Raw genomic sequence first — 68,791 nt, 5'->3', positions numbered from 1 at the left:
AAATCCCAGGAGTTGGGGTGTGACTATCAGTTAAGGATCCCAATATAAGCTTCCCTGGAGCACAATAAAGTTGGCATTCTTGTTTTAAGGACGACCCGTGTCCCCATGTCTCTATCTCTGTGTGTATGTATTTAAATATCCAGCCCCTTTCCAGGCTCGTGTCCAGTCCTGCAGTGGAGGCTCTGCAAGCCTCCAAGCTACAGGGTAAGCCAGAAAGTGTGCATCTGGGTGTTGGCTCTGTGCCGTTAAGATGCTGGAATCCCACTACTAAAGATGAAAATTTATGCCAATATTTAACCATCAGTCTGTCAAAAAAACAAAAACCTTTGATTCCTTTAACACGATGTACATATGATATAAATAAATAAAAATTAAATAAGTGACATAGAATTCTAAAAGACCATGTTTTGAAAATTTAAATATCAATCAAAACCTAGATACAAGGATCCTGAAACAGAACGTGGCCATCATCAAGAAAGACGCTGCAGATGCAGCGTGGTGGTCAATGCCTGTCTGTTCCATAGCATGTGTCCCAGAATTCTGGATTCTTACAATGACTTTGCAAGTATGGCCGGCAGTGACCTGTTCTGCAAAGCTGCACAGGTTTCCCTGCAAGTTCGTAACTGTAAAGTAAGTGGTTCCAGGAGAGTGTGAGAGACAGACCGTGACACGGGGATGAGAATGTGGGAGGCTTACTGGGGTATGACCTTGGACATGGAGGAAGAAAGCAAGGTGAGCAACAGAACGTGAGAGGACTTTCAGAGGTGCTGCGGCAAAGAGGACAAGGCTCTCTATTCCAGAATCAACCGGTCTTTAGATACAAACTACCCTCAGCAACTTGCAGCCTTGAGATGTAGCCTCTGACAGACTCCTTGTTTTGTTTTGTTTTCCAAGACAGGGTTTCTCTGTAGCTTTGGAGCCTGTCCTGGAACTAGCTCTTGTAGACCAGGCTGACCTCGAACTCACAGAGATCCGCCTGCCTCTGCCTCCCGAGTGCTGGGATTAAAGGGATACGTCACCACTGCCCCACTCTCTGGCAGACTTCTTAAGCTAGGGAGTTCCAGGAAGGAGTTGACTAATGACGAACGCTCCAACAAACTCCTACCAGCCCCAAGGACAAGTTGAAGTCACACACTGCTGCACCTATTGTGTGTGGTTGCAGCTAGCTGCTCCTGGATCTCTGGGGTACTTAGCAGAGCCAGGTACTCAGAATTCTTTTCAGGAGAAAGCCATTGGCAGAGATCCGAATAGGACAGTGGAGGGGCTAAGGATTGTATGGAAACAATGTAGGCAGCAGGAATGCTACTTGGTAAGATTGCATTTTTAAGCAAGGAGGCTTTGAAATAGCGACTAGAGACCTAGAATCTAGGCAAAGTGAATGAGAACCAGCTGATACTTGATTTTCATTGATGCCTTGTACTAAGTCAATATTTGTTGATTATCATGGAAAGGATCTGTTCTACTTACGGTGTTTTTTCAACTTTCACGTCTCGAGGGAAGCCAAGGTGGGAGCCACAGAGGAACACTATCTGGTTTTCTATAAGGCTCACATTCAACTACCTTTCTTAGGAGGACCAGGCCCACCTATCTAGTGGGTTGGGCCCTGCTACAGCCATTAGCAATCAAGAAAATTCCTTTCACAGACATGCCCTGAAGCCCATCTAGTAGAGGCAATTCTTAAATTGAGGTTCCCTCGGTCTAGGTGTGTTGATAACCAAGATTAGTCATCTCAGGATTTTAACAAGGAATCTGGGCTTCATCGGGGACTCAGCTGAGCATTTCCAGAGTCTCCATCTCTAACATCCCAGGTTTGTTGGTCCCATAGATAGTGCAATAGTAGTTTTTCACCTGAGGAATGAATGATGCTAATGTGTGTGGTTGACAAAAGTCTCCACTGTTATCACCTCCCTTCATCTAGCAAACCTAGTTGAACATTTCCAGAGTGATGTTTGATGCCTGGGGAGAATTCTTTCCTGGGGTCTCCACCCAATGAAGAGCAAGCTTATGCCACATCTCTAAATATTGCCAAGTTCAAGTTTTATTATGAGATGAAGATAAATATTTCCTTCAAGGTGCTTGCCAGAGTACCCAGGAAGATCACAGAATCAGGAGAGAAGGTCACCTGACTATTTTTGGGCTTGTCTGTGAGAATGTGGGCTGAGACTATTTTTTTTAAGGCATGGTTTCTCTGCAGCTTTGGAGCCTGTCCTGGAACTAGCTCTTGTAGACCAGGCTGGCCTTGAACTCACAGAGATCTGCCTGCCTGATTCCCAAGTGCTGGGATTAAAGGTGTGTGCCAACACTGCCTAGGGAGACTTTCTTTTATTTAAATACAGGTCCTGATAACAAGGTTATATGGGAAAGGGGACACAGACAACTAACTACCTGTCCCTAACTGCTAGGAGATGCCAATATATTTCTAAAGACCATGAAATTAGCCCAATGGTTCAGAAACTCAATGAAGCCCCAAGTTATTGTTTAAATTTTCCAACAATTAATGAAATATAACATTGTTTTTAAATATAATCATCAGCACATTCATTTAGAGCAATAATTCACTAATGAAAATAAACCACCCTGAACTCAAAGTCCAGCATGAGACAAAATACTGATAGCATACCAAACCTTCTTGGTTACGCCGAACATCTTTTATTTTCATGGAGTCTGCAATTGGAGCTAGCCTTTGATAGGCTCAGTCTATGGCTTAGATTAATAGTCTTGTAGAAGACCCCCAAGCTTAACTTCTAAGTGTAAACATCTAGAGGATTCTAATTCACCAATAGACAGAAAGCAAGCACAACGTCTCACAATGGTTAAAGAGATCAGAGGAGTATCAGCTTGGGCAGTACAGTCAGACAAAGCCATGCCATCTAAATATTCGAAAAGACTGTGAGAGACAGCAAAACCATTGTCAACATGACATGAACCTGACAACTTCTTGAATGGGTCATGGTTTCCCAACGCCCACTTGGGCAAGTCAATCCTTCTTCTGTCCTTAAGGACTTGCAGGAAGATTTACGTCTTGGCTCCTGAACACTCAGCTGCCTCTCTCTGCTCTAAGTCCTCACTATCCCCATAACAATCCATCCTCAATCCTAAAAGCTGTGCAATCGCCTCAACTCTGCACTGGCTTCATTCCTCGCTCTAAACTGCCTTAACTTTACCACTCACATCGTTTGTGTTTTGTCTTCTGGAGAGTGTGAGTCCCTAGAAAAGACCTTGCTGTCCTGGAGGACTGGAAAAAGTTCCGATGGCCCTGCTTCTGGGTCAGGGACTAGCAAGGAGGTGGAGGTAAGACCTCAGGAGGTTCTAATTCAGAGAATTTAGGGAGCAGTCTTTTGATAGGCTAAGTCAGACTAGAAAAGGCGTTTGAATTCAGATGGATTTCTAAGCTGTGCTAGCAGACAGTTATGCAGGCCACCTGCAGGTACCACATTCACATTTCCTAATCTCTAAGTGGTTTAAGAGCATCTGGCCTCCTTCCTTGGGGAAACTCTGAAACAACAAAGAAACACTATTGGCTCCTTTCTGGACTTGCTTCCATAGTCCAAGCTGGCTTCTGAGATGCCACAGAGGGCCTGTCCTATGAACGACCAGCCTCTTCCCCTTCAGTGAGTCTGCCTCACAACGGAGGGGCCAGAGGGCAGCAGGAGAAGGATGGAAGCCAGAAGTCTTTCTCTCCACAATGTGCCATTTAGATGTGGAAACAAGCCTCACAACTTTCCAAAGGAGTCAGGGTTGTAGAAAATAAGAGGACCTAGGTCAAAAGTCAGTTAAGTAATAAGACAGAAACCATTCTGCTCTGGAAGGAAACTAAACATGGAACTGAGTTTCCTAAAGATGGAAGATGGAGAGGGAGGTCTTTATAAGTTGGTGAAAGGAAGAATGAACAGTAATTGAAAGATGACTACAAATTATCTTTTAGTTAGCTGGTGTGTGTGTGTTTGAAGGTCAGAGGTCAGTGTTGGGGATCTTCCTTTATTGAACTCTGCCGTTACATTATTTTCCGTTGTGTGTATATGTGTGTGCATGTGTTTGTGAGTGCAGGTGCTTCACATGGATGAGAGGATCTGAGTGTGGGTCATCTGCAAGAGCAGCAAGTGACCTTAGCCATGGAGCCACCTTCCCAGCCTCTCTACCTTACTTTGCTTTTAAGACAGGGTCTCACTATGCAGCCCCGGCTTTCCTAGAACTCACTGTGTAGATCTGATTGGTCTTGAACTCACAGAGGTCCTGCCTTTGGGATTAACGGGTGTACCACCATACCTAGTCCCTCTGCCTTACTTTCTGAGCCAGGGTTTCTCACTGATTTGGCTGGACTGACTGGCCAGCAAGCTCCAGAGGGCTATCTAGCTCTTCTTCCTGGCACTGGGACGCAGGCACAGACCATCACAGTTGGCTTTATGTGGAGTTGGAACACATTTCTGTTATGATTTTTTGTCTGCGGGTCCCCAAGCATCTCACGGCCGGTCCTGGTGCCTGGTCCCGAGCAGGGGGTCCCTGACCGGGAGAGCCGCCAACCCCGTGCTGGGCCCAGCCATGTGGCGCTGGGCTGGTCCTGGCGACAGTGAGTCCCCGGAAGGTACAGTTTCCCAGCTGCAAGCAGCTGGGCAGGCAAGCGGGTGGGAGACACGTGGACAGACACATCGTACAGAATAGAATTAGATATTATTACATAGGGGGTGGGGGGGGAAGAAGGAGAAGAGGACAAGAGAGAGAAAGGGGAGCGGGAGACGGGGAGCAAGCACCAAAAGGGAACAGAGAGAATCAAGGTGGGGGGGGGGGCGGTCGCCGGGAGTGGGCGTGGCTTGTCTCTTAAAGTGACAATCAATCATAACACTATCCTCATGCTAGCGTGGCTTTACTGTGTTGGGCCATCTCCCTAGCCCCCCAGTTTATAGTTTTAACTTGAGTGACCTGATCATAAGCAGGAGCAGTGAACACCAGTACTGACAACCTTTCCCGGGTTAGGAGATGCAGAGTAAAATGAGGTCAGAAGGAGACATCCTCTTGGAAACCATTTCTCCTACCCCACTTCGCTCCTGTGGAGCTGGAGTTCGGCTGTGACAGCTTGTTTATATTCGAGGATGAATAGAGACAAAGGGTCATGGATGGTACTCAATCTCAGAGTCTCCAAAGTCAGAAGACAGTAAGAACATCAACTAACTGTCAGGGCTTTTGAAGAAGCACAATTCAATTCAAGCAAGTTCTCTACTTTGGTTACAGCTTTCCGATATTCAAGTGAGTTTGTGAGGGCCAGCCATGATAATCTAAGTCTGGGCAGAAAGGAAGTTCTTTACTTTCTCCAACCATTATCACCTGGGACTCTGGCCTTCGATAAATTTAAATGGAGTCTAGACTCTTAATAGTTTACCCTGAGACAATGCCTGGCAGGCTGAGATTACCTGACTCCCACCCAAGAGCAGAACATTCAAAGGAAATTCCTGGCATTCCAAGCACTGTAAATAGAAACACCTGCCAGCACTTCCACCAGGACACCCCTAGACAAATGTCAGCCAATCAGGTCCTGAACCTTAGAGACCCCCTCACCCCCACCTTTACTACTATAAAAACCCAATTCTAATTCGGGGCTCTCCAGATAGTCTAATACATGCAGAGATACCGAGTTTGCAAACTTGATTAAAATAAAGATTCTTTGCTTTTACATATGGGACTTGGTCTACTTTGTTGGCTTTTGTGGGGACCCACGGATTTGGGCATAGCAAGTTCAAAGGGAAATACTACTCAGTTTATCACAAACCAAAAGAGGCAATGAGGTTAAAGCCTAAAACAGCACTTCAAGCACCTCTGAGCTAGAGTTAACATCAAACTAGATTAAGAGTGAGCAGAAACTCATGGAGATTCACAAGATTAGGAGAGGCAGGACATTCATGCACTGGGGTGAGTGGAATTATGATGTCACTGGGTAGCCTTCAGTTGGTACTCCCAAGAGTCTACTCAAGATCAAATTCAAGGTCACAGACTTTCAGCCATGGGTATATTTACCTGACATGTGTTGACCGCAAAAGTGAGTTTCTGCAAAGGATCGTTCGCATCCTCCTCTGAAGCTGCGTCCTATGGCAACACTTGGCACACTCTCCTGAGACAACTTTTAGTAAACAGGATGCTCATACGTGTTTCAGGACTCGGAAAGCACATAACCCAGAGCCCCTGTCCTTGTGGAAGCCTACTGTCCCTGTCCAAACCACCTTCATGGCCTCTTTTTCTCCTGCCACCAGACATAAAACTCCTTGGAAATCACACATGAAACCTGGCACACTTCTTTCTTACTGAAGAGTTACATCAGTTTATCTTTGAAATTCAAGAAAAACAGGGTAGTGTATTTTTAATCAGAGAAAAGCCCAGAGTTGAGTGGAAACTGCTTCCTAGGCCCAGGCCCGTTATATGCAAAGGAGACCCACTTTTGAGGCAATCATCAGTTTCACAAAAGTGAATACACACCGGGGTTAACAGCCCAACTAGATAATCAAACAGTCAAGGGGCCACACAGATTGTATGGACTTTGCATGATCTGCAGAGCTGGGTGTAGTCACGGGAGAACAGAAGGTCACTGTATATTAACTGGATATATAGGACTCTGACCACAACTTTGACCACAAAGCTGGCCATCTTGGCGGGGGGTAGGGAAGGAAGGGAATAAATGACTTTGACAAGTGCACTATGAGAAGGAAAATGTGGAAAGCCAAGCTGTCTTTAAGTCTTTCAAAGATTTAAAAATTTATTTATCATTTGGGGTGTATGTGTGTACATGTGTACATGTATGTGTGGAGGTCAGAGGTCCACCTTGGGTGTCGTTCCTAAGGACAGGGTCTCTTACTGGCACCTGGCACTAGCCCCTTAGACTAAATTGGCTGGCTGCAATCCCCAGGGATATGCCCTGCCCCCACCTGGGATTCCAAGCACATGCCAATGTTAGGGATTAGGGACTGAACTCAAGACTTGATTGCCTGTCAAATACTTAGCCAACTAAGCTATCTCCTTAGGATCCCTGTATAAATACATTTTTTCCGCTAGTATATTTTTTAAAGCCCTGTTTCAGGCCGGGGAGATGGCTCAGTGGGTCAAGTGTTTGCTGCATAACCACAAGTGCCTTCTTTTGGGCCTCCAGCACCCGAATAGAAGCTGAGTATCTGCAGTGCATGGTCGCCATCCTAACACTTGGAAGAAGAGATAGGGAGACCTCAGGGGCCCACTGGCCAGCCAGTTTAGCCTATCCATGAGCTCTTGATGCCGTCTCAAAAACTAAGGTGGAAAGTAATTGAGGAAGACACTTAACCTCACCCTCTGGCTTCCTTGTGCAGATTTGTGGGTGTGTTCAACAGTGCTACATGTGCACACAAAGCCCTGATTCTAACATCTCACATTTCACATCGGAGACAGCTGTCTGCACCTAATTGCTCTGGATTCTGAGCCCAGGTCATCTCACGCACCAGCTCCAAAGATGCAGGAACATCTTTCTGGTTAGTCTGGAAGAGCCTTGAGCTCTATCATTTATAAGTTTTTTTTCAAAAAACAGTTAAATACTAAAATCTGCCTTCTTAGTTTTTTGTGAGTTTTTTCCTTCTTTTCTCTTTCTTTCTTTCTTTCTTTCTTTCTTTCTTTTTCTTTCTTTTTTCTTTTTTGAGACAGGGCTTTTCTGTGTAACCCTGGTTGTCCTGGAATTAACTCTATAGAACAGATTGGCTTCATATTCAATGAATATGAAGATCTGCCTGCCTCTGCCCAAGTTTTGGGATTAAAGATGTATGCCATTACCACCTAGTTCATAATTGCAATCTCTAAAGATAACTGTAGTGGTTCTTTTTTTTTTTTAACTCTTTGGGGGCCCGCCACCCAGCCCCCAAATAAATACATGGAAACCGATTCTTACTTATGAATGCCTGGGCCTTAGCTTGGCGTGTTTCTAGCCAATTTTTCTAACTTAAATTATCCTATTTCTCTTTAGCTACATTTTGCCTGTGGGCTTTTTCCCTAGCTTCCTTCTTACTCTGTGGCTGACTGTGTGGCTGCAACTGGCGTCGCCCTCTCTTTTTCTTGTTCCTCTCTTTCTTCTTCTCTCAAGCCTACATTTCTCCTCCTATTTATTCTCTCTGCCTGGCAGCCTCACCTGTCCCTCCTCTGCCTAGCTATTGGCTGTTTAACTCTTTATTAGACCGATCAGGTGTTTTAGGCAAGCAAAGTAACACAGCTTTGCAGAGTCAAACAAAGGCAACATAAAAGAAAGAAACACATCTTTGCATCACTAAACAAATATTCCGTAGCATAAACGATTGTAACACATCTTACATTAATATTCTACAACAGAGACCATTTGCCAAATGTCCCTTTCCCATGCTGAATTAGAAAAGACACATGAATGCCCTGGCATCCACCACAAGATACTGTAACAGGAAGGCTGATGGTCGGCTTCCTTATTTACTTATTCACTTTCTACAAGGAGAATTTGATTTATACACCAAAATATATGCCTTCCATATACTCCCAGAGGCATACATGGGGCTTTAAATTTATATAAATGAGGGGCTCCTCTGGCTTGTTTTCATACAGAAAGGTGTCTGGGGAAATCTCCTGTGCCAGGACACAGAGCCCACCCTCTTTCTTTTTAATAGCTATATAGCATTCAGTGCCATTGCATGCATGAATCTATTTCCACACACGTGTGCAATATACACCTCCAATATGCGCAATAGTGTATTGCACTGACCTCCATTCGTTTTCATGTGCGTAGTTTGCAGGTTTTGGTGCCCCAGTTAAAAAGTGGTGCAACTGTGGGCTTTTTTATAGCATGGCTTTTTTTTTATTATTTTAAAATTGATTAGTCAAAAAAATCCTGAAAAGTAGAATTTCTATTAAAAACTAAATTTTATTTCCAATTTATTCTAATCCTTTATGCATATAGAGAAAAAGCTTTCTGGTTTCGCTGAAGAAGGAAAAGCTCAGAAAACATCAGTGACACCCAGTGTGCTGGCCCAGCTCTCTGACTTCATTTCTGATTCAAGATAGAAACTTGTCACCTGCAAGAGGTTCACAGAAATGTCCTGCTCAGGCCAGGATGAAACAAAATAAACCACAAGGATGGGGGGGGGGGTTACTGGCCACACAGTGAACCAGGAAGTTTATTAAGAAATAGCATTGGGGCTGGGGAGGTGACTCAGCGGCTGAGTATGTCTACTATGAAATCAAAAGGACCTGAGTTCAAATCCCCAGCACCTAGACACAAGCCAAACATAGACATGAGTACCTGTAACCGTAGTGTTGGAGGTGGGAGAAGCAGATGAATTCCAGGAGCTCCTTGGACAGTCAGTCGAAGCAATACGGTAAGAGTTTCAGATTTAGTGGGAGACCGTGTCTTAAAAACTAAGGTGAAGAACAATAGAGGAATGCAACGGGCATCTTCCTCTGCCCTTCACATGCCCATGCACACACCACACACACACCATGCTGCAAGAGGAAAGGAACAGCATCTAGACACGGATAAGACGGATACCCGCTCAGATCTTGATCAGGTCACTGTCAATAGTGCTATTAGCTCATGCCATGCCAAAGAAGGAAATTTCCAGCTCTTCTCTTTCTCAAGGAAGATTTATATGACACAGCCAAGCCCGAACATCAAGTGTAATCATTAAAGATTTCTCTGGACAAAATAACTCACCCTAGGATATCTTCAAAGTGGTTTCTTAGCCTTGTGTAACCCTACTAGACCTCAGTGTGGCAGACTAGAAGCCAATTTTTACAATCTTGCTTTAGGCAAAGTGTTCATCCTGTTTGGAAAAAACCCAACTTCTTTTGTCAATATTTACAACTCCTGTCTATCCATACCACATGACAGATTTAAATGATGTCCTGAGTCACTGGGGATGGGGAGAGGTTGAGGATGTCTATGACCTTACAAAGGATAAAATAACAGATACGAGTTTGAATAGATGTTAACGATTTCAGGGAAACTAACCCCTGGGCATTCCCCTGGCAGTTCTCCCAAATGTCAGATACACCACAAATGTGGTGGCCCACACCTATAAAGCCAACACTCCAGAGGCAGGAGGATTGCTATGCCATGCATCACCATTTCATTTTTTAAATTTTTTCATTATTTTTCATTATTACCAAACAATTTCCCACTGCCTAGATGTGTTATATGATGCCTATGTGTCATTGGGCTAGCATTCGGGCTGTTTTACTTTTTGACTGTTTTCATTTTAATATGTCTCTGTGTGTGCCTACTTGAATTTGTGTGTGCCACGTATTGCAAGTGCCCATGGAATCCAGAAGAAGACACCAGTTTCCCTGGAGCCAGAGCCTGGGTGCTCTGTGAGAATAGAATGTGCCCTTAACCGTTGAGCCTACAGCTCCTCCTTAGCTATTTTAGACAATGGGACTATAAAACTTGGTGAGAAAGGTTTTGTACAGAAACATGTTCTTGCTTCTTTTAGGTATACAATAGCGAGATGTGCTAAGTGAAATTAACATTTTATAGATAGGGTTTTTATATTAACATTATTTAGCGTTAGAGGTGGAGCCAAGGCTTCATGTACATTAGATGAATGCTCTAGCAATGAGCTATAGCCATCTATTCAGAATTAACATTTTGTTGTTGTTGTTCTTTGAGACAGGGTTTCTCTGTAACCTTGGAGCCTGTCCTGGTACTAGTTCTTGTAGACCAAGCTGGTCTTGAACTAACAGAGATCCACCTGCCTCTGCCTCCCGAGTGCTAGGATTAAAAGTGTGAGGCACAACTCCTAGGCCTGAATTGATGTTGATCCAGCATAATATAATCAACTGTGCTTTTCTGTGTCTGTCAAGTCATCGCAAGCCCACCTGGGGAAAGGCATCCTTCCTCGCTGAGTGACTCTAGAACTCTGATAAAGGGAGTTGTCCGTGGTTGTGTGGATTAATTTCTACTCTCTCAGCACTGCTCTGCTCACGCTTGTCTTTCTGCTGGTTCTGCATTGCCATGGTTGTTCCTATGGCTCTGGGCTTTTCTGATATCAGTCACAGGAGAGGATGCATTGCTTTGTCCTCTTCACGATTGCCACACTGCTCTGGCCTCATGAATCTACATGAAATTGAAGATCAGTCTGTTCAACAAAGGAGCCAGACTAAGCAACAGGAGAGACATCCATATTATGCTGAGAGGTAACTAACATATTACCACAGTTTGATGATTTTAGGTACAGGGCTATGTGCTGCCGTTGATGACGTAAATATTTTTCAATTTTACTATTATAGTGGCGTTTCAATTATATTTAAATGAATAAAGATTACATAAAGATTTGAAAGTAAAAAATCCCACTGGTCAGCCATATAAACCAGGTTATGGTAACAGACACTTTTAATCCCACTAGGCAAGAAAACGCCCCTGTCTCGACTGCCAAAACGACATGAGCAGGACACAGAATATCCTGATCACAGAAAAGCCTGTCACATATGCTAGGCCTGAAGGCTGAAGAGGGATGCCCCGATGCTGCTGAGGAACTCGGTGTGGGTGACTGTCCGGGCAGCCAGATGTGTTCTGTCATTCCATGGTTTGGAAGTCGCCTGCTTGCACCTCCTGCTTACTGGGTTCCTGTTATTTCCTTCCTGGGTCTCTGAGGGGGTTGAGGATTTGATAGCTATAGTTCTAGTTTTCCAGACACTGAAAGGAAATTAGGATAGAAAATCAATCAGGAGGAAGACTTTGAACCCACCTAGATAGGATAGATGTGAAATCTTTTCTCTGAATTTGTCAAATGCAAATGGACTAGGCATTGTCGATGTATTTAATGCCTGTACAAATTGTCTATGCGCATATTACATATAGCTTCCACCTTTCTTTTAGAAAGAACGGGGGAATCGTAGTGACATTTCAACTGTATTTAAGTAAATAAAGATGACCTGAAGATCTGAGTGTAAAAGAGTCCCACTGATCCGCCTCAATGAGCAGATTATGGCAAGACACACCTTTAATCCCAGTGGCCACACCCTAACACACACCCTAATTCCACTGGTGCACGCCCTTAGTCTCACCCCTAGAGAGGAGTATAAGAAGGGGTCGAGACCTCTCTCAGACAAGCAGTCTCGTTCCGAGATTCCTGGAGGTAGCAAGCTTGAGTTGGCAGCGAAGGACGGCACAAAGCAAAGGAAAGAAAGGGCTGGTCGGACAAGAAGAAAAATCAGCGGACTAAGGAGCCAAGCCACCAGGACTGAGCTTCCCATCATCCCCTTTATCCAAGCGCCTAACCCAAGCGCCCAGCAAAGAGACTTGAGCGGTCCTACTCAGCTCAGATTCAGCCAACCTGCCCGCAGCCGCCTCAGGAGGAGCCCTGGGGTCCATCTCCTTCCCTTCTCAGGATCTGAAGATGGCTACACAGTCAGAGAGGAAAGTGGTGTTGAAAGGAACCACCAAGCTGTCCCTAAATGAGCGCTTTACTAGTATGCTGGAGAACAAACAGCCCACGGCAGCGACTATTCGGGCTTCGCTGCAGCAGCAGCAGCTAAGCAGTGCCAGAAGCAGAAGGCTGGCCCAGCAGATGAAGAATAGACCCTCTGTCCAGGCAGCATTAAAACTTAAGCGGGGCCTGGGAAAGAAGAGGAACATCCAGGCGCATTTTGGCCGACCCAGAGGTGCCCTGTCCAGGGGAGCGATTGGAGGACGAGGCCTACCCGAAATCCAGAGAGGCTTTCCCCGAGGAGGAAGAGGAGGACGAGGAGGAGGAAGAGGAAGAAGGGGAGGAGAAGAAGGAGGACGAGGAAGAAGAGGGAGAGGAGGAAGAGGAGGAAGACTCCGTGGGGGATTTGCCACCAGAAGGCTGCTTAGGGGCGGGTTGTCGCTCCAAGGTCGAAGCCCGCTCCTCCGAGGTGAACTGGACTCAGCTGCCCCACGAATGGACTCAAGAAGTGGTGCTGTTCCGGGTCGTGGAGGCCCCGGGAGAGGGGGCCTAGGGCGGGCAGCTATGGGTCGTGGTGGAGTCGGTGGGAGAGGTCTGGCTGTGATGGGTCGGGGAAGAGGCAACTTTGGATGGCGTGGTCGAGGGAGAGGTGCCCTCCGTCGCTCTCAATTGACCAAGGAGCAGCTGGACAAGGAACTGGACGAGTACATGTCCAACACTAAAGGACGCCTGGATGCTGAGTTGGATGCCTACATGGCGCAGACAGATCCTGAAACCGATGACTGCAGCCTGCCCGCCTTCCTGCCTACCTCTTAGACTCTCGGGAAAGTCACCACCCCTGTGCCTAGGAAGAAAGAACCTGGAGCACCCTGAGAAGGACTCTGACTGAGGCCGGGGAAGGACTCACACGATGGGTTGTGGACTCGCTTGCTATACCAGTGGGTGCCTTTGTTCTGTTCTGTGTACCTTTCCATATTGTGTGAAATAAACCCCATTTTCCTTTGATTCGGCTGAGGTGTTTTCTTGTTTATCCAGTCCCCCAGACTTGAGTTTATTAAGCAGGAATGCGTTGGCCCTGTGAGGGGACCCTTTTTCTAGTCTCTGCCTCACCTGCCATATATGCTGATGGTTTAATATTCCTTCTGGTCACCTTTTTGATTCCGGAAACGTTTCCTGCAGGAGCCAGTGTCCTCACTGATATGTGCTCTCTGGGATAGAGTTCTACATCTTCCTGAAAAGCTGTCCGGTTGCAGCTAAACCTGAAGTGTGTCGGCTGTGTTGTTGGTGAGGGAGCTAATGCGGAATTGTGGATACTGCTGCTGGGTCACGAATGGCTTACACCTAATGGGCACTTTTATTTGGCCATTGACATTGCATATGACACACTGAGTTGGATGTGTAGAATTTACACCCTAAAATGAGATTTTTCATTTTGGCTCTCTGTTTTGTCTGAGAATCTTGTACACATTTACTGTTGGAGAAGCCGTTCGATGTGGCTGAAGAGACAGGGTTGGGAGACGCTTTACAACCTAACTCTGGGAAGGAGTCGTTTGCTGCTCCTGCCGACATGCAGTTACCAAGGTTCAGAACCAACTTGGTTCAATCTACATAACTTGTTTTTTTGGAACCTCTTGAAGGCTTAATTTTAACAATTGGTCAGCTGCTCAGTTTCAGTGGAATTCTTTTAACCTGCTTCGTTATAAAGCTGTTGTTTCATTCAAAAAAAAAATTATGAGCACCCAATCATCAGAAAGTAGTCTAGAAAACTATGGACACCTTCACCCTCCACCAAAAAAGAAAAAAATGGATTATGGATGTCTGTTCTTGTTTAATGTGTTAGTTACAATTTATTATGGCTAATGGTTAGGAAAAATCTAAACCAAGGATATTTGATTAGATTTAAGGTTTTTGTTTTGAAAAACAAAGGCTGGGCGTGTGTGGCAATCACTTTAATCCCCACACTTGGGAGGCAGAAGCAGGCTGATCTTAATGAGTTCAAGGTCAGCCTGGTCTACAGAGCCAGTTCCCAGACAGGCTCTATAGCTACTGAGAAAACCTGGATCAAAAACCCAAAATGGTGAAAAAGAAAGAGAGAGAGAGAGAGAGAGAGAGAGAGAGACATAGACAGACAGAGAGAGACAGAGAGGATAGAGATAAAATGATAAGCAATAAAAAACGATTATTGATCCTGTTTTTCGCACCTATTTGTTTTAAGTCTTTTGCTTTGGTTTATTTTTATATATTGTATACAAATTTGCATATTGATACAAACTTGAGATCTATTTTAGTAAAACATGCTCCACAAACATTTCCAATCTTGTCCGAGGTATTGTACCTATACTGCTCATCTAACAATGGAATATCAATTTCTAGACATGAAAATTATTATTAACAATTAACTGTTTAGTAAAATAAAGAAATATAGGGTAGTAGTTCATCACCGGGTAAAATTGAACTCATAGTCATACTAGGTATGTTTTCAAGGTCAAACAAAGATATAATTTAGATGGATAGGTCATGTTCAAACACTTCAGAGATCTACAGAATATGGCAGTTAAAATGCTTTAATAACCTAGATTGTTCTCTTTTGTGACAATGAGACATGTCTGCTCCTGGCAGCAGCAATCTACTGCAGAGAGGATAAGAGACATGGAAGAAACTCCACCTGCAGTTTACTTTCTCTGTGGCGATAAAGAAGCCGTGGGGCAGGAAACGCCCCTATCTCGACTGCCAACACGACTTTCTCCTAGAGACGAGCAGGACACGGAATATTCTGATCACAGAAAAGCCTGTCACATATGCTAGGCCTGAAGGCTGAAGAGGGATGCCCCGATGCTGCTGAGGAACTCGGTGTGGGTGACTGTCCGGGCAGCCAGATGTGTTCTGTCATTCCATGGTTTGGAAGTCGCCTGCTTGCACCTCCTGCTTACTGGGTTCCTGTTATTTCCTTCCTGGGTCTCTGAGGGGGTTGAGGATTTGATAGCTATAGTTCTAGTTTTCCAGACACTGAAAGGAAATTAGGATAGAAAATCAATCAGGAGGAAGACTTTGAACCCACCTAGATAGGATAGATGTGAAATCTTTTCTCTGAATTTGTCAAATGCAAATGGACTAGGCATTGTCGATGTATTTAATGCCTGTACAAATTGTCTATGCGCATATTACATATAGCTTCCACCTTTCTTTTAGAAAGAACGGGGGAATCGTAGTGACATTTCAACTGTATTTAAGTAAATAAAGATGACCTGAAGATCTGAGTGTAAAAGAGTCCCACTGATCCGCCTCAATGAGCAGATTATGGCAAGACACACCTTTAATCCCAGTGGCCACACCCTAACACACACCCTAATTCCACTGGTGCACGCCCTTAGTCTCACCCCTAGAGAGGAGTATAAGAAGGGGTCGAGACCTCTCTCAGACAAGCAGTCTCGTTCCGAGATTCCTGGAGGTAGCAAGCTTGAGTTGGCAGCGAAGGACGGCACAAAGCAAAGGAAAGAAAGGGCTGGTCGGACAAGAAGAAAAATCAGCGGACTAAGGAGCCAAGCCACCAGGACTGAGCTTCCCATCATCCCCTTTATCCAAGCGCCTAACCCAAGCGCCCAGCAAAGAGACTTGAGCGGTCCTACTCAGCTCAGATTCAGCCAACCTGCCCGCAGCCGCCTCAGGAGGAGCCCTGGGGTCCATCTCCTTCCCTTCTCAGGATCTGAAGATGGCTACACAGTCAGAGAGGAAAGTGGTGTTGAAAGGAACCACCAAGCTGTCCCTAAATGAGCGCTTTACTAGTATGCTGGAGAACAAACAGCCCACGGCAGCGACTATTCGGGCTTCGCTGCAGCAGCAGCAGCTAAGCAGTGCCAGAAGCAGAAGGCTGGCCCAGCAGATGAAGAATAGACCCTCTGTCCAGGCAGCATTAAAACTTAAGCGGGGCCTGGGAAAGAAGAGGAACATCCAGGCGCATTTTGGCCGACCCAGAGGTGCCCTGTCCAGGGGAGCGATTGGAGGACGAGGCCTACCCGAAATCCAGAGAGGCTTTCCCCGAGGAGGAAGAGGAGGACGAGGAGGAGGACGAGGAGGACGAGGAGGAGGAGGAAGAGGAAGAAGGGGAGGAGAAGAAGGAGGACGAGGAAGAAGAGGGAGAGGAGGAAGAGGAGGAAGACTCCGTGGGGGATTTGCCACCAGAAGGCTGCTTAGGGGCGGGTTGTCGCTCCAAGGTCGAAGCCCGCTCCTCCGAGGTGAACTGGACTCAGCTGCCCCACGAATGGACTCAAGAAGTGGTGCTGTTCCGGGTCGTGGAGGCCCCGGGAGAGGGGGCCTAGGGCGGGCAGCTATGGGTCGTGGTGGAGTCGGTGGGAGAGGTCTGGCTGTGATGGGTCGGGGAAGAGGCAACTTTGGATGGCGTGGTCGAGGGAGAGGTGCCCTCCGTCGCTCTCAATTGACCAAGGAGCAGCTGGACAAGGAACTGGACGAGTACATGTCCAACACTAAAGGACGCCTGGATGCTGAGTTGGATGCCTACATGGCGCAGACAGATCCTGAAACCGATGACTGCAGCCTGCCCGCCTTCCTGCCTACCTCTTAGACTCTCGGGAAAGTCACCACCCCTGTGCCTAGGAAGAAAGAACCTGGAGCACCCTGAGAAGGACTCTGACTGAGGCCGGGGAAGGACTCACACGATGGGTTGTGGACTCGCTTGCTATACCAGTGGGTGCCTTTGTTCTGTTCTGTGTACCTTTCCATATTGTGTGAAATAAACCCCATTTTCCTTTGATTCGGCTGAGGTGTTTTCTTGTTTATCCAGTCCCCCAGACTTGAGTTTATTAAGCAGGAATGCGTTGGCCCTGTGAGGGGACCCTTTTTCTAGTCTCTGCCTCACCTGCCATATATGCTGATGGTTTAATATTCCTTCTGGTCACCTTTTTGATTCCGGAAACGTTTCCTGCAGGAGCCAGTGTCCTCACTGATATGTGCTCTCTGGGATAGAGTTCTACATCTTCCTGAAAAGCTGTCCGGTTGCAGCTAAACCTGAAGTGTGTCGGCTGTGTTGTTGGTGAGGGAGCTAATGCGGAATTGTGGATACTGCTGCTGGGTCACGAATGGCTTACACCTAATGGGCACTTTTATTTGGCCATTGACATTGCATATGACACACTGAGTTGGATGTGTAGAATTTACACCCTAAAATGAGATTTTTCATTTTGGCTCTCTGTTTTGTCTGAGAATCTTGTACACATTTACTGTTGGAGAAGCCGTTCGATGTGGCTGAAGAGACAGGGTTGGGAGACGCTTTACAACCTAACTCTGGGAAGGAGTCGTTTGCTGCTCCTGCCGACATGCAGTTACCAAGGTTCAGAACCAACTTGGTTCAATCTACATAACTTGTTTTTTTGGAACCTCTTGAAGGCTTAATTTTAACAATTGGTCAGCTGCTCAGTTTCAGTGGAATTCTTTTAACCTGCTTCGTTATAAAGCTGTTGTTTCATTCAAAAAAAAAATTATGAGCACCCAATCATCAGAAAGTAGTCTAGAAAACTATGGACACCTTCACCCTCCACCAAAAAAGAAAAAAATGGATTATGGATGTCTGTTCTTGTTTAATGTGTTAGTTACAATTTATTATGGCTAATGGTTAGGAAAAATCTAAACCAAGGATATTTGATTAGATTTAAGGTTTTTGTTTTGAAAAACAAAGGCTGGGCGTGTGTGGCAATCACTTTAATCCCCACACTTGGGAGGCAGAAGCAGGCTGATCTTAATGAGTTCAAGGTCAGCCTGGTCTACAGAGCCAGTTCCCAGACAGGCTCTATAGCTACTGAGAAAACCTGGATCAAAAACCCAAAATGGTGAAAAAGAAAGAGAGAGAGAGAGAGAGAGAGAGAGAGAGACATAGACAGACAGAGAGAGACAGAGAGGATAGAGATAAAATGATAAGCAATAAAAAACGATTATTGATCCTGTTTTTCGCACCTATTTGTTTTAAGTCTTTTGCTTTGGTTTATTTTTATATATTGTATACAAATTTGCATATTGATACAAACTTGAGATCTATTTTAGTAAAACATGCTCCACAAACATTTCCAATCTTGTCCGAGGTATTGTACCTATACTGCTCATCTAACAATGGAATATCAATTTCTAGACATGAAAATTATTATTAACAATTAACTGTTTAGTAAAATAAAGAAATATAGGGTAGTAGTTCATCACCGGGTAAAATTGAACTCATAGTCATACTAGGTATGTTTTCAAGGTCAAACAAAGATATAATTTAGATGGATAGGTCATGTTCAAACACTTCAGAGATCTACAGAATATGGCAGTTAAAATGCTTTAATAACCTAGATTGTTCTCTTTTGTGACAATGAGACATGTCTGCTCCTGGCAGCAGCAATCTACTGCAGAGAGGATAAGAGACATGGAAGAAACTCCACCTGCAGTTTACTTTCTCTGTGGCGATAAAGAAGCCGTGGGGCAGGAAACGCCCCTATCTCGACTGCCAACACGACTTTCTCCTAGAGACGAGCAGGACACGGAATATTCTGATCACAGAAAAGCCTGTCACATATGCTAGGCCTGAAGGCTGAAGAGGGATGCCCCGATGCTGCTGAGGAACTCGGTGTGGGTGACTGTCCGGGCAGCCAGATGTGTTCTGTCATTCCATGGTTTGGAAGTCGCCTGCTTGCACCTCCTGCTTACTGGGTTCCTGTTATTTCCTTCCTGGGTCTCTGAGGGGGTTGAGGATTTGATAGCTATAGTTCTAGTTTTCCAGACACTGAAAGGAAATTAGGATAGAAAATCAATCAGGAGGAAGACTTTGAACCCACCTAGATAGGATAGATGTGAAATCTTTTCTCTGAATTTGTCAAATGCAAATGGACTAGGCATTGTCGATGTATTTAATGCCTGTACAAATTGTCTATGCGCATATTACATATAGCTTCCACCTTTCTTTTAGAAAGAACGGGGGAATCGTAGTGACATTTCAACTGTATTTAAGTAAATAAAGATGACCTGAAGATCTGAGTGTAAAAGAGTCCCACTGATCCGCCTCAATGAGCAGATTATGGCAAGACACACCTTTAATCCCAGTGGCCACACCCTAACACACACCCTAATTCCACTGGTGCACGCCCTTAGTCTCACCCCTAGAGAGGAGTATAAGAAGGGGTCGAGACCTCTCTCAGACAAGCAGTCTCGTTCCGAGATTCCTGGAGGTAGCAAGCTTGAGTTGGCAGCGAAGGACGGCACAAAGCAAAGGAAAGAAAGGGCTGGTCGGACAAGAAGAAAAATCAGCGGACTAAGGAGCCAAGCCACCAGGACTGAGCTTCCCATCATCCCCTTTATCCAAGCGCCTAACCCAAGCGCCCAGCAAAGAGACTTGAGCGGTCCTACTCAGCTCAGATTCAGCCAACCTGCCCGCAGCCGCCTCAGGAGGAGCCCTGGGGTCCATCTCCTTCCCTTCTCAGGATCTGAAGATGGCTACACAGTCAGAGAGGAAAGTGGTGTTGAAAGGAACCACCAAGCTGTCCCTAAATGAGCGCTTTACTAGTATGCTGGAGAACAAACAGCCCACGGCAGCGACTATTCGGGCTTCGCTGCAGCAGCAGCAGCTAAGCAGTGCCAGAAGCAGAAGGCTGGCCCAGCAGATGAAGAATAGACCCTCTGTCCAGGCAGCATTAAAACTTAAGCGGGGCCTGGGAAAGAAGAGGAACATCCAGGCGCATTTTGGCCGACCCAGAGGTGCCCTGTCCAGGGGAGCGATTGGAGGACGAGGCCTACCCGAAATCCAGAGAGGCTTTCCCCGAGGAGGAAGAGGAGGACGAGGAGGAGGACGAGGAGGACGAGGAGGAGGAGGAAGAGGAAGAAGGGGAGGAGAAGAAGGAGGACGAGGAAGAAGAGGGAGAGGAGGAAGAGGAGGAAGACTCCGTGGGGGATTTGCCACCAGAAGGCTGCTTAGGGGCGGGTTGTCGCTCCAAGGTCGAAGCCCGCTCCTCCGAGGTGAACTGGACTCAGCTGCCCCACGAATGGACTCAAGAAGTGGTGCTGTTCCGGGTCGTGGAGGCCCCGGGAGAGGGGGCCTAGGGCGGGCAGCTATGGGTCGTGGTGGAGTCGGTGGGAGAGGTCTGGCTGTGATGGGTCGGGGAAGAGGCAACTTTGGATGGCGTGGTCGAGGGAGAGGTGCCCTCCGTCGCTCTCAATTGACCAAGGAGCAGCTGGACAAGGAACTGGACGAGTACATGTCCAACACTAAAGGACGCCTGGATGCTGAGTTGGATGCCTACATGGCGCAGACAGATCCTGAAACCGATGACTGCAGCCTGCCCGCCTTCCTGCCTACCTCTTAGACTCTCGGGAAAGTCACCACCCCTGTGCCTAGGAAGAAAGAACCTGGAGCACCCTGAGAAGGACTCTGACTGAGGCCGGGGAAGGACTCACACGATGGGTTGTGGACTCGCTTGCTATACCAGTGGGTGCCTTTGTTCTGTTCTGTGTACCTTTCCATATTGTGTGAAATAAACCCCATTTTCCTTTGATTCGGCTGAGGTGTTTTCTTGTTTATCCAGTCCCCCAGACTTGAGTTTATTAAGCAGGAATGCGTTGGCCCTGTGAGGGGACCCTTTTTCTAGTCTCTGCCTCACCTGCCATATATGCTGATGGTTTAATATTCCTTCTGGTCACCTTTTTGATTCCGGAAACGTTTCCTGCAGGCTCTCTGGGATAGAGTTCTACATCTTCCTGAAAAGCTGTCCGGTTGCAGCTAAACCTGAAGTGTGTCGGCTGTGTTGTTGGTGAGGGAGCTAATGCGGAATTGTGGATACTGCTGCTGGGTCACGAATGGCTTACACCTAATGGGCACTTTTATTTGGCCATTGACATTGCATATGACACACTGAGTTGGATGTGTAGAATTTACACCCTAAAATGAGATTTTTCATTTTGGCTCTCTGTTTTGTCTGAGAATCTTGTACACATTTACTGTTGGAGAAGCCGTTCGATGTGGCTGAAGAGACAGGGTTGGGAGACGCTTTACAACCTAACTCTGGGAAGGAGTCGTTTGCTGCTCCTGCCGACATGCAGTTACCAAGGTTCAGAACCAACTTGGTTCAATCTACATAACTTGTTTTTTTGGAACCTCTTGAAGGCTTAATTTTAACAATTGGTCAGCTGCTCAGTTTCAGTGGAATTCTTTTAACCTGCTTCGTTATAAAGCTGTTGTTTCATTCAAAAAAAAAATTATGAGCACCCAATCATCAGAAAGTAGTCTAGAAAACTATGGACACCTTCACCCTCCACCAAAAAAGAAAAAAATGGATTATGGATGTCTGTTCTTGTTTAATGTGTTAGTTACAATTTATTATGGCTAATGGTTAGGAAAAATCTAAACCAAGGATATTTGATTAGATTTAAGGTTTTTGTTTTGAAAAACAAAGGCTGGGCGTGTGTGGCAATCACTTTAATCCCCACACTTGGGAGGCAGAAGCAGGCTGATCTTAATGAGTTCAAGGTCAGCCTGGTCTACAGAGCCAGTTCCCAGACAGGCTCTATAGCTACTGAGAAAACCTGGATCAAAAACCCAAAATGGTGAAAAAGAAAGAGAGAGAGAGAGAGAGAGAGAGAGAGAGACATAGACAGACAGAGAGAGACAGAGAGGATAGAGATAAAATGATAAGCAATAAAAAACGATTATTGATCCTGTTTTTCGCACCTATTTGTTTTAAGTCTTTTGCTTTGGTTTATTTTTATATATTGTATACAAATTTGCATATTGATACAAACTTGAGATCTATTTTAGTAAAACATGCTCCACAAACATTTCCAATCTTGTCCGAGGTATTGTACCTATACTGCTCATCTAACAATGGAATATCAATTTCTAGACATGAAAATTATTATTAACAATTAACTGTTTAGTAAAATAAAGAAATATAGGGTAGTAGTTCATCACCGGGTAAAATTGAACTCATAGTCATACTAGGTATGTTTTCAAGGTCAAACAAAGATATAATTTAGATGGATAGGTCATGTTCAAACACTTCAGAGATCTACAGAATATGGCAGTTAAAATGCTTTAATAACCTAGATTGTTCTCTTTTGTGACAATGAGACATGTCTGCTCCTGGCAGCAGCAATCTACTGCAGAGAGGATAAGAGACATGGAAGAAACTCCACCTGCAGTTTACTTTCTCTGTGGCGATAAAGAAGCCGTGGGGCAGGAAACGCCCCTATCTCGACTGCCAACACGACTTTCTCCTAGAGACGAGCAGGACACGGAATATTCTGATCACAGAAAAGCCTGTCACATATGCTAGGCCTGAAGGCTGAAGAGGGATGCCCCGATGCTGCTGAGGAACTCGGTGTGGGTGACTGTCCGGGCAGCCAGATGTGTTCTGTCATTCCATGGTTTGGAAGTCGCCTGCTTGCACCTCCTGCTTACTGGGTTCCTGTTATTTCCTTCCTGGGTCTCTGAGGGGGTTGAGGATTTGATAGCTATAGTTCTAGTTTTCCAGACACTGAAAGGAAATTAGGATAGAAAATCAATCAGGAGGAAGACTTTGAACCCACCTAGATAGGATAGATGTGAAATCTTTTCTCTGAATTTGTCAAATGCAAATGGACTAGGCATTGTCGATGTATTTAATGCCTGTACAAATTGTCTATGCGCATATTACATATAGCTTCCACCTTTCTTTTAGAAAGAACGGGGGAATCGTAGTGACATTTCAACTGTATTTAAGTAAATAAAGATGACCTGAAGATCTGAGTGTAAAAGAGTCCCACTGATCCGCCTCAATGAGCAGATTATGGCAAGACACACCTTTAATCCCAGTGGCCACACCCTAACACACACCCTAATTCCACTGGTGCACGCCCTTAGTCTCACCCCTAGAGAGGAGTATAAGAAGGGGTCGAGACCTCTCTCAGACAAGCAGTCTCGTTCCGAGATTCCTGGAGGTAGCAAGCTTGAGTTGGCAGCGAAGGACGGCACAAAGCAAAGGAAAGAAAGGGCTGGTCGGACAAGAAGAAAAATCAGCGGACTAAGGAGCCAAGCCACCAGGACTGAGCTTCCCATCATCCCCTTTATCCAAGCGCCTAACCCAAGCGCCCAGCAAAGAGACTTGAGCGGTCCTACTCAGCTCAGATTCAGCCAACCTGCCCGCAGCCGCCTCAGGAGGAGCCCTGGGGTCCATCTCCTTCCCTTCTCAGGATCTGAAGATGGCTACACAGTCAGAGAGGAAAGTGGTGTTGAAAGGAACCACCAAGCTGTCCCTAAATGAGCGCTTTACTAGTATGCTGGAGAACAAACAGCCCACGGCAGCGACTATTCGGGCTTCGCTGCAGCAGCAGCAGCTAAGCAGTGCCAGAAGCAGAAGGCTGGCCCAGCAGATGAAGAATAGACCCTCTGTCCAGGCAGCATTAAAACTTAAGCGGGGCCTGGGAAAGAAGAGGAACATCCAGGCGCATTTTGGCCGACCCAGAGGTGCCCTGTCCAGGGGAGCGATTGGAGGACGAGGCCTACCCGAAATCCAGAGAGGCTTTCCCCGAGGAGGAAGAGGAGGACGAGGAGGAGGACGAGGAGGACGAGGAGGAGGAGGAAGAGGAAGAAGGGGAGGAGAAGAAGGAGGACGAGGAAGAAGAGGGAGAGGAGGAAGAGGAGGAAGACTCCGTGGGGGATTTGCCACCAGAAGGCTGCTTAGGGGCGGGTTGTCGCTCCAAGGTCGAAGCCCGCTCCTCCGAGGTGAACTGGACTCAGCTGCCCCACGAATGGACTCAAGAAGTGGTGCTGTTCCGGGTCGTGGAGGCCCCGGGAGAGGGGGCCTAGGGCGGGCAGCTATGGGTCGTGGTGGAGTCGGTGGGAGAGGTCTGGCTGTGATGGGTCGGGGAAGAGGCAACTTTGGATGGCGTGGTCGAGGGAGAGGTGCCCTCCGTCGCTCTCAATTGACCAAGGAGCAGCTGGACAAGGAACTGGACGAGTACATGTCCAACACTAAAGGACGCCTGGATGCTGAGTTGGATGCCTACATGGCGCAGACAGATCCTGAAACCGATGACTGCAGCCTGCCCGCCTTCCTGCCTACCTCTTAGACTCTCGGGAAAGTCACCACCCCTGTGCCTAGGAAGAAAGAACCTGGAGCACCCTGAGAAGGACTCTGACTGAGGCCGGGGAAGGACTCACACGATGGGTTGTGGACTCGCTTGCTATACCAGTGGGTGCCTTTGTTCTGTTCTGTGTACCTTTCCATATTGTGTGAAATAAACCCCATTTTCCTTTGATTCGGCTGAGGTGTTTTCTTGTTTATCCAGTCCCCCAGACTTGAGTTTATTAAGCAGGAATGCGTTGGCCCTGTGAGGGGACCCTTTTTCTAGTCTCTGCCTCACCTGCCATATATGCTGATGGTTTAATATTCCTTCTGGTCACCTTTTTGATTCCGGAAACGTTTCCTGCAGGAGCCAGTGTCCTCACTGATATGTGCTCTCTGGGATAGAGTTCTACATCTTCCTGAAAAGCTGTCCGGTTGCAGCTAAACCTGAAGTGTGTCGGCTGTGTTGTTGGTGAGGGAGCTAATGCGGAATTGTGGATACTGCTGCTGGGTCACGAATGGCTTACACCTAATGGGCACTTTTATTTGGCCATTGACATTGCATATGACACACTGAGTTGGATGTGTAGAATTTACACCCTAAAATGAGATTTTTCATTTTGGCTCTCTGTTTTGTCTGAGAATCTTGTACACATTTACTGTTGGAGAAGCCGTTCGATGTGGCTGAAGAGACAGGGTTGGGAGACGCTTTACAACCTAACTCTGGGAAGGAGTCGTTTGCTGCTCCTGCCGACATGCAGTTACCAAGGTTCAGAACCAACTTGGTTCAATCTACATAACTTGTTTTTTTGGAACCTCTTGAAGGCTTAATTTTAACAATTGGTCAGCTGCTCAGTTTCAGTGGAATTCTTTTAACCTGCTTCGTTATAAAGCTGTTGTTTCATTCAAAAAAAAAATTATGAGCACCCAATCATCAGAAAGTAGTCTAGAAAACTATGGACACCTTCACCCTCCACCAAAAAAGAAAAAAATGGATTATGGATGTCTGTTCTTGTTTAATGTGTTAGTTACAATTTATTATGGCTAATGGTTAGGAAAAATCTAAACCAAGGATATTTGATTAGATTTAAGGTTTTTGTTTTGAAAAACAAAGGCTGGGCGTGTGTGGCAATCACTTTAATCCCCACACTTGGGAGGCAGAAGCAGGCTGATCTTAATGAGTTCAAGGTCAGCCTGGTCTACAGAGCCAGTTCCCAGACAGGCTCTATAGCTACTGAGAAAACCTGGATCAAAAACCCAAAATGGTGAAAAAGAAAGAGAGAGAGAGAGAGAGAGAGAGAGAGAGACATAGACAGACAGAGAGAGACAGAGAGGATAGAGATAAAATGATAAGCAATAAAAAACGATTATTGATCCTGTTTTTCGCACCTATTTGTTTTAAGTCTTTTGCTTTGGTTTATTTTTATATATTGTATACAAATTTGCATATTGATACAAACTTGAGATCTATTTTAGTAAAACATGCTCCACAAACATTTCCAATCTTGTCCGAGGTATTGTACCTATACTGCTCATCTAACAATGGAATATCAATTTCTAGACATGAAAATTATTATTAACAATTAACTGTTTAGTAAAATAAAGAAATATAGGGTAGTAGTTCATCACCGGGTAAAATTGAACTCATAGTCATACTAGGTATGTTTTCAAGGTCAAACAAAGATATAATTTAGATGGATAGGTCATGTTCAAACACTTCAGAGATCTACAGAATATGGCAGTTAAAATGCTTTAATAACCTAGATTGTTCTCTTTTGTGACAATGAGACATGTCTGCTCCTGGCAGCAGCAATCTACTGCAGAGAGGATAAGAGACATGGAAGAAACTCCACCTGCAGTTTACTTTCTCTGTGGCGATAAAGAAGCCGTGGGGCAGGAAACGCCCCTATCTCGACTGCCAACACGACTTTCTCCTAGAGACGAGCAGGACACGGAATATTCTGATCACAGAAAAGCCTGTCACATATGCTAGGCCTGAAGGCTGAAGAGGGATGCCCCGATGCTGCTGAGGAACTCGGTGTGGGTGACTGTCCGGGCAGCCAGATGTGTTCTGTCATTCCATGGTTTGGAAGTCGCCTGCTTGCACCTCCTGCTTACTGGGTTCCTGTTATTTCCTTCCTGGGTCTCTGAGGGGGTTGAGGATTTGATAGCTATAGTTCTAGTTTTCCAGACACTGAAAGGAAATTAGGATAGAAAATCAATCAGGAGGAAGACTTTGAACCCACCTAGATAGGATAGATGTGAAATCTTTTCTCTGAATTTGTCAAATGCAAATGGACTAGGCATTGTCGATGTATTTAATGCCTGTACAAATTGTCTATGCGCATATTACATATAGCTTCCACCTTTCTTTTAGAAAGAACGGGGGAATCGTAGTGACATTTCAACTGTATTTAAGTAAATAAAGATGACCTGAAGATCTGAGTGTAAAAGAGTCCCACTGATCCGCCTCAATGAGCAGATTATGGCAAGACACACCTTTAATCCCAGTGGCCACACCCTAACACACACCCTAATTCCACTGGTGCACGCCCTTAGTCTCACCCCTAGAGAGGAGTATAAGAAGGGGTCGAGACCTCTCTCAGACAAGCAGTCTCGTTCCGAGATTCCTGGAGGTAGCAAGCTTGAGTTGGCAGCGAAGGACGGCACAAAGCAAAGGAAAGAAAGGGCTGGTCGGACAAGAAGAAAAATCAGCGGACTAAGGAGCCAAGCCACCAGGACTGAGCTTCCCATCATCCCCTTTATCCAAGCGCCTAACCCAAGCGCCCAGCAAAGAGACTTGAGCGGTCCTACTCAGCTCAGATTCAGCCAACCTGCCCGCAGCCGCCTCAGGAGGAGCCCTGGGGTCCATCTCCTTCCCTTCTCAGGATCTGAAGATGGCTACACAGTCAGAGAGGAAAGTGGTGTTGAAAGGAACCACCAAGCTGTCCCTAAATGAGCGCTTTACTAGTATGCTGGAGAACAAACAGCCCACGGCAGCGACTATTCGGGCTTCGCTGCAGCAGCAGCAGCTAAGCAGTGCCAGAAGCAGAAGGCTGGCCCAGCAGATGAAGAATAGACCCTCTGTCCAGGCAGCATTAAAACTTAAGCGGGGCCTGGGAAAGAAGAGGAACATCCAGGCGCATTTTGGCCGACCCAGAGGTGCCCTGTCCAGGGGAGCGATTGGAGGACGAGGCCTACCCGAAATCCAGAGAGGCTTTCCCCGAGGAGGAAGAGGAGGACGAGGAGGAGGACGAGGAGGACGAGGAGGAGGAGGAAGAGGAAGAAGGGGAGGAGAAGAAGGAGGACGAGGAAGAAGAGGGAGAGGAGGAAGAGGAGGAAGACTCCGTGGGGGATTTGCCACCAGAAGGCTGCTTAGGGGCGGGTTGTCGCTCCAAGGTCGAAGCCCGCTCCTCCGAGGTGAACTGGACTCAGCTGCCCCACGAATGGACTCAAGAAGTGGTGCTGTTCCGGGTCGTGGAGGCCCCGGGAGAGGGGGCCTAGGGCGGGCAGCTATGGGTCGTGGTGGAGTCGGTGGGAGAGGTCTGGCTGTGATGGGTCGGGGAAGAGGCAACTTTGGATGGCGTGGTCGAGGGAGAGGTGCCCTCCGTCGCTCACAATTGACCAAGGAGCAGCTGGACAAGGAACTGGACGAGTACATGTCCAACACTAAAGGACGCCTGGATGCTGAGTTGGATGCCTACATGGCGCAGACAGATCCTGAAACCGATGACTGCAGCCTGCCCGCCTTCCTGCCTACCTCTTAGACTCTCGGGAAAGTCACCACCCCTGTGCCTAGGAAGAAAGAACCTGGAGCACCCTGAGAAGGACTCTGACTGAGGCCGGGGAAGGACTCACACGATGGGTTGTGGACTCGCTTGCTATACCAGTGGGTGCCTTTGTTCTGTTCTGTGTACCTTTCCATATTGTGTGAAATAAACCCCATTTTCCTTTGATTCGGCTGAGGGGTTTTCTTGTTTATCCAGTCCCCCAGACTTGAGTTTATTAAGCAGGAATGCGTTGGCCCTGTGAGGGGACCCTTTTTCTAGTCTCTGCCTCACCTGCCATATATGCTGATGGTTTAATATTCCTTCTGGTCACCTTTTTGATTCCAGAAACGTTTCCTGCAGGAGCCAGTGTCCTCACTGATATGTGCTCTCCGGGATAGAGTTCTACATCTTCCTGAAAAGCTGTCCGGTTGCAGCTAAACCTGAAGTGTGTCGGCTGTGTTGTTGGTGAGGGAGCTAAGGTGGAATTGTGGATACTGCTGCTGGGTCACGAATGGCTTACACCTAATGGGCACTTTTATTTGGCCATTGACATTGCATATGACACACTGAGTTGGATGTGTAGAATTTACACCCTAAAATGAGATTTTTCATTTTGGCTCTCTGTTTTGTCTGAGAATCTTGTACACATTTACTGTTGGAGAAGCCGTTCGATTTGGCTGAAGAGACAGGGTTGGGAGACGCTTTACAACCTAACTCTGGGAAGGAGTCGTTTGCTGCTCCTGCCGACATGCAGTTACCAAGGTTCAGAACCAACTTGGTTCAATCTACATAACTTGTGTTTTTGGAGCCTCTTGAAGGCTTAATTTTAACAATTGGTCAGCTGCTCAGTTTCAGTGGAATTCTTTTAACCTGCTTCGTTATAAAGCTGTTGTTTCATTCAAAAAAAAATTATGAGCACCCAATCATCAGAAAGTAGTCTAGAAAACTATGGACACCTTCACCCTCCACCAAAAAAAAAAAAAAAAAATGGATTATGGATGTCTGTTCTTGTTTAATGTGTTAGTTACAATTTATTATGGCTAATGGTTAGGAAAAATCTAAACCAAGGATATTTGATTAGATTTAAGGTTTTTGTTTTGAAAAACAAAGGCTGGGCGTGTGTGGCAATCACTTTAATCCCCACACTTGGGAGGCAGAAGCAGGCTGATCTTAATGAGTTCAAGGTCAGCCTGGTCTACAGAGCCAGTTCCCAGACAGGCTCTATAGCTACTGAGAAAACCTGGATCAAAAACCCAAAATGGTGAAAAAGAAAGAGAGAGAGAGAGAGAGAGAGAGAGAGAGACATAGACAGACAGAGAGAGACAGAGAGGATAGAGATAAAATGATAAGCAATAAAAAACGATTATTGATCCTGTTTTTCGCACCTATTTGTTTTAAGTCTTTTGCTTTGGTTTATTTTTATATATTGTATACAAATTTGCATATTGATACAAACTTGAGATCTATTTTAGTAAAACATGCTCCACAAACATTTCCAATCTTGTCCGAGGTATTGTACCTATACTGCTCATCTAACAATGGAATATCAATTTCTAGACATGAAAATTATTATTAACAATTAACTGTTTAGTAAAATAAAGAAATATAGGGTAGTAGTTCATCACCGGGTAAAATTGAACTCATAGTCATACTAGGTATGTTTTCAAGGTCAAACAAAGATATAATTTAGATGGATAGGTCATGTTCAAACACTTCAGAGATCTACAGAATATGGCAGTTAAAATGCTTTAATAACCTAGATTGTTCTCTTTTGTGACAATGAGACATGTCTGCTCCTGGCAGCAGCAATCTACTGCAGAGAGGATAAGAGACATGGAAGAAACTCCACCTGCAGTTTACTTTCTCTGTGGCGATAAAGAAGCCGTGGGGCAGGAAACGCCCCTATCTCGACTGCCAACACGACTTTCTCCTAGAGACGAGCAGGACACGGAATATTCTGATCACAGAAAAGCCTGTCACATATGCTAGGCCTGAAGGCTGAAGAGGGATGCCCCGATGCTGCTGAGGAACTCGGTGTGGGTGACTGTCCGGGCAGCCAGATGTGTTCTGTCATTCCATGGTTTGGAAGTCGCCTGCTTGCACCTCCTGCTTACTGGGTTCCTGTTATTTCCTTCCTGGGTCTCTGAGGGGGTTGAGGATTTGATAGCTATAGTTCTAGTTTTCCAGACACTGAAAGGAAATTAGGATAGAAAATCAATCAGGAGGAAGACTTTGAACCCACCTAGATAGGATAGATGTGAAATCTTTTCTCTGAATTTGTCAAATGCAAATGGACTAGGCATTGTCGATGTATTTAATGCCTGTACAAATTGTCTATGCGCATATTACATATAGCTTCCACCTTTCTTTTAGAAAGAACGGGGGAATCGTAGTGACATTTCAACTGTATTTAAGTAAATAAAGATGACCTGAAGATCTGAGTGTAAAAGAGTCCCACTGATCCGCCTCAATGAGCAGATTATGGCAAGACACACCTTTAATCCCAGTGGCCACACCCTAACACACACCCTAATTCCACTGGTGCACGCCCTTAGTCTCACCCCTAGAGAGGAGTATAAGAAGGGGTCGAGACCTCTCTCAGACAAGCAGTCTCGTTCCGAGATTCCTGGAGGTAGCAAGCTTGAGTTGGCAGCGAAGGACGGCACAAAGCAAAGGAAAGAAAGGGCTGGTCGGACAAGAAGAAAAATCAGCGGACTAAGGAGCCAAGCCACCAGGACTGAGCTTCCCATCATCCCCTTTATCCAAGCGCCTAACCCAAGCGCCCAGCAAAGAGACTTGAGCGGTCCTACTCAGCTCAGATTCAGCCAACCTGCCCGCAGCCGCCTCAGGAGGAGCCCTGGGGTCCATCTCCTTCCCTTCTCAGGATCTGAAGATGGCTACACAGTCAGAGAGGAAAGTGGTGTTGAAAGGAACCACCAAGCTGTCCCTAAATGAGCGCTTTACTAGTATGCTGGAGAACAAACAGCCCACGGCAGCGACTATTCGGGCTTCGCTGCAGCAGCAGCAGCTAAGCAGTGCCAGAAGCAGAAGGCTGGCCCAGCAGATGAAGAATAGACCCTCTGTCCAGGCAGCATTAAAACTTAAGCGGGGCCTGGGAAAGAAGAGGAACATCCAGGCGCATTTTGGCCGACCCAGAGGTGCCCTGTCCAGGGGAGCGATTGGAGGACGAGGCCTACCCGAAATCCAGAGAGGCTTTCCCCGAGGAGGAAGAGGAGGACGAGGAGGAGGACGAGGAGGACGAGGAGGAGGAGGAAGAGGAAGAAGGGGAGGAGAAGAAGGAGGACGAGGAAGAAGAGGGAGAGGAGGAAGAGGAGGAAGACTCCGTGGGGGATTTGCCACCAGAAGGCTGCTTAGGGGCGGGTTGTCGCTCCAAGGTCGAAGCCCGCTCCTCCGAGGTGAACTGGACTCAGCTGCCCCACGAATGGACTCAAGAAGTGGTGCTGTTCCGGGTCGTGGAGGCCCCGGGAGAGGGGGCCTAGGGCGGGCAGCTATGGGTCGTGGTGGAGTCGGTGGGAGAGGTCTGGCTGTGATGGGTCGGGGAAGAGGCAACTTTGGATGGCGTGGTCGAGGGAGAGGTGCCCTCCGTCGCTCACAATTGACCAAGGAGCAGCTGGACAAGGAACTGGACGAGTACATGTCCAACACTAAAGGACGCCTGGATGCTGAGTTGGATGCCTACATGGCGCAGACAGATCCTGAAACCGATGACTGCAGCCTGCCCGCCTTCCTGCCTACCTCTTAGACTCTCGGGAAAGTCACCACCCCTGTGCCTAGGAAGAAAGAACCTGGAGCACCCTGAGAAGGACTCTGACTGAGGCCGGGGAAGGACTCACACGATGGGTTGTGGACTCGCTTGCTATACCAGTGGGTGCCTTTGTTCTGTTCTGTGTACCTTTCCATATTGTGTGAAATAAACCCCATTTTCCTTTGATTCGGCTGAGGGGTTTTCTTGTTTATCCAGTCCCCCAGACTTGAGTTTATTAAGCAGGAATGCGTTGGCCCTGTGAGGGGACCCTTTTTCTAGTCTCTGCCTCACCTGCCATATATGCTGATGGTTTAATATTCCTTCTGGTCACCTTTTTGATTCCAGAAACGTTTCCTGCAGGAGCCAGTGTCCTCACTGATATGTGCTCTCCGGGATAGAGTTCTACATCTTCCTGAAAAGCTGTCCGGTTGCAGCTAAACCTGAAGTGTGTCGGCTGTGTTGTTGGTGAGGGAGCTAAGGTGGAATTGTGGATACTGCTGCTGGGTCACGAATGGCTTACACCTAATGGGCACTTTTATTTGGCCATTGACATTGCATATGACACACTGAGTTGGATGTGTAGAATTTACACCCTAAAATGAGATTTTTCATTTTGGCTCTCTGTTTTGTCTGAGAATCTTGTACACATTTACTGTTGGAGAAGCCGTTCGATTTGGCTGAAGAGACAGGGTTGGGAGACGCTTTACAACCTAACTCTGGGAAGGAGTCGTTTGCTGCTCCTGCCGACATGCAGTTACCAAGGTTCAGAACCAACTTGGTTCAATCTACATAACTTGTGTTTTTGGAGCCTCTTGAAGGCTTAATTTTAACAATTGGTCAGCTGCTCAGTTTCAGTGGAATTCTTTTAACCTGCTTCGTTATAAAGCTGTTGTTTCATTCAAAAAAAAATTATGAGCACCCAATCATCAGAAAGTAGTCTAGAAAACTATGGACACCTTCACCCTCCACCAAAAAAAAAAAAAAAAAATGGATTATGGATGTCTGTTCTTGTTTAATGTGTTAGTTACAATTTATTATGGCTAATGGTTAGGAAAAATCTAAACCAAGGATATTTGATTAGATTTAAGGTTTTTGTTTTGAAAAACAAAGGCTGGGCGTGTGTGGCAATCACTTTAATCCCCACACTTGGGAGGCAGAAGCAGGCTGATCTTAATGAGTTCAAGGTCAGCCTGGTCTACAGAGCCAGTTCCCAGACAGGCTCTATAGCTACTGAGAAAACCTGGATCAAAAACCCAAAATGGTGAAAAAGAAAGAGAGAGAGAGAGAGAGAGAGAGAGAGAGAGAGACATAGACAGACAGAGAGAGACAGAGAGGATAGAGATAAAATGATAAGCAATAAAAAACGATTATTGATCCTGTTTTTCGCACCTATTTGTTTTAAGTCTTTTGCTTTGGTTTATTTTTATATATTGTATACAAATTTGCATATTGATACAAACTTGGGACCTATTTTAGTAAAACATGCTCCACAAACATTTCCAATCTTGTCCGAGGTATTGTACCTATACTGCTCATCTAACAATGGAATATCAATTTCTAGACATGAAAATTATTATTAACAATTAACTGTTTAGTAAAATAAAGAAATATAGGGTAGTAGTTCATCACCGGGTAAAATTGAACTCATAGTCATACTAGGTATGTTTTCAAGGTCAAACAAAGATATAATTTAGATGGATAGGTCATGTTCAAACACTTCAGAGATCTACAGAATATGGCAGTTAAAATGCTTTAATAACCTAGATTGCTCTCTTTTGTGACAATGAGACATGTCTGCTCCTGGCAGCAGCAATCTACTGCAGAGAGGATAAGAGACATGGAAGAAACTCCACCTGCAGTTTACTTTCTCTGTGGCGATAAAGAAGCCGTGGGGCAGGAAACGCCCCTATCTCGACTGCCAACACGACTTTCTCCTAGAGACGAGCAGGACACGGAATATTCTGATCACAGAAAAGCCTGTCACATATGCTAGGCCTGAAGGCTGAAGAGGGATGCCCCGATGCTGCTGAGGAACTCGGTGTGGGTGACTGTCCGGGCAGCCAGATGTGTTCTGTCATTCCATGGTTTGGAAGTCGCCTGCTTGCACCTCCTGCTTACTGGGTTCCTGTTATTTCCTTCCTGGGTCTCTGAGGGGGTTGAGGATTTGATAGCTATAGTTCTAGTTTTCCAGACACTGAAAGGAAATTAGGATAGAAAATCAATCAGGAGGAAGACTTTGAACCCACCTAGATAGGATAGATGTGAAATCTTTTCTCTGAATTTGTCAAATGCAAATGGACTAGGCATTGTCGATGTATTTAATGCCTGTACAAATTGTCTATGCGCATATTACATATAGCTTCCACCTTTCTTTTAGAAAGAACGGGGGAATCGTAGTGACATTTCAACTGTATTTAAGTAAATAAAGATGACCTGAAGATCTGAGTGTAAAAGAGTCCCACTGATCCGCCTCAATGAGCAGATTATGGCAAGACACACCTTTAATCCCAGTGGCCACACCCTAACACACACCCTAATTCCACTGGTGCACGCCCTTAGTCTCACCCCTAGAGAGGAGTATAAGAAGGGGTCGAGACCTCTCTCAGACAAGCAGTCTCGTTCCGAGATTCCTGGAGGTAGGAAGCTTGAGTTGGCAGCGAAGGACGGCACAAAGCAAAGGAAAGAAAGGGCTGGTCGGACAAGAAGAAAAATCAGCGGACTAAGGAGCCAAGCCACCAGGACTGAGCTTCCCATCATCCCCTTTATCCAAGCGCCTAACCCAAGCGCCCAGCAAAGAGACTTGAGCGGTCCTACTCAGCTCAGATTCAGCCAACCTGCCCGCAGCCGCCTCAGGAGGAGCCCTGGGGTCCATCTCCTTCCCTTCTCAGGATCTGAAGATGGCTACACAGTCAGAGAGGAAAGTGGTGTTGAAAGGAACCACCAAGCTGTCCCTAAATGAGCGCTTTACTAGTATGCTGGAGAACAAACAGCCCACGGCAGCGACTATTCGGGCTTCGCTGCAGCAGCAGCAGCTAAGCAGTGCCAGAAGCAGAAGGCTGGCCCAGCAGATGAAGAATAGACCCTCTGTCCAGGCAGCATTAAAACTTAAGCGGGGCCTGGGAAAGAAGAGGAACATCCAGGCGCATTTTGGCCGACCCAGAGGTGCCCTGTCCAGGGGAGCGATTGGAGGACGAGGCCTACCCGAAATCCAGAGAGGCTTTCCCCGAGGAGGAAGAGGAGGACGAGGAGGAGGACGAGGAGGACGAGGAGGAGGAGAAGGAGGACGAGGAAGAAGAGGGAGAGGAGGAAGAGGAGGAAGACTCCGTGGGGGATTTGCCACCAGAAGGCTGCTTAGGGGCGGGTTGTCGCTCCAAGGTCGAAGCCCGCTCCTCCGAGGTGAACTGGACTCAGCTGCCCCACGAATGGACTCAAGAAGTGGTGCTGTTCCGGGTCGTGGAGGCCCCGGGAGAGGGGGCCTAGGGCGGGCAGCTATGGGTCGTGGTGGAGTCGGTGGGAGAGGTCTGGCTGTGATGGGTCGGGGAAGAGGCAACTTTGGATGGCGTGGTCGAGGGAGAGGTGCCCTCCGTCGCTCACAATTGACCAAGGAGCAGCTGGACAAGGAACTGGACGAGTACATGTCCAACACTAAAGGACGCCTGGATGCTGAGTTGGATGCCTACATGGCGCAGACAGATCCTGAAACCGATGACTGCAGCCTGCCCGCCTTCCTGCCTACCTCTTAGACTCTCGGGAAAGTCACCACCCCTGTGCCTAGGAAGAAAGAACCTGGAGCACCCTGAGAAGGACTCTGACTGAGGCCGGGGAAGGACTCACACGATGGGTTGTGGACTCGCTTGCTATACCAGTGGGTGCCTTTGTTCTGTTCTGTGTACCTTTCCATATTGTGTGAAATAAACCCCATTTTCCTTTGATTCGGCTGAGGGGTTTTCTTGTTTATCCAGTCCCCCAGACTTGAGTTTATTAAGCAGGAATGCGTTGGCCCTGTGAGGGGACCCTTTTTCTAGTCTCTGCCTCACCTGCCATATATGCTGATGGTTTAATATTCCTTCTGGTCACCTTTTTGATTCCAGAAACGTTTCCTGCAGGAGCCAGTGTCCTCACTGATATGTGCTCTCCGGGATAGAGTTCTACATCTTCCTGAAAAGCTGTCCGGTTGCAGCTAAACCTGAAGTGTGTCGGCTGTGTTGTTGGTGAGGGAGCTAAGGTGGAATTGTGGATACTGCTGCTGGGTCACGAATGGCTTACACCTAATGGGCACTTTTATTTGGCCATTGACATTGCATATGACACACTGAGTTGGATGTGTAGAATTTACACCCTAAAATGAGATTTTTCATTTTGGCTCTCTGTTTTGTCTGAGAATCTTGTACACATTTACTGTTGGAGAAGCCGTTCGATTTGGCTGAAGAGACAGGGTTGGGAGACGCTTTACAACCTAACTCTGGGAAGGAGTCGTTTGCTGCTCCTGCCGACATGCAGTTACCAAGGTTCAGAACCAACTTGGTTCAATCTACATAACTTGTGTTTTTGGAGCCTCTTGAAGGCTTAATTTTAACAATTGGTCAGCTGCTCAGTTTCAGTGGAATTCTTTTAACCTGCTTCGTTATAAAGCTGTTGTTTCATTCAAAAAAAAATTATGAGCACCCAATCATCAGAAAGTAGTCTAGAAAACTATGGACACCTTCACCCTCCACCAAAAAAAAAAAAAAAAATGGATTATGGATGTCTGTTCTTGTTTAATGTGTTAGTTACAATTTATTATGGCTAATGGTTAGGAAAAATCTAAACCAAGGATATTTGATTAGATTTAAGGTTTTTGTTTTGAAAAACAAAGGCTGGGCGTGTGTGGCAATCACTTTAATCCCCACACTTGGGAGGCAGAAGCAGGCTGATCTTAATGAGTTCAAGGTCAGCCTGGTCTACAGAGCCAGTTCCCAGACAGGCTCTATAGCTACTGAGAAAACCTGGATCAAAAACCCAAAATGGTGAAAAAGAAAGAGAGAGAGAGAGAGAGAGAGAGAGAGAGAGAGACATAGACAGACAGAGAGAGACAGAGAGGATAGAGATAAAATGATAAGCAATAAAAAACGATTATTGATCCTGTTTTTCGCACCTATTTGTTTTAAGTCTTTTGCTTTGGTTTATTTTTATATATTGTATACAAATTTGCATATTGATACAAACTTGGGACCTATTTTAGTAAAACATGCTCCACAAACATTTCCAATCTTGTCCGAGGTATTGTACCTATACTGCTCATCTAACAATGGAATATCAATTTCTAGACATGAAAATTATTATTAACAATTAACTGTTTAGTAAAATAAAGAAATATAGGGTAGTAGTTCATCACCGGGTAAAATTGAACTCATAGTCATACTAGGTATGTTTTCAAGGTCAAACAAAGATATAATTTAGATGGATAGGTCATGTTCAAACACTTCAGAGATCTACAGAATATGGCAGTTAAAATGCTTTAATAACCTAGATTGCTCTCTTTTGTGACAATGAGACATGTCTGCTCCTGGCAGCAGCAATCTACTGCAGAGAGGATAAGAGACATGGAAGAAACTCCACCTGCAGTTTACTTTCTCTGTGGCGATAAAGAAGCCGTGGGGCAGGAAACGCCCCTATCTCGACTGCCAACACGACTTTCTCCTAGAGACGAGCAGGACACGGAATATTCTGATCACAGAAAAGCCTGTCACATATGCTAGGCCTGAAGGCTGAAGAGGGATGCCCCGATGCTGCTGAGGAACTCGGTGTGGGTGACTGTCCGGGCAGCCAGATGTGTTCTGTCATTCCATGGTTTGGAAGTCGCCTGCTTGCACCTCCTGCTTACTGGGTTCCTGTTATTTCCTTCCTGGGTCTCTGAGGGGGTTGAGGATTTGATAGCTATAGTTCTAGTTTTCCAGACACTGAAAGGAAATTAGGATAGAAAATCAATCAGGAGGAAGACTTTGAACCCACCTAGATAGGATAGATGTGAAATCTTTTCTCTGAATTTGTCAAATGCAAATGGACTAGGCATTGTCGATGTATTTAATGCCTGTACAAATTGTCTATGCGCATATTACATATAGCTTCCACCTTTCTTTTAGAAAGAACGGGGGAATCGTAGTGACATTTCAACTGTATTTAAGTAAATAAAGATGACCTGAAGATCTGAGTGTAAAAGAGTCCCACTGATCCGCCTCAATGAGCAGATTATGGCAAGACACACCTTTAATCCCAGTGGCCACACCCTAACACACACCCTAATTCCACTGGTGCACGCCCTTAGTCTCACCCCTAGAGAGGAGTATAAGAAGGGGTCGAGACCTCTCTCAGACAAGCAGTCTCGTTCCGAGATTCCTGGAGGTAGGAAGCTTGAGTTGGCAGCGAAGGACGGCACAAAGCAAAGGAAAGAAAGGGCTGGTCGGACAAGAAGAAAAATCAGCGGACTAAGGAGCCAAGCCACCAGGACTGAGCTTCCCATCATCCCCTTTATCCAAGCGCCTAACCCAAGCGCCCAGCAAAGAGACTTGAGCGGTCCTACTCAGCTCAGATTCAGCCAACCTGCCCGCAGCCGCCTCAGGAGGAGCCCTGGGGTCCATCTCCTTCCCTTCTCAGGATCTGAAGATGGCTACACAGTCAGAGAGGAAAGTGGTGTTGAAAGGAACCACCAAGCTGTCCCTAAATGAGCGCTTTACTAGTATGCTGGAGAACAAACAGCCCACGGCAGCGACTATTCGGGCTTCGCTGCAGCAGCAGCAGCTAAGCAGTGCCAGAAGCAGAAGGCTGGCCCAGCAGATGAAGAATAGACCCTCTGTCCAGGCAGCATTAAAACTTAAGCGGGGCCTGGGAAAGAAGAGGAACATCCAGGCGCATTTTGGCCGACCCAGAGGTGCCCTGTCCAGGGGAGCGATTGGAGGACGAGGCCTACCCGAAATCCAGAGAGGCTTTCCCCGAGGAGGAAGAGGAGGACGAGGAGGAGGACGAGGAGGACGAGGAGGAGGAGAAGGAGGACGAGGAAGAAGAGGGAGAGGAGGAAGAGGAGGAAGACTCCGTGGGGGATTTGCCACCAGAAGGCTGCTTAGGGGCGGGTTGTCGCTCCAAGGTCGAAGCCCGCTCCTCCGAGGTGAACTGGACTCAGCTGCCCCACGAATGGACTCAAGAAGTGGTGCTGTTCCGGGTCGTGGAGGCCCCGGGAGAGGGGGCCTAGGGCGGGCAGCTATGGGTCGTGGTGGAGTCGGTGGGAGAGGTCTGGCTGTGATGGGTCGGGGAAGAGGCAACTTTGGATGGCGTGGTCGAGGGAGAGGTGCCCTCCGTCGCTCACAATTGACCAAGGAGCAGCTGGACAAGGAACTGGACGAGTACATGTCCAACACTAAAGGACGCCTGGATGCTGAGTTGGATGCCTACATGGCGCAGACAGATCCTGAAACCGATGACTGCAGCCTGCCCGCCTTCCTGCCTACCTCTTAGACTCTCGGGAAAGTCACCACCCCTGTGCCTAGGAAGAAAGAACCTGGAGCACCCTGAGAAGGACTCTGACTGAGGCCGGGGAAGGACTCACACGATGGGTTGTGGACTCGCTTGCTATACCAGTGGGTGCCTTTGTTCTGTTCTGTGTACCTTTCCATATTGTGTGAAATAAACCCCATTTTCCTTTGATTCGGCTGAGGGGTTTTCTTGTTTATCCAGTCCCCCAGACTTGAGTTTATTAAGCAGGAATGCGTTGGCCCTGTGAGGGGACCCTTTTTCTAGTCTCTGCCTCACCTGCCATATATGCTGATGGTTTAATATTCCTTCTGGTCACCTTTTTGATTCCAGAAACGTTTCCTGCAGGAGCCAGTGTCCTCACTGATATGTGCTCTCCGGGATAGAGTTCTACATCTTCCTGAAAAGCTGTCCGGTTGCAGCTAAACCTGAAGTGTGTCGGCTGTGTTGTTGGTGAGGGAGCTAAGGTGGAATTGTGGATACTGCTGCTGGGTCACGAATGGCTTACACCTAATGGGCACTTTTATTTGGCCATTGACATTGCATATGACACACTGAGTTGGATGTGTAGAATTTACACCCTAAAATGAGATTTTTCATTTTGGCTCTCTGTTTTGTCTGAGAATCTTGTACACATTTACTGTTGGAGAAGCCGTTCGATTTGGCTGAAGAGACAGGGTTGGGAGACGCTTTACAACCTAACTCTGGGAAGGAGTCGTTTGCTGCTCCTGCCGACATGCAGTTACCAAGGTTCAGAACCAACTTGGTTCAATCTACATAACTTGTGTTTTTGGAGCCTCTTGAAGGCTTAATTTTAACAATTGGTCAGCTGCTCAGTTTCAGTGGAATTCTTTTAACCTGCTTCGTTATAAAGCTGTTGTTTCATTCAAAAAAAAATTATGAGCACCCAATCATCAGAAAGTAGTCTAGAAAACTATGGACACCTTCACCCTCCACCAAAAAAAAAAAAAAAAAATGGATTATGGATGTCTGTTCTTGTTTAATGTGTTAGTTACAATTTATTATGGCTAATGGTTAGGAAAAATCTAAACCAAGGATATTTGATTAGATTTAAGGTTTTTGTTTTGAAAAACAAAGGCTGGGCGTGTGTGGCAATCACTTTAATCCCCACACTTGGGAGGCAGAAGCAGGCTGATCTTAATGAGTTCAAGGTCAGCCTGGTCTACAGAGCCAGTTCCCAGACAGGCTCTATAGCTACTGAGAAAACCTGGATCAAAAACCCAAAATGGTGAAAAAGAAAGAGAGAGAGAGAGAGAGAGAGAGAGAGAGAGAGAGACATAGACAGACAGAGAGAGACAGAGAGGATAGAGATAAAATGATAAGCAATAAAAAACGATTATTGATCCTGTTTTTCGCACCTATTTGTTTTAAGTCTTTTGCTTTGGTTTATTTTTATATATTGTATACAAATTTGCATATTGATACAAACTTGGGACCTATTTTAGTAAAACATGCTCCACAAACATTTCCAATCTTGTCCGAGGTATTGTACCTATACTGCTCATCTAACAATGGAATATCAATTTCTAGACATGAAAATTATTATTAACAATTAACTGTTTAGTAAAATAAAGAAATATAGGGTAGTAGTTCATCACCGGGTAAAATTGAACTCATAGTCATACTAGGTATGTTTTCAAGGTCAAACAAAGATATAATTTAGATGGATAGGTCATGTTCAAACACTTCAGAGATCTACAGAATATGGCAGTTAAAATGCTTTAATAACCTAGATTGCTCTCTTTTGTGACAATGAGACATGTCTGCTCCTGGCAGCAGCAATCTACTGCAGAGAGGATAAGAGACATGGAAGAAACTCCACCTGCAGTTTACTTTCTCTGTGGCGATAAAGAAGCCGTGGGGCAGGAAACGCCCCTATCTCGACTGCCAACACGACTTTCTCCTAGAGACGAGCAGGACACGGAATATTCTGATCACAGAAAAGCCTGTCACATATGCTAGGCCTGAAGGCTGAAGAGGGATGCCCCGATGCTGCTGAGGAACTCGGTGTGGGTGACTGTCCGGGCAGCCAGATGTGTTCTGTCATTCCATGGTTTGGAAGTCGCCTGCTTGCACCTCCTGCTTACTGGGTTCCTGTTATTTCCTTCCTGGGTCTCTGAGGGGGTTGAGGATTTGATAGCTATAGTTCTAGTTTTCCAGACACTGAAAGGAAATTAGGATAGAAAATCAATCAGGAGGAAGACTTTGAACCCACCTAGATAGGATAGATGTGAAATCTTTTCTCTGAATTTGTCAAATGCAAATGGACTAGGCATTGTCGATGTATTTAATGCCTGTACAAATTGTCTATGCGCATATTACATATAGCTTCCACCTTTCTTTTAGAAAGAACGGGGGAATCGTAGTGACATTTCAACTGTATTTAAGTAAATAAAGATGACCTGAAGATCTGAGTGTAAAAGAGTCCCACTGATCCGCCTCAATGAGCAGATTATGGCAAGACACACCTTTAATCCCAGTGGCCACACCCTAACACACACCCTAATTCCACTGGTGCACGCCCTTAGTCTCACCCCTAGAGAGGAGTATAAGAAGGGGTCGAGAGCTCTCTCAGACAAGCAGTCTCGTTCCGAGATTCCTGGAGGTAGGAAGCTTGAGTTGGCAGCGAAGGACGGCACAAAGCAAAGGAAAGAAAGGGCTGGTCGGACAAGAAGAAAAATCAGCGGACTAAGGAGCCAAGCCACCAGGACTGAGCTTCCCATCATCCCCTTTATCCAAGCGCCTAACCCAAGCGCCCAGCAAAGAGACTTGAGCGGTCCTACTCAGCTCAGATTCAGCCAACCTGCCCGCAGCCGCCTCAGGAGGAGCCCTGGGGTCCATCTCCTTCCCTTCTCAGGATCTGAAGATGGCTACACAGTCAGAGAGGAAAGTGGTGTTGAAAGGAACCACCAAGCTGTCCCTAAATGAGCGCTTTACTAGTATGCTGGAGAACAAACAGCCCACGGCAGCGACTATTCGGGCTTCGCTGCAGCAGCAGCAGCTAAGCAGTGCCAGAAGCAGAAGGCTGGCCCAGCAGATGAAGAATAGACCCTCTGTCCAGGCAGCATTAAAACTTAAGCGGGGCCTGGGAAAGAAGAGGAACATCCAGGCGCATTTTGGCCGACCCAGAGGTGCCCTGTCCAGGGGAGCGATTGGAGGACGAGGCCTACCCGAAATCCAGAGAGGCTTTCCCCGAGGAGGAAGAGGAGGACGAGGAGGAGGACGAGGAGGACGAGGAGGAGGAGAAGGAGGACGAGGAAGAAGAGGGAGAGGAGGAAGAGGAGGAAGACTCCGTGGGGGATTTGCCACCAGAAGGCTGCTTAGGGGCGGGTTGTCGCTCCAAGGTCGAAGCCCGCTCCTCCGAGGTGAACTGGACTCAGCTGCCCCACGAATGGACTCAAGAAGTGGTGCTGTTCCGGGTCGTGGAGGCCCCGGGAGAGGGGGCCTAGGACGGGCAGCTATGGGTCGTGGTGGAGTCGGTGGGAGAGGTCTGGCTGTGATGGGTCGGGGAAGAGGCAACTTTGGATGGCGTGGTCGAGGGAGAGGTGCCCTCCGTCGCTCACAATTGACCAAGGAGCAGCTGGACAAGGAACTGGACGAGTACATGTCCAACACTAAAGGACGCCTGGATGCTGAGTTGGATGCCTACATGGCGCAGACAGATCCTGAAACCGATGACTGCAGCCTGCCCGCCTTCCTGCCTACCTCTTAGACTCTCGGGAAAGTCACCACCCCTGTGCCTAGGAAGAAAGAACCTGGAGCACCCTGAGAAGGACTCTGACTGAGGCCGGGGAAGGACTCACACGATGGGTTGTGGACTCGCTTGCTATACCAGTGGGTGCCTTTGTTCTGTTCTGTGTACCTTTCCATATTGTGTGAAATAAACCCCATTTTCCTTTGATTCGGCTGAGGGGTTTTCTTGTTTATCCAGTCCCCCAGACTTGAGTTTATTAAGCAGGAATGCGTTGGCCCTGTGAGGGGACCCTTTTTCTAGTCTCTGCCTCACCTGCCATATATGCTGATGGTTTAATATTCCTTCTGGTCACCTTTTTGATTCCAGAAACGTTTCCTGCAGGAGCCAGTGTCCTCACTGATATGTGCTCTCTGGGATAGAGTTCTACATCTTCCTGAAAAGCTGTCCGGTTGCAGCTAAACCTGAAGTGTGTCGGCTGTGTTGTTGGTGAGGGAGCTAAGGTGGAATTGTGGATACTGCTGCTGGGTCACGAATGGCTTACACCTAATGGGCACTTTTATTTGGCCATTGACATTGCATATGACACACTGAGTTGGATGTGTAGAATTTACACCCTAAAATGAGATTTTTCATTTTGACTCTCTGTTTTGTCTGAGAATCTTGTACACATTTACTGTTGGAGAAGCCGTTCGATTTGGCTGAAGAGACAGGGTTGGGAGACGCTTTACAACCTAACTCTGGGAAGGAGTCGTTTGCTGCTCCTGCCGACATGCAGTTACCAAGGTTCAGAACCAACTTGGTTCAATCTACATAACTTGTGTTTTTGGAGCCTCTTGAAGGCTTAATTTTAACAATTGGTCAGCTGCTCAGTTTCAGTGGAATTCTTTTAACCTGCTTCGTTATAAAGCTGTTGTTTCATTCAAAAAAAAATTATGAGCACCCAATCATCAGAAAGTAGTCTAGAAAACTATGGACACCTTCACCCTCCACCAAAAAAAAAAAAAAAAAATGGATTATGGATGTCTGTTCTTGTTTAATGTGTTAGTTACAATTTATTATGGCTAATGGTTAGGAAAAATCTAAACCAAGGATATTTGATTAGATTTAAGGTTTTTGTTTTGAAAAACAAAGGCTGGGCGTGTGTGGCAATCACTTTAATCCCCACACTTGGGAGGCAGAAGCAGGCTGATCTTAATGAGTTCAAGGTCAGCCTGGTCTACAGAGCCAGTTCCCAGACAGGCTCTATAGCTACTGAGAAAACCTGGATCAAAAACCCAAAATGGTGAAAAAGAAAGAGAGAGAGAGAGAGAGAGAGAGACATAGACAGACAGAGAGAGACAGAGAGGATAGAGATAAAATGATAAGCAATAAAAAACGATTATTGATCCTGTTTTTCGCACCTATTTGTTTTAAGTCTTTTGCTTTGGTTTATTTTTATATATTGTATACAAATTTGCATATTGATACAAACTTGGGACCTATTTTAGTAAAACATGCTCCACAAACATTTCCAATCTTGTCCGAGGTATTGTACCTATACTGCTCATCTAACAATGGAATATCAATTTCTAGACATGAAAATTATTATTAACAATTAACTGTTTAGTAAAATAAAGAAATATAGGGTAGTAGTTCATCACCGGGTAAAATTGAACTCATAGTCATACTAGGTATGTTTTCAAGGTCAAACAAAGATATAATTTAGATGGATAGGTCATGTTCAAACACTTCAGAGATCTACAGAATATGGCAGTTAAAATGCTTTAATAACCTAGATTGCTCTCTTTTGTGACAATGAGACATGTCTGCTCCTGGCAGCAGCAATCTACTGCAGAGAGGATAAGAGACATGGAAGAAACTCCACCTGCAGTTTACTTTCTCTGTGGCGATAAAGAAGCCGTGGGGCAGGAAACGCCCCTATCTCGACTGCCAACACGACTTTCTCCTAGAGACGAGCAGGACACGGAATATTCTGATCACAGAAAAGCCTGTCACATATGCTAGGCCTGAAGGCTGAAGAGGGATGCCCCGATGCTGCTGAGGAACTCGGTGTGGGTGACTGTCCGGGCAGCCAGATGTGTTCTGTCATTCCATGGTTTGGAAGTCGCCTGCTTGCACCTCCTGCTTACTGGGTTCCTGTTATTTCCTTCCTGGGTCTCTGAGGGGGTTGAGGATTTGATAGCTATAGTTCTAGTTTTCCAGACACAGAAAGGAATTGAGAATAGAAAGTCAATTAGGGAGAATACTTTAAACCCACCAAGGTAGGATCGATGTTAAATATTTGTTTTCAATTTATCAAATGAAAATTTCTAGACATTGTTTATGCATTTAATGTCTGTATATATTGTATACAGTCATTGTACTTACTGTATATAATTGTCTTATATTTGTTTTAGCCTTTTTATAGACTAAAATTGAATATGTAGTGACATTTCAATTGTTTTTTTTTATTTACTTAAGTTTACCTGAAAATCTGAGGATAAAACAGTGCCACTGATCAGCCTTATAGAGCAGATTATGGTAACACACATCTTTAATCCCTGTGGTCCATGCTTTTAATCCCAGTCCTAGAGAGGAAAATAAGATGGGTGAGGCCTCTCTCTGACACACAGTGTCAAAATAAAAATTTTTTATGTTAGGTTACCACTTAAGACTGAAATATATGTTCGAGTCAGTTGCTCTCTCTTTTGCATTTTGGAATTTTAAGTTCAACCCCATTTTATAACCTTGAGTTTTTATTAAACTTGTTTCAAACTATTGTGCATACAAGTGTTTTGCCTTTGTTTGTTCACCACATGCATGAAGTTTCCAAGCAGGTCACAAGAAGCGAGTCAGATTCCCTGAACTAAAAGTACAGACATTTCAACCAGCCATGTAACTGGAAATCAAACCTGTTCCTCTGTAAGAACAGCCAGTAGTCTTAACTTCTGAACCACTTCTTCAGCCCCTAAGATCATTTTGTTGTTGTTGCTGCTGTTTTGTTTTCTGTGAGCATAGTTTGTAGTTTTCAAAATACAAATTTTGTCATTTTTTTGTTAAACTCACCACTAAGTATTTTACTCATTTGAATGCTTCTTTGAACTATTGCCTTAATTTCCTTTTCTGATAGAGTGTTGAAGGGCAGGGTGGTGGTGGTGCACACCTTTAACCCCAGCATTTGGGAGGCAGAGGCAGGCAAATCTCTGTGAGTTCAAGTCTATCCTGGACTATCAAGTGAGATACAGGACAAATGTAGCTACACAGAGAAAGCCTGTCTCCAAAAGGAAAAAAAAAAATAAAAGAAAGAGTGAGAAAGACAGACCGCAAATTGTTAGAGGGAGACATCCTGTTCCACCTCTGGCTTCCATCTGCACTGACACATTTGTACATGTATGTACAGGCACCTTTATATGCATGTCCATGGGCATATATTCATGCAAAAAGAAAACACTGTGATTAATTAATTAAGCCGAACACAAAAACTATGTGATTCTATGTAAGGAGCCGCCAGGATGTCGCCTTGGCAAGATAGTGCCAGTGGTCCTACAGCCTGGAGGTATACAAATCCTTTGATGCTGCCATGCAGGCCAGTGTGCTTGGGGCCTTGTTTTGCATTTCAGAGACTTGGTTCCCTGACCTGTCCTGTGGCCTTGGGCCCTAGCAGAATGGCATCAACCAATCAGCATTTGAGCCTCTCACCCTAGAAAAGCAGCTGCCTTTGGGTTTTTCGCTCTCTCTCGTCATCCCTTTTCCCCATTCCCCTTTTCAGTCGAGTGCTCCAATAAATTGTGATTGAGAAGGATTCTTGATTTTGTGATCGTTCCTTCTTGCTGGACAAGGAGTGCGTGTCGCAATTCTACTTACAGAACTTTCTGGAATCAGCAAATTTATATAGAGATCAATATGGTCTAACAAGGCCTGGGGTAGGATGGGATGGACAATTACCGCTTTATGGATAGACAGCATACTTGGGGTAGAGAAGAGGGGCTCTCAAAGGAAGTGGTGATGACTGCACAATAGCTTGAGATCAATCAGTGCCAATCATACACAAAGAATGTTTAAAGAGAAAATTTATGTTTGCGCATTTTACTACAACAAAGTTTAAAGAGTACCAGAAAGGGAAAACAAAAGATTTAACAGTGGTAGGTCAGACAGGTTACTGCTGCTGTGAAGAAATACCTCAGATATTAACCCAAAAGGACCGAAATTGGATTTGGGCTTTGGTTAGGAGATTCCAGTTCATGGTATCTTAGTTTCATTGTGTTTAGACATGTGGGTACACAGTATTTTGGGGTATATCATGATGGGACACACAGCGTATGCTGGAGGGAGAACACCTGGTAGAGCATACTGCTTACCTCCTGAAGGCCTGGAAGCGAAGAGGAAGACCAACTAAGTGCACACTGTCAGGTTTGGCAGGCATCATCTACTTGCTGGGTCATCTCACTGTATATTTCAATAAAGGACACAAGAGCCTCTACCTCCACCCTTTTGACTGCACATTAAATGGCCATGTGTGTTTTAATTTTTATCCTCTTGCAACTCTGTATTCACTGGGCTCTCTTTGCTTGGACGTGTTTGTTTTCATTGGCCCACCAGCAGCAAATTCCTGCAGTATTATAAGCATGCGGAATCGCTGTCGTTGAGTTTGCAAGCACTGCTCCATCTGTGAGTAAGGAGCCCCACAGTATTCTCTCATGAGTCACTCCGATATGGTTGCCAAAACCAATCAAACCAGTGCCAAATGCAAGAAGTCACCAGAAGACTCTCGGCAATTTACAGTGTTTTTATAGGGAAAGGGAAATGGGGTGGGGAGGGGGTACATTTGCATATTTTTTCTTTTTTTCTTGTCTGCTGGTGACCTTCATAAATTATAATCATTATGGGACTGAAAAGGTGGCTTAACAGGTAAGAATGTATACTCTTCCGGCAAAAGACCTAGAACTGTCCCTGGCACCCATGTTGGGTGGCTCATAATGGCCTATAATTCAGCTCCAGAGAACCCCATGCCCACTTCTGGACTCCCCCATCCTCTTCCCCATCCTGCTTCCCCCACCTTAGCTTCTCTTAGGAGCTGAGTTGTCTTTTTCTTATAGCTTTTGATACTGTTTCTTTTCTTTGTCTTTTTAATACTGTTTTTCATACTATTTTTTATCTCTTCTACAATGTCTCTCAGAGAGATTTTTATTGTGTCTCTTTGAAGCCCTAAATTCATCTTGTGTTTGGGTGTCGACTTTCTCTAAAATTGGGAACTTTTCTGTTATTATTTCTGTTAAGAGATTCTCTATCCCTCTATCTCGACTTCTTCTCCTATTCTGTAGATTCTTAATCATCTACCAGAATTCTCGGACATTCTGGTAATGTTGCTTTTTTTTCTTTATCGATATTTGAATATAGTATGTTTTTGTCCATGTCTTCCACCTGATATTATCCTCACGGTTGGGCTGAGTCTATTAGCAATTCTCTCCACTATAGGTTTTACTTGAATCATTGAGGGTTTTTGTAATCGTTTTCTTTACAGTTCTAATTTTTTCTTTCTTTTCTTTTTGACTTTTTTGGTTGGTTTTTGTGACAGGGTCTTTCTATTTAACTCTCTGACTGGTCTGGAACTTGCTATGTAGCCCAAGTTAGCCTTGAACTTGTTGTAAAAGGAGCAGTGGGCTGCATTCTCGGAGCAGCAGGCTGCATTCTCACCTGGATCCCAGCTAGCTTACCCCCAAAATAATTACATGGACTGTATTCTTTTAAACACTGCCGGGCCCATTAGTTCTAGTCTCTTAATGGCTAACTCTCACATCTTGACTCAACCCATTTTTAATAATCTGTATGTCACCATGAGGTCGTGGCTTACCGGGAAAGATTCAGCATGTCTGACCTGGCAGCTGGATCCATGGCATCTGCCTCATTGCCTTCTTCCTCTCAGCATTCTGTTCTGTATACACCACCCACCTATGTTCTGACCTATCAGGCCAAGCAGTTTCTTTATTAATTAACCAATGAAAGCAACACATAGAAAGAAGACCCACCTATGTGGTAAACACACTTAAAAACCTGAGAGGGCTTAAAAGGGAGAGAGAATTTAACACAGCTTTTTGCTGTTTGCTAGGGTATGCTGTAGAGAGATTTCCTGATTCAGCAACAGCAGCAGAAAAAAAAAGCTGCACCATTTTAAAACGCGGCTTCCTGGGCTGTGCCGCCAGTGCAAACTCTGGCTTTAAAGCATTTCAATGGTTTGTATGGGACTGGATGTTTGTGTGCCCGCTCGGGATTGGGAAGAAAGTACTCTGAGACCATGCCAATGGCTCAGGGCTCCCCACCTGCACTAGGGCAGACGGCAGAATCAGGCTTAGGCAGGCGGGAGAGCATGGCGGATTTCTGCCGCCATACAGAGAGATGTTTCCAGGCTGTGTACTGCTCTGCGTGTCAGATTTGACTGTAACTTGGATGAAAAGAGTTTCTGCGCTGCACGCTCAGTCTCAGAGTTAAACTGCTGAGTGCAGCTTCTACCTGGTGGCCCCAGAGCTGGCAGAAAATGGTACGTCCACCATTTTGAAATTGTAGAGAGGCAGAGCCAACATCCAGAGCAGCCGCAACCAAGCTACTCAGCATTTTAAAAGCTCTTCAAGACAGTAGAGAATTACAGGTTCACAATAGGACAGATTCAGACATAAAAAACCTCTAAATGTGTCACAGTGTTGGATGACTGTACATCGGCTTGGGAAAGAGAAGAAAAAGAATATAGAAAATAAAGTTAATGCCTTAAAAAAAGGGTAAAGTCTTTAGAGACAAAGTACAGATAGTTATAGATTAAAAGAAAAAAAAATAAGCCACGTAAAAATGGAAAATTCACAGAGAGTTTGAATTCTGTATATTGTGTTTTCTTTAAATTTTTTGACTGTGAAGGAGGTAAGTACAGAGAGACATTTTATTGTATAGGCTGCCAAGCTAAACCAGAATGGATATCATAAGGGTATAATGACTTCAGAATTTGAGCCTAAGAATATGATGCTTTGGAAAGGAGGTCCTTCTTTTGTTTACACAGAGGATGAGACCCTGTGGATTGCTTCTATCCCAATATGGTATGATAGACCACGCCCTCCTGAAAGGTTGCTGTAAACACCTCCAGAAAATTACTTCACTCAACAGCAGACTGAGATGAAGCTGGCACACAGGACACACCATAAAAGACCTGATTAACAGCACCTTTATATAGCAGGAAGTAGTATGGAGAGAAATAACTGAACCCATATTCCCAAATTTTGTTTACAAATGTTCTTTTACATTTAAAGGGGGATATGATAGAGATATGAATAATTTGCATTGTTATGGATTTTAAGGTCAATTTTGCTATATGTATATATATATATATATTTCTGATCTTGATTGAGATAGTGCCATTATGTAGTTCATTTAAAAATGTAATGTATAATTAAAAATATAGGTTGTTAATGAATAATCATCGATAATAGTCAAGCTTCTAGTCATGTTAGATTTTCTAGATGTGCATAGATATATTTCAGATAGGCATTCTTTATATCTTTCAAAGACTACAGAATATGGCATTTAATGTTTTAATAACTTAGGGCTTTTCATGACAATGAGACACGTCTGCTCCTGGTAACACCAATCTACTTTGAGAGGAAGATGGGCATCGAAGAGGCTCCTTATGGAGTTGGTTAGCCATTTGGGCAAGAAACTGCTCTTGCCTGGACTAATGCATAAACTGGACACAAAGAATCCACAGAGAGAGGACTGCTGAACTTGCCTAAAGGTGAGAAGGTCTTTTGGGGTTCCTGATTCATGAAAGAATCTGTGAGACATTCTGCAGGATACAAAAGAAAGTAACTGAACTGTCTTTGAATTTTCCTGCTTCATGGAAAAGTCTGCTGGATACTATGGGCCTGTAGGCCGAAGATGGATGCCCCAACGGTACAGAAGAACTTTGGGTGACTGTCCAGGCAGCAAGATGTCTCTGTCATTTCTATAATTTGGAAGTTGCTTATTTCTTGTTTGCTTAGGTAATATTATATCCTTCTAGAGTCTTTGATGGAGTTGAAGAATAGATAGATAGTTATTATTTTCCTTAGTTATGATAAAAGATAAAGTAGATATAAATATTGTAACTGTAATTCTTGCTTGATAACTGTTTTGTTATATGTAATTTTACTATGTCAAAGTGAAAGCCTTTCTTTTTTGTTTAAACAGAAAAAGGGGAAATGATGTAGGAGGGTCTTCTTTCTATGTGTTGCTTTCATTGGTTAATTAATAAAGAAACTGCTTGGCCTGATAGGTCAGAACATAGGTGGGTGGTGTAGACAGAACAGAATGCTGGGAGGAAGAAGGCAATGAGGCAGATGCCATGGATCCAGCTGCCAGGTCAGACATGCTGAATCTTTCCTAGTAAGCCACGACCTCACATAGTGTAAATTGAAGTTTTGTATTTACTCAAAGTTCTAAAACCCCCAGGAAGTGGCTCTACCTCAGGAACTTCAAGTGGAGTGTCCTAGTCAGGTTTCAATAGGACGGCAGGGCCCAGAATATTCTAGAGTCCCAGAGCTGCGAAGAGACCAAGTCAAGAACCCCAGAGTCTTTGCCATAATCTGGGGGTGGGGGGAACAGGCAGGACATCTTGAGGAGTGTGGTGCAGAGGACAGAATCCACGAATCCCAACCCTCAACCTGTGATTCCCCCTCAGTCACGAGGCTGTGAGTGCTCCTTCCAGAGTGTTTGCAGACTTACAGGCTGCTACATTCCTACCTACGTTCCATCCTGGAGGGAGGTGCCTGAAAGCTGGTGAATTTCTGCTTTGAGCGAGATGCTGCCTCTTCTGTTTGACTGGGGGCACCTGGGGCACAGACCATGGAGAGAGCCTCGGCAGCCTGTGTGGGCCTCAGAAACCTCAATGCACTCTACAGCTGCCAATGGATCAGAGTTGGAAAATTAACGGGAATTTTGCAATGCAGGAAAAAAAGCACACGGAACTCAGAGCTGTGCTTAAGAGAACACAGGTTTTCATACAGGCTTCTTTTACTCAAACAACAGGCACACCTTTTATTCCTCCTTCCTGCCACCTTGTTCCCAGGCTCATAAAATGCACAGACTGCCCCTCAAGGTGCCTCAGCAGCTCAGAACTGTTAGTCACACAGTTTTTGAGACCTCACTGCAGCCAAAAGCAAAGCCTTCCTGGTGTGGACTTTCCTTTGCTCCTCAGTAAGTGAGAATCTGACAGCCATGGGCAGGCTAAGTGAAGGGACTGGTCAACCTTTTGTTGACTTTTTGCTGACCCACTGGAAATTCAGAGAGGCCTGCAGAAGCTCACTGATTCTTACTTTCCATAAAAGCCATTTCCCATCTCGGGGACACAAACAGGTGTCACCACAAGATTCCTAAAAGGGTTCTCTCAGCTTTGTCTCTGTCTTATCCCACTTTGAAATTGTCCTAATATTCTTGAGAAACCAGAGTTTTAGTCTGCCATGTTATGATTGCTAAACACTTCCACATCTCTGTGCCATGGCTTGAGAGGCCAGCTTTGCCTGAGGGAGCATCCAGGATATCAGACTGATTCTGCCAGGCTCGACTGGGAGTCTGATCTGACTCCATGGCGGACATGCCCACATGAAGCATTAATCTAATCTCTATCAATGAAAAACCAGGAGTCAGATATTGGAGTAAGAATCTGAAAGATTAGAGAAGAGGGAGCAGCTGTCAGTTAGTTCCCACTTCTTCCGTTCCTCCATCCGAAAGGGCCAGGTTCCTCTCTCAGACCCACCTTACTGCTTCCTGTCTCCTCTCTGTCCTCAGTCCTCCAAACCTCTATGGTCAGCTAGTGGCTGGCTGTGCTCTCTGACTCCAAGCAAGCTTTATTTGTCAGAACACAATCAAAATATCACACAACACCCATAACAAACAAGAAGTTGTCTCACACAAAGGGGGTGGTGAGACCAACAACGACTCAAGGCTGTCCTCGGACTTCCAAATGCACGTGCACACGCTCATACAGAGATTCTACAACCATAGACACACATATTACATTTTTAAAAATACATGAGTTAACCTATAAAGAGAAAAGTTTTGTTTTGTCTGATAGTTTGGAGGTTTTAGTCTTTCTTGTTGCTTTGGACCGGGAACATGGTAGCAGGACCTCATAATCGGGAAAAAAGCTCGGATGGAGAGCTTTTTTATTGGGGGAAAATGGGAAAACGGGGAAGGGGAGGGGGAGACCATTCTTTGGGGACTGGAGTGGCAGAGAGAGAGAGACAGAGACAGAGACAGAGAGAGACAGGCAGAGAAGCAGAGAGAAAGGAAGAGAAGGAAGTTGGGCAAGGTCCATCTTTTAAAAGGGAACATAGCAAAGGCGCACAGAAGGTGCTCTTAGTGGCTGCAGATGAGGACGTAGCCTGTGAGGACCTCAAGGGCAGACCCGTGCAGGTGCCTGAATACTAACAGGAAGAGTCTGGAATCTCACTTCCAGTAACGCAAAGATCTCACAATAGTCCTTATTTCTTAGAGGTTCCACTGCATCCCGGAAACTGAACACTGAAGTTCTCACCCAATCCTAAGGACCAAAGGGGGTCATCCTAGACACCACTCTCCAAGTCCCTTCCCACCAGTATTTTCGGAAATGCAGAAGGGCGTCCACAAGAACGAGTTCGACAGACTGCACGTTACATGGAAAGGGTGCTGGCAGGGATTCGGAAGTCACACTCTATTTTCCAGTGACGCTGACCTGGAAGGAAGCGGCCATTCCTCTGTGTGGTATATTCCATCTCTAGTGACCCGAGTTTTCAACTGTGAGGACGTTTAGTCATCAGCGGCATTTGTGGACACTGTGGAGAGGCGCAGAGGGGCCTGAATGGAGTAAGTTCAACTCAGTGGCGCCAGTGTCTGGGCACTAGATGGGCATCGCCTGTGACCATTTTCATTGCCTTCTCCTCACAATCACAGGCTGCACAGTCTTATGCTAATGTGGAAAGTAAATGCATTTCCCCTGCATGTGTCTTTCCCTTCCCACGTCACAGGTCATCGACCCACAGTCCTGAGTCATACTTGCCTTCCACATAACTGAAGGGGCGTGGTCCACTAGCCGGGATCCGGGCAGGAATGCAGTCTGCTCCTTCCTTCTACACATAACCATTGAACTATAGAGATTCATCCCCTGGTCTGGGCCCGTTCTCTCTCAAACAAAGTCACATTTCTCACAACGAAAATGGAGAAGAAAATGGAGTATCACACTATGAATAGAGTGACTGTTGTTTATAACTGTACATTTGTTAATGAGGGACTGGAGGGATCGTTCAGCTGTTAAGAATTTACACAACTCTTGCAGAGGACCTGAGTTAAGTTCCCAGCAGGCAGCTCACGACGGCTTCTACCTCCAACTCTAGGGGATCTGGTGCCCTCTTCTGGCCTTCGAGAACACTGCACTCACACACACATACACAGACAACACACATACATATGCTTTTAAAAATAAAGATTTAAAAAGAAAAAGAGCTCAAAGTGCCCAACACAAAGAAGTGATCACTATTTAGTGAGATGGAAATATTAATTTCCATAACTTGACCATTATATATTTTATACTTGAATATGTTATATACATCAAATTGTCATAATGTACAGAGAGAGAGAGAGAGAGAGAGAGAGAGAGAGAGAGAGAGAGAGAGAGAAAGAGAGAGACTGTTTAGAAATTACCAGGAATGATGTGTTTCAGAATTTCTGAAAGCCTGTCTCAGGACTAAGAGTTCCCAAAGTTACCTGCCAGAGAACCCCTCTGTCAATAAGCATCTGCTGAGACTTAAGTTCTGTGGAACACACGTTGGGGAACACCACCTCAGGACACTCTCAGTATTTCCTCCTCTTCATATGACATCACTTTCAGGCTAGACAGAAACCTTCCCTTCATCCCTAAGTAAATATGATTTTCATAAATTTCTGTCTTCCTGGTGTTTTTGTAAGTCTCTCCTTGTCCAAATCAAACCTGGATTCAGAATGACAATTTTTTTCCTACTCTGCCAAAAGCCTCATACTCATACATTTATCCTCAAATATTTTCAGCTTCAAAGGTTTGAAAAGAAAATAAAAGGCAAGATTAAAAAAAAAAAGTCCTCAAATTCTGTCAGCTGTCCTGAAGAGCTTTAGAATTCCATCTTCCCCTGAATTCCGTGGCTACCCTCAAGGCTCTGCCCCGCGTGTTTCTGGTTTCTCTCTAATTAAACATTTAAGCTTCCTTTCTCCTGGGAGCCTGAACACGGTGTACACCTAAAGATCATTGCTGTGGGTTCTGTAGCTCAGGCTTAGGGGAAGCTTTGTCTTGTACCAAGTCTGTACAAGGTTCCCATACTAGGCACAGTCCTTAGGAACTGCAGCCAGCCTGGCTCAGGAAATGCGGATGCATTCAGCCTAAGCCTTCCATGTTGGCAGGAAGATGCAGATGCTCCTCCTACCCTTCACTCTGAGCCTGACCCGTGAAAGCACTGGATTTAGGGAGGCTGAGCCCAAGACTATCGAGGTCACTGATCCCCTGACGTTATACACCTCACTGTATAATCACTAGTTGATGAAGAAGATTGGGGAGCGAGGCATCTGAGGAGGTGACCTGGGTTCCCTAGGTCCTTCAGAATGTTCTCACTAGTTAACTGCTAAAGTTAACACAATGATACAAATTGCTATTTATTTTAAGGTTGGTCTTAATACAGACTCTCCCTTGAACATTCTAGGTCTCTTCTCTCTCTCTCTCTCTCTCCTATCTCTCTCTCTCTCTCTCTCTCTCTCTCTCTCTCTCCGTGTGTGTGTGTGTGTGTGTGTGTGAGAGAGAGAGAGAGAGAGAGAGAGAGAGAGAGAGAGAGAAGTTATGGGATTTTTTGTGAATTAAAAGAAAGAGATTAAAAACCACATTTTGTCCTTTTAGCTAAAAACTCACATTTAGGGCATTATTCAAAGAAGAATGAATTTCTAAAGCAGGTAGTTTGGCTTATGTTGACAGAACAGGAGAAGCCAGTTATGGCGACACACACCTTTAATCCCAGCCCTTGGGAGGCAGAAGCAGGTGAATTGCTGGGAGTTTGAGACCAGCATGGCCTACACAGTGAGTTCCAGGACAGCCAGGGCAACATAACAAAGAGACCCTGTACTGGGTGGTTTTGTGTGACAACCTGACACAAGCTAGAGTCATCAGAGAGAAAGGAGCCTCGGTTGAGGAAATGCCTCCATGAGATCCAGCTGTAAGGCATTTTCTCAATTAGTGATCAGTAGGGGAGGGCCCAGCCCATGGTGGGTGGTGCCGTCCCTAGGATGGTGGTCCTGGGTTCTATAAGAAAGCAGTAAATAGCTTCCATCCATGGCCTCTGCATCAGCTCCTGCCTCCAGGATCCTGTCCTGTTTGAGTTCCTGTCCTGACTTCCTTCAGTGATGAACAGCAATGTTGAAGTGTAAGTCAAACAAATTCTTTCCTCCCAACTTGCTTTTTGGTTATGGTGTTTCGTCACAGCAATAGAAACCCAAGACAGACTCTGTCTCAAAACAAAAGAGAAGGGTACCACTCCTACTTACTAAAAAAATAAAAATATGTAAACCCAACATCTTTGAACGTCTATTCAGGATACATTATTCTGTGCTTTGTGCAATTTTTTCCAAGTTCTTGCAACTAGAATAAAAAATTGAATGTTACTGCCACAACTTAAGCAGTCAAGACACCAAAGTTTCAAGAGGTTGTTTAGGGAGGTATAGAGAGAGACTGCTCATTCATTTCCTGGCTGCCCAAACCTAAATAATCACACAAAAACTATATTAATTGCAACACTATTTGGCTGATGGCTCAGGTATATTTCTAGCTAGCTCTTACATCTTAAATCAACCTATTTCTTTTAATCTATGTATCACCACGATGCTGTGACTTATCGGTAAGGTTCCAGTGTCTGTCTCCTTTTCAGCTACATGGTGTCTGCCTGATTCCGCCTTCTTTCCTCCTCTAACTCTGCTTGGATTTCCTGCCTTACTATATTCTGCCCTGCCATAGGCCAAAGCATCTTCTTTATTAGCCAATGGTAATAAAACATATTTATAGCATATAGAGGGGAGTCCCACATCAGAGAGGTGAAGCCATCAAGCTAGAGTCTGTGGCAAATACAAAGTGAGAAACACAATGATTACAGGCAGACTGAGGAGTCCTGACCTGGACCTGACTTGGTCATAGCAAAGCCATCACTTCATCAGGACCAGTGGCCTCACTGAGGCACAGAACATCCTCAATCCCTGACCCTCCAGTTCAGCTACTTCCTCTGGTAGCCACGAGCAACTTTTCTGGCGAAGAGGTGCTGAATTAAGTCACCTAGCACCCCGTCCTGAAAGCCATCCCTCACCCAAGGCTTCCTTCCCAGTTACTCTTGCTTCTATTACTGAGCCTATAGGATTCTCATCAAACTGAGACACAGGTGAAATGAAAAACTGTGGTCAATGGATCATTTAACATGTTTTGTTATAGAAGAGTCTCCGGTCTGGACCACAAAGTATCTTTTAAATACACACACACACACACACACACACACACACACACACACACACACACAATCGGAGAGGATAACATGAGCAAGGGTGACTCTCGTGTGACCGTGCTTAGACTGGGCTGCTCCTAGGGTGCCCTAGGGATTTTCTTTCCTTCTTTTTTTCATGTCTCCCAAACCACTTCTTTGTCTGAGGATCCCTCGCTGCCCTTCCTGTCTTCTACAGTGTCACCCCGTGCTTCGCCTGAAACTTAAATGAATCCGAGGACTCAAAGGGACAATGAGAAGCGTTACCTGAGGCAAGAAGCCACCTGCACTCCTTGAGGGATGCTGTTCTCATGTGTCCTGCCAGTTTGTACCAAGGGCATTCAGCACAAATACCTCCCCCAGCTCCCTTACTCGAGGAGAACCCCTCTGTGCTCTCAAACGGGTGGGTTCTGAAGAAGACACGGAAAAGGCTCCTGCATTCACATGGCCGTCCATATTAACTCGGTCTTTTCACTACAGGCAAATCAGGAAGAAATAGCAGGGTAACTGAGTTATCCCAAGACACAGCTCCTGCATCTGATCATGGCATGTTTTTAAGTACATTATGGAAACAGTAGCATCCCTGAGGCCATGCAACAGAACAGAGGTGAGCATTGTTGCAAGTCATTGGTTATTACCCCAATTAACTCTCTATAACCTAAAAGTCAAAACAATGTGAACTACTCAAAACATTTGCTCTGAATAGGCAATGCCAGCTGAGTTAGCAAAGCCTTTTTTCCCCTGCCAAACAATTGGCTTTGATTTTCTCTCCTCTCTGCTGCTGGTTCAATATAGCCGAATATTAGACAGAAATCTCTGCACAAAGTTCATGTATTACATGTGTTCAAGTATCATGTGTTCATTTGACAGACATTCATGCTTCAAAGGCGAGATGTGAAGGAAAGGTGGCGTGCAGGTGTCAGCTGACGAAGGACACTGGACACCGAGCAGGATACATGATGTAAAGTCTTCCCAGAATGTGGACAGTTGCTGGAGTGGGATAAATGAGCTGTGCACTCTTCCCACAAGGAACTGGTTGCATCTGAAAGATATGGAGAGAGAGAATCTGTATACAGAGAGTGGGTCTGTATGCAATCTGTATGCAGAGAGAGAGGGCGGGTCTGTATGCAGAGAGAGAGAGAGAGAGAGAGAGAGGGTCTGTATGCAGAGAGCGAGGAAGAGAGAGCGGGTCTGTATGCAGAGAGAACGAGCTGGTCTGTATGCGGAGAGCAGGTCTGTATGCAGAGAAAGAGCGGGTCTGTATGTGGAGAGCGGGTCTGTATGCAGAGAAAGAGCCAGTCTGTATGCAATCTGTATGCAGAGAGAGAGCGGGTCTGTATGCAATCTGTATGCAGAAAGAGAGCGGGTCTGTATGCGGAGAGCCTGTTTGTGTGTGGAGAGCGAGTCTGTATACTTCACTCATGTCAGAGCTTGCTGAGGGAGAAGCGCACCTGTGATGCATTTGTACCAAGAGGGGTGGGTGGTCTGAGCTGAGTAATGGCATCCTGAGGTCAGCACAGTAGAGAAGATAGGTTCTCATTCAGGCTTTATGGCCCCTGGCCCAGATGCTCAAGTACTGGATTAGAAATAAGACTCCTAATCAGACAAGGTCAGAGTAGAGTAGCCCCGAAGATAGTATCAGCAAGGCCCCGTGGCAGCAATCGGTTTAAAATTAGTCTAAGTTAGATCAGCGTCCAGGGCTATTATGGCACCTGACCCGTAGCAGGACTAGTTGAGGAGCCGAGGAGATGGCTTGGTGAATAGGAGAACTTGCTATGTAGGCATGAGGACCCGAGTTAAAATTCCAGGACCCGTGGGTATGGCTCTGGGTGCCTATAACCCTAGCATGGGGTTGGAGGAACGCAAGTGGATCCAAGAGCTCACTGTTTGGAAAGCCTGTCTGTGTGAAATGGCATTCTTCTGGTTCAGGGAGAGACCCTGTCTCAAGGGAATAAGGTGGAGAATGAGAAGAAGACATTCAGCATCCTTTTCTGGTATCCAAGTATGAGAGCATAAGACACATCTACCCACAAATCGGTGTGTATCAACCATACACACCACCACCACCACCACCACCACTACCACCACCACCCACACCAAAAAGAAAGAAAAGGTAAAAAGTACTAGCTAAACAAATGAATGGCAACCTTAACATTACATAGAATTTAACTATGCCAGTTATGTCCCAGGATGTGTGTGTGTGTGTGTTGAATATCGCTGTCTTCCTTTGTCATTGTATAAACTATGATACAGCTGCAGTGTTCTCAGTGGCACAAAATAAGAAGGGAAGAAGGAAGAAAGGGAGAGGAGAGCTCACCCTTGTAGTCAGCCCAGTAGACCAGGAGGACTATCTACTTCTCCCTCATGCTCCTCCCTCTCCCCCAAAGATTTTAATTGTATGTGTATAGACCTGAGTATGTGTGCATGGAGGACAGGCGAGGTGTTAAAGCTCTCAGAGCTGGAGCTACAGGCATTGGAGGGATGTCTGGTTTCTTATGTGGATGCTGGGCTCTGAGTTCCAGCCTTCATGATGGTGCAGTAAGCGCTCCTAACTGTTGAGCTGTCCCCCTGCCCTAACAGCTGTCTCCTACTCATCATCAAGTCACAGTGGGATCTATGGGGGGAAGCTCTAAGCCCTGAGCACAAGCCCCCAAAACCTGGGCAGAATAAAGCCCGGTAGCTCAACCTGTAATCCCAGATACCTGGGAGGCTGAGGCAGGAGAATGGAAAGCTCATGGCCTGCCTGGGCAACTTCCTGAAACACTATCTCAAAATCAAAAATGAAAAACAGGATATACCTCCATGGTAGAGTACTTGCCTAGCAAGTGTGAACCCTAAGATTAACCTCTAATACCAAACAACAACAACATTTAGTCAAAGGTTAAAAAAAAATAAAGGCTAGAAGGTAGAAAATGGGGTATTGAAAGTCGAGAATCAAAATATTAGGAATTAGAGGCATTTTAGATAAAATTTAAAGATGAACAAAACCAAATTCTTCGATGGATATGCTGTGAATGTGGATATAAAGAAGAATTGGGTTTCATTCTGTCTAACATTTTAACAGTTTAATATAAACATTTTTGAATGTGGAGTGAATCTGTAAATTGTGTAGTAAAATGCCATCTCCATTTTATTACAATATTTCCATTATTCTGCCTTCATCATTTGTCATTCATCTGCCTCCTTTCAACAATTCAGTCTCAATTTTTGTGTTTGTACAGTGTTGTCATATAGCCACACAACTGTGACATTAGTAATGACAGAAGTCATTATTTATAGCAAGGTAAATATAGCCAGGATGGCTGACTGTCCTATAATACACATTTTCCCAATGGTAATAGAATTAAGTGTACATGTGGAAATTTATTATGGCAACTACATTTCCCAATCTCCATTGTAGCTAGTATGTTCATGGGACTAAGTTCTGATGAGTAAGCCATGAGAGCAGTTATCTGTAACTGTTTCCAGGCTCTTTCCCTAAGATGTAGCAAGTCTGTACCGTTCGCTTTCTCTGTCATCCCTTCCTCCAGTCTGCATTCTAGAATATAGAAGTCATTGTCTTGGACTGCAAGCCTGGAAAGGGCACTGTGAAGCCATGAACAGGAGGGAGTCAAGAGTTTTAAGGTATTTTCCCTCCCTCCCAGAGCTAATGCCTCCAGCTCCTTTGAACCACTTGTAAATAAAGTTTCTATCCTGTCCAGTCCCTCAGCCATCCAGTTCCAAATAAACACACAGAGGCTTATATCAATTATAAACTCTTTAGCCTATTGCTCAGGCTTGTTACTAACTAGCTCTTACAATTTAAATTAACCCATGATTCTTATCTATGTTTAGCAATATGTCTTGTTACCTTTTGTCAGTTAGGCATTCTCATCTTGCTTCCTCTGTATCTGACTGGTGACTACATCTCTGTCTTTCCTCTTCCCAGAATTTCCTTAGTCCGGTTGCTCCACCTATACTTCCTGCCTGGCTACTGACCAATCAGAGTTTTATTAAACCAGTACAAGTGACAAATCTTTACAGGGTACAAGAGCATTATCCCACAGCAGCCACTCTTTCCTTTTGCCAACGAAAGGGTATCACAGGGGCTACTCCCACCCTTCTTACTTTGCTGTATCAATTCAACATTTCCTTTCATCTCCTGCCTCAGAGGATTGACCTCCACCATCAACACCAGCTGTTTCCAGCAGTCCACCCAACTACAAATCCTTCCAACTTCTACTCCCCTCCCAATACTATGCCATTCACATTCACGATGTCATCTTGGGTCCCATTGTTATGCTTCGGCTGACAGCCTCTTTAAAGATGGAGGTGAGGTAAGGGTGGCTTCTCTTTTCCCCCTAGACCCAGAAATGCCAGTGTTGGGGCCCTTTGCTTTACAGAATCAGATGTCGCTTTACTTGTAGCCTGTCTCACTCACTGAGTGTAGTAACCATCACCTTAAAGTCTTTTATCCTTAGCCACATACAGATGCCTGCCACATGGCAGTTTAACAACCTAGAAAAATATTTTGAAATGATGCAACTGAACCAGAACCTAGTACCCTTTTTGTGTCTATTGCTTCTGGAAATCTCCTTTCGGTAGTATCTTGTTTGTTTGTTTGTGGGTAGAATATCGCCTGTGTACACCAAGGTGGCCTTAGTGTCACAGCCTTCTTGCCTCAGTCCCCAAGTGTTGGAATTACAGTGTGTACCAACCACAGCCAAAGTGTGAAAAGGTTGAGAATCAATGGAGTGGGCTTACCTGTTCCCATAATACAATAAAATAGATTTTTGTCTTGGCAGATCAAAACAGAGTTTGTACAGAAATAGCTGGCATTGTTTCTCTTCCTCCAGATTTTAGGGACTCCAATAACCTTAAGGAGGTACGAGCAATGTCTAAACTGAGTAACATGTCCCTGTAAAGTTCAGTCCTAGTTCAGAGACCAGGACACCCACTATGACTGTCTGTTTAGTAGGTCACAGAGAGAAGTTGTTGGAATCCTCAGGGTTCAAATGTGCTATCGACTCAATAACATGTTAAGAAACAAACACAAATGAAGGAACTTGTATTGTGATGCATTTGACTGGGAGGGATAGCAGCCCTCTGTGTATATCCATGGTACAAAAATACCAAACCACAACCCAAAAAGCACATGCTTCTAAAGGTCACATTTAGCTTTGAGCCATCAGGTTGGCCAAAAATGACAACAGGGATGAAAATGTTTATGGTTTTTAAAAAAATAGACGGCAACACCTTTCCCACTTGGTTCCTTGCTGGTTCAGAACTGCCTCGCTCCTGGACAGCAGCTTTCAAAGCAATCTCAGCATTGCAAAGCTGGAGAATTTTGGTTTTGGATTTTTCCCCAGGATAGGATTTTGAGTATCTCAGATGAGTAGCCTTGAACCTCTACCTTAGGAGGTAGAGGTTCTCCTGCCTCTACCTCCCAAGAACTGGGACTGGCATCTCTCAAACCATCACGCTTTACTAAATCTATAGATTCTGAAAGATAATTATAACTATCACCTCTACAAAGGTAAGAAAACATCTAAATTATTTCAGAAAACTATCATTTTGGGGCTAGAGATGTATCTCAGTGGTAGAGCATTTGCCTAATGTGCTTAGGGTCTCTCTCTCTCTCTCATACACACACACACACACACACACACACACACACACACACACACCTTATTTAAATAGAACCTCTTTTTTGGTGCTATTACATCCAGAACACACATGTAGATTAATGGGATGAATTCATGTTAGCAAACAAACAGGAACACAAAGTAAAGAGATCCTAAAATGAGTTAACGGAGCCTCACACATCAGAAAAAACTCCCAGCTAGAACCAGGCAGTTTAGAAAGGGCAATGAAGCAGTCATGTGACAGCCCCTGAGTCTCTTCTGTAACCACACCAGGCCAGCAAGTCCAGCAGAGTGCAGCCCCGTTAGACATTGATCTGATCTTTGTTGGCTTCCTGCCTCCCTCACTGCCTCTTTTAGCGTTCATCCACAGAGCCTGGGGAGGGCAGTGGCTCTGCCTCTCAGACTAACTGCTGCCATTTCTGTTCTCTTGACATCTATCCTTCTTTACTTAAAACTGAGTTCTTCTATGACCTGAACCATTTTTATCACTGTCCCCATAACTATCCCCCAAAGGCTGTGCTGTCCCCCAAGATTCTCTCCTTTCTCTAATAATAAAATCCCCATTTCTTTTTAACTGGTTGCACAGCAACTTACCAAGACTACATTTTTTTCAGTCTTCCTTGCTAGCCATGTTCATGTGACTAAGCTATGGCAGGAATGTTTATCATTTCCAGGTCATGCTCTTCATGTGGATGTATGTGTTTAGCATATGTATGTGCATGAAGGTACGTGTGCATATGTGTGTGCATGTGTACAAGCACAGAAGTAAAAGTTGAATGTTGTCTTCAATTGTTCTCTATCTTATCTATTGAGAAAAGGTCTCCCATTGAACCTCACCATCAACAGTTGACTAGACTAGCTGGCCAAATAGCTCCAGGGAGCTGCCTGTCATCACCCAACTCTGAACTGGGGTTTGGCTCTTTAATATGTGTGCTGGAGATTAGAACTCAGGTTCTCAGGCTTGTACAGCAGACACTTGACCAAATGAACTGTCTCTCTACCTCAGGACACATTCTGAAATAGGGTGCCTGCCCTTACCTCACTCTTGCCGTCTTCTCCCTGGCTGGACCACCTCAGCATCTTTCCTATCAGGAGGGAGAAGGACCAGAGGAACACAGAGAAGGAATACCAAGGTGAAGAGCCAGACTCCCTGACCCAATCAAGCTGCTACCCTAGACCAGACCACCTACCCAGCCCTGCAGCAACCTCTGCTGTGTCTTGCTCCCACATCTGAAGATCCTTTGTCCTGCTGAGGAACCAGTCTGCCTCCATTTTAGGCTTAAAGGCCATCTTATAGCAAAGACAAACTAAGTTCATTCCTGTTTATGATTAAACCTCTGTTTCTTGAGGACCAGGCTATGCCTCACTTGTAACCTTAACCACAAACGGTTCTCTACTGCCTGTTCTAGGAATGACAATTATGTCTTTGTTTCAAAAAGTTGTATATGACCATCTTGCAACTCAACCTTTGTTTCAAAAGTTATGACTACCTTGTCTTGAGTACCTGTTGTTATGACTACCTTGTCATGCCCACTTTGCAACCCTGTCTTTGTTTCAAGAGATCATTAGGACTAACTTATTATGATGTTCTGCTCCTGTAACCCCACCTATTTTGCCCACTAAGTCCCTCATTTGGAAATCCCATACCCCTGAGCTATAAAAGCCTTATCTTCCTCACATCCAATGCAGGCTTCTCGAATCCCACCTTAGGGAGAGGCAGCCTCCTGTGTACAGGAATAAAAAAGCTTGCTTTAACTAACTGTCTATGATAATTTCGGTTGGCAGTCTTTCTCCTTCCATCTTTGGGATTAACACGGTGTCTGAATACCATTCCACTCTACACCATCTTTGACCGTGTTTGTCACCTAATTCAAACTCCACATCCCCAGCAACCCACCAAACCCCTCTCCTCCACTACCTTAACCACATCTCATTCCGTGTTCATTTCCCTGTGCTCTGTGACTGAGGTTCTCGGCATAGAGCAGCAGATGGGATCTGATCATTATTTAGAGGCTTTGGGGGAAAAGGAACTCCCAATAAGTTCTTTATTAAAAGGGACCCTGGTTACAAAAGAGATTAACAAAGGTAAAACAAACAACAGTTGTATTTCTTATATACGGAGATACTGGGAGAATGAAGGGAACAGAGGTGGCCAAGGAATGTCAGCTTTAACAAAACACTTGCCTAACAGGTGTGAGGCCCTGGGTAGAATCCTCAGTGACACCCACCCTACCCCATCTACCCATCTACCCACCCCCACCACCAATGCCTAAGAAAAAGAGAGAGAAGAAAAGAAAAGAACAAAAGACAGGATAGATGGACCAGCCTCTGAGTCTCTCTGGGTGGCAATGAGGGGAAGACAAACAGAGGCTAGGAAGTAAAGTTGTTTGCTTAGGTTTCTCTTACCTCCTGCTGGCCAACCAAAGCTACAGTGGCTTCACAGGGTGACCTTTGTCCTTCTGGAGTGTGTGTGTGGGGAGTGGGGGGCTGGGGAGCCTACCTTTTGTCTTTGTAAGTTTTTGTCCAGCTGTTAGGCACGGAACTCCCCTGTGCCCCATCTTTAATTTGCTTTTGGATCAACAATCCTTCTTACTTGGGAGTAGCTCAAGCTGTTTTCCCTTCAGACTCATAGGAGACATCTGACAAATGCCTGTCAAATGCTGTGTGACCAACGGGAAGCTCTGCTACTCAACGCAAAGGAATTCTCTTTATCACAAGAATCTCTAAATGCGTATTCCTAATAGGATCTCCTTGCAGATGAGGAAAACAGGGCTCCCAGAAGCCTAGCAATTTGCCCAAGGAAAGTTATGAGGCAGAGCAGGGGCCCAAAGCTCTATCAGTCAGGCTACAAGGCTACTTGGCTCCATGCTAGTGAAGATCAAATCCTATCATTAGCAAAGACATTACACGGAAAGCAGGTTGTTGTAGCATTCACCAATCATACTTATTGCTCCGAGAAGTAGCCAACCGAGCTCCTGAGGGGCTGGTCACTCGATTATCTCTGTTTGCCATCTAAGAACAAACATTCAAGTTTCCAGGGACACTTGCAACTTCTTAGAAACCACCTTTTAAGGGACAGTAGCTCACGTCTGTGCAGCACTTTATGGTAAATAAAATGACCTTACCAATATTAGTTCATTTGGCTCACAAACTATCTTGTAAGCAGCAGAGCCTGAAGATGCTATCCTTCTCAGTTGCTAAAGGAGTGTGTAAGAAATGTCTGGTTCGAGACCCGAACACAGGGGGCTTTTAGATTTTTTTTAAAGTATTATTATTTTAAATTATGTGTATGTGTGGGTAAACATTGCAAGAATGTAAGGACAGAGGAGCTGGAGTTACAGGCAGCAGCAAGCTACCTGACGTGGGTGCTAGGGGCCTCTTTGCCATATGAGTACCTTTCTGTCCCTACCCACTCACTCCCCCAGAGCAATCAATGTGGGTTGTGCTATGTTAGGCTTTACAGAGGGGAAAAAGCAATCCTAGATTGCAAGCTACCATTTTTTTTTAATTTAAAAAAGCACTATATTTTAATGTATTTAATGTGTGTGTTTATGTGTTACAGTGCGTGTAAATATGCACACACATACGCATGCTCGTGTGAAGGTCAGAGGGCAGCTTATAAGAAGAGTCACTTCTCTCCTTTCCTAAGTGTGGGTTCTGGGGATTGAACTCAGGTCATCAGGCTTTTTAGAGTGTGCCCTTACCCACTGGAGCCATCCCATTATCCTCCATTCTGAAAGATTTTGTTTGCTTTTTAAGTATCTAGTCACATTATCCAGAAAAGTTGGAATGCAGGGAGGGGTTATGACAACCCCCCCTCAAGTGGTTTGAATTCAGCTGAGACTTGGAAATGGCCAAACAGCCAACATTTCTCATTTTTCTAGTAACTTTGGGGATTGGTCAATATTCATATCTGAAAAAACATGAGGGACTGAGAATCAGAGAAAAAGACAACGAAGGGACCATGGTCCTGTGGTATTGTGACTCCATCGGAGGCAGGCATCACACATCCATGGGATGCTGGTTTCTGGGAGGCCAAGCAAAATGTATATTAAATACCTTGTTGGATAATACTCTAGTCAAAGAGCCTAGACCCGATCCTGCTCACCTGGACTCCGACCTTTTAAACTGAAAGTGGGCGGCTAGGAACAGGGAGATCGCGTCCTGGATTTCCCCGGCATGCCTCTGAGGATGTCAGCGGAGAGGTGGCTACGTAGCATCAGAAAGATTTTACAGCTGTCTACCTGCTAGAGCACTCATGGCAAGGCTAAGAATTATGGAGTCGTTTGGAGAGATCTCATGATGAGAAGTCACAGCCAGGCAGTATTCCCAACGATGCCACCAGAAGAGAAAAGCCAGCAGGCAGGTCACGTGAGACCAGAAGGATGGTGACAAGAGGAGTCGGGGCAGTTGTCGTGGTCACTTCCCTAGGCTGATTGGGTCACAAGCATAGAGAGTCAGGCCCCTGGCCTAACCCTGGCCACACAAACTCCTTCAGAAAAATCAGATTCCTTTAAAAAGCAATTAAGGGACAAATGGCCAGAATGGATGAAGTTATGAGAGTCTGAGGAAGGAGAGGTGAGGCGAGGCGAGGCGAGGAGAGGCCTTAGTCCTCAGCTCCACTTCATTCAAGCTAGCTGTGGGCTGGTATTTACTCCTGGTCCTTAGGCCCTCACCAGGTGCCAACTCCACCCCAGTTCTCCTGTCCTAGAGCCCTTCTGGCCCCAGATAACCAGAGGCTGCAGAACCTTGGTCCTCCTGATGGTTCTAACAGGCCTGAGCCTGGCAAACATGGATCTGGTAGGTCTTGCCCTCCCCTCATTTCCTTTGCCTTGCTAAACTGTTAGATTACATCCTTAGAGCTAGCCGAGGTCTGTGCCCTTATTTGGCCACTTCCTCCTCCTGGGACCACCAAGGTCAGCTATCAAAGTAACGAAGCCCAGCATCAAACGCCCCCTTTTGTCTACCCTAATTAACACGCCCAATCAAAAGTAACTAACTCATCCTAACATGGAGTTTTCTGTTTCCCGTTATAAACTGCCACTTGCCAACCATGTGTGTCTCTTCTCTACCCAGAGGCATCCTTTGTCCCTCTGGGGCAAATATCTCCCCACCCCATTGACCCTTTTCTCTTCTCTCTCATCCTCTATCTCTTGTCTTTGTCTCTTATTCCCTGACCTTTGTCCCTCTGGGGCAAATAAATCCCCTTTGTGCTGAGAACTTGGTCTTGGTGTGTCCTGAGCTGATTTCACCTTCTGGCCACCTGCAGCAGTCACTTCCAGTTTGGTTCCCGGTGGCGTAGATGGATGGGACGCCTTCTAGGAGGAGGCAAGGTGAGGGGTGGTTATTATAAGACATACCTCTTGCAGCCTGTGCTCCCTGGCTGTCCCCTACTGGGAAACCTTTAAGCCTGGCAGCATCTCCTTATCCCCCTTGCTGCTGGCTG

The 68,791-nt window shown here is 45.5% G+C and overlaps 5 protein-coding genes and 4 pseudogenes across 5 annotated transcripts; all 9 read left to right on the top strand.

Moving 5' to 3' along the window:
- Positions 1 to 12,119: 12,119 nt before the first annotated feature.
- LOC148119934 (chromatin target of PRMT1 protein pseudogene) lies at positions 12,120 to 13,202 on the top strand (annotated as a pseudogene).
- A 2,656-nt stretch (positions 13,203 to 15,858) lies between these two features.
- LOC148119933 (chromatin target of PRMT1 protein pseudogene) lies at positions 15,859 to 16,965 on the top strand (annotated as a pseudogene).
- Positions 16,966 to 19,621: 2,656 nt separating this feature from the next.
- Positions 19,622 to 20,728, top strand: LOC148119932 (chromatin target of PRMT1 protein pseudogene; annotated as a pseudogene).
- A 2,632-nt stretch (positions 20,729 to 23,360) lies between these two features.
- Positions 23,361 to 24,467, top strand: LOC148119931 (chromatin target of PRMT1 protein pseudogene; annotated as a pseudogene).
- A 2,656-nt stretch (positions 24,468 to 27,123) lies between these two features.
- Positions 27,124 to 28,253, top strand: LOC148119930 (chromatin target of PRMT1 protein-like). The gene is made up of 2 exons (XM_087896727.1): positions 27,124 to 27,694; positions 27,806 to 28,253. The coding sequence occupies exons 1-2, from the start codon at positions 27,361 to 27,363 to the stop codon at positions 28,228 to 28,230; spliced, it is 759 nt and encodes a 252-aa protein (XP_087752853.1). The 5' UTR covers positions 27,124 to 27,360; the 3' UTR covers positions 28,231 to 28,253.
- A 2,636-nt stretch (positions 28,254 to 30,889) lies between these two features.
- Positions 30,890 to 32,019, top strand: LOC148119929 (chromatin target of PRMT1 protein-like). The gene is made up of 2 exons (XM_087896726.1): positions 30,890 to 31,460; positions 31,572 to 32,019. Exons 1-2 carry the CDS (start codon positions 31,127 to 31,129, stop codon positions 31,994 to 31,996), a joined length of 759 nt encoding a protein of 252 aa, XP_087752852.1. The 5' UTR covers positions 30,890 to 31,126; the 3' UTR covers positions 31,997 to 32,019.
- A 2,653-nt stretch (positions 32,020 to 34,672) lies between these two features.
- On the top strand, positions 34,673 to 35,765 carry LOC148119928 (chromatin target of PRMT1 protein-like). The gene is made up of 2 exons (XM_087896725.1): positions 34,673 to 35,230; positions 35,318 to 35,765. Exons 1-2 carry the CDS (start codon positions 34,897 to 34,899, stop codon positions 35,740 to 35,742), a joined length of 759 nt encoding a protein of 252 aa, XP_087752851.1. The 5' UTR covers positions 34,673 to 34,896; the 3' UTR covers positions 35,743 to 35,765.
- A 2,652-nt stretch (positions 35,766 to 38,417) lies between these two features.
- Positions 38,418 to 39,510, top strand: LOC148119927 (chromatin target of PRMT1 protein-like). Its single transcript, XM_087896724.1, has 2 exons — positions 38,418 to 38,975; positions 39,063 to 39,510. Exons 1-2 carry the CDS (start codon positions 38,642 to 38,644, stop codon positions 39,485 to 39,487), a joined length of 759 nt encoding a protein of 252 aa, XP_087752850.1. The 5' UTR covers positions 38,418 to 38,641; the 3' UTR covers positions 39,488 to 39,510.
- A 2,655-nt stretch (positions 39,511 to 42,165) lies between these two features.
- Positions 42,166 to 43,258, top strand: LOC148119926 (chromatin target of PRMT1 protein-like). Its single transcript, XM_087896723.1, has 2 exons — positions 42,166 to 42,723; positions 42,811 to 43,258. Exons 1-2 carry the CDS (start codon positions 42,390 to 42,392, stop codon positions 43,233 to 43,235), a joined length of 759 nt encoding a protein of 252 aa, XP_087752849.1. The 5' UTR covers positions 42,166 to 42,389; the 3' UTR covers positions 43,236 to 43,258.
- The last annotated feature ends 25,533 nt before the right edge of the window (positions 43,259 to 68,791 follow it).

Source organism: Myodes glareolus, chromosome 14 (genome assembly GCF_982192425.1).
Source record: "Myodes glareolus chromosome 14, mMyoGla1.1, whole genome shotgun sequence".
In the NCBI taxonomy this organism is placed as follows: Eukaryota; Metazoa; Chordata; class Mammalia; order Rodentia; family Cricetidae; genus Myodes; species Myodes glareolus.
This window is presented reverse-complemented; position numbering and strand designations above follow the sequence as displayed.

What these genes read in the sequence shown, in the direction of transcription:
- LOC148119930 (XM_087896727.1), top strand. Translation starts at nt 27,361, where the DNA reads ATGGCTACACAGTCAGAGAGGAAAGTGGTGTTGAAAGGAACCACCAAG. An exon ending in GAGAGGCTTTCCCCGAGGAG is followed by an intron (nt 27,695 to 27,805) that starts GAAGAGGAGGAC and finishes GAAGAGGAGGAA; the next exon opens with GACTCCGTGGGGGATTTGCC.
- LOC148119929 (XM_087896726.1), top strand. Translation starts at nt 31,127, where the DNA reads ATGGCTACACAGTCAGAGAGGAAAGTGGTGTTGAAAGGAACCACCAAG. An exon ending in GAGAGGCTTTCCCCGAGGAG is followed by an intron (nt 31,461 to 31,571) that starts GAAGAGGAGGAC and finishes GAAGAGGAGGAA; the next exon opens with GACTCCGTGGGGGATTTGCC.
- LOC148119928 (XM_087896725.1), top strand. Translation starts at nt 34,897, where the DNA reads ATGGCTACACAGTCAGAGAGGAAAGTGGTGTTGAAAGGAACCACCAAG. An exon ending in GAGAGGCTTTCCCCGAGGAG is followed by an intron (nt 35,231 to 35,317) that starts GAAGAGGAGGAC and finishes GAAGAGGAGGAA; the next exon opens with GACTCCGTGGGGGATTTGCC.
- LOC148119927 (XM_087896724.1), top strand. Translation starts at nt 38,642, where the DNA reads ATGGCTACACAGTCAGAGAGGAAAGTGGTGTTGAAAGGAACCACCAAG. An exon ending in GAGAGGCTTTCCCCGAGGAG is followed by an intron (nt 38,976 to 39,062) that starts GAAGAGGAGGAC and finishes GAAGAGGAGGAA; the next exon opens with GACTCCGTGGGGGATTTGCC.
- LOC148119926 (XM_087896723.1), top strand. Translation starts at nt 42,390, where the DNA reads ATGGCTACACAGTCAGAGAGGAAAGTGGTGTTGAAAGGAACCACCAAG. An exon ending in GAGAGGCTTTCCCCGAGGAG is followed by an intron (nt 42,724 to 42,810) that starts GAAGAGGAGGAC and finishes GAAGAGGAGGAA; the next exon opens with GACTCCGTGGGGGATTTGCC.